The sequence below is a fragment of the Talpa occidentalis genome, unplaced genomic scaffold (assembly GCF_014898055.3).
Source record: "Talpa occidentalis isolate TD23 unplaced genomic scaffold, MPIMG_talOcc4v2.1 talOcc4.16, whole genome shotgun sequence".
NCBI lineage: Eukaryota > Metazoa > Chordata > Mammalia > Eulipotyphla > Talpidae > Talpa > Talpa occidentalis.
Window position 1 is genome coordinate 12,427,982 of NW_023601653.1, and position 72,089 is coordinate 12,500,070.

A 72,089-nucleotide genomic window follows, 5' to 3' on the forward strand; every position below is an offset into this window, starting at 1 on the left:
CATTGTTTCCATTTGCATTTATCTGAGATTTTTTTGGTCATCTTTACATGTAAAGAAAATGTAATATAAAGAAGATGAAATGTATGTTCAGGTCGTTGGCCTTTTTTAACCACTTTTTTCATATTATAAAATTTTTCTATTGTATTTTTTTTTTTTAGAATACACTTTTTTTTTTTTATAGAGGCATGTTTTATTTATTTATTTGTTTGTTTGTTTTGTTTATACATGCACTGGGTACAGTCAGAAGCGCGGGAGGGTGAGAGAATTCACCAGGGCCAGAGCGGGGAGCAGAGCAGGCAGAAGGACTGAAGTACACTGCTGAGGGGAGCAGCGGGCGGCAGGAGAGGTCTGCGCGCCATGCGGGACCCTCTGGTGGCCAGGGAGCAGCCGGGCATCGAACCGGCGCCGCAGAGGCCGCGGGCAGCTTCGCAACCCAGCGCTCAACCGCTGCGCCACCAGGGAGGCCCTATTGTATTATTTTTTATTGCAGTAACACTGGTTTATAGACACAATGAGTGGTTGAAAAATTATATAGACAGAGTAGATTATCAAATTGAAAGACAGATCTGAGCAAATCATGCAGAGTTAGAAATCATGTAAATGCCACTAAAATGTGTGGAACAAAGAATGAGAAATGCAAACAAATGACTAATAAGGAGAGAGCTAGAGAATGGGCAAGGGGTGATCCTCAAGCTAATAATAGCTAAGAATTTTCTAGAATTAAAGACATACAATACTCATTTCAAGTCACTGTGGCAAACTGTTGTGTCAAAGACAAAGAAAAGATACTAAAAGATACAAAAGCCAAAGGATAGATTTTCTACCAACAAATGAGTTTTATTATTAGGTCGATAGAAACCTTCTCATCAGCACTACAATTTGTCAGAAGATAATGAAATAATGTCTTTGAAGGGATGAGGAATATCATCTTTGAGAATAGAACTCTATATTTAACTGAATAATCATTCAAGAGTTGGGGAAAATAAAGATATGTTTTACATGTAGAAAATTTATTAGTCATAAAACAGAAAGATTTACCAAAGGCCAAAATGCAGCAATGAGAAATTGAACCTAGAAAGAAGGAATGGAAACAAGGGACAACAGTCAGGAATGAAATAGGTATTGACTGCAAAACAATGATATCGTGTTTATTTCGAGGGGAGTGAGAGGGGAGTGAGGAATATTAAAAATCGAGTGGAAATGTTCTTCTCCAAATGAATAATTTTTCAAGCAATGTTTATTAAGTGATTTTCCTGATAGAACTAAAATGTCATCTTTATCATTTAATAATTCCTATATAAATGATTTATATTGGACTTGCTATTATCTTCCCAGTGAGCTATTTGTCTTTTGACAAGCCAGAATCCTGTTATTCTTATTATAGTAGCTCTATAATACATGACAAATCTGTACAAGAAATTTCACCCTTTGGGAAATTTTTCCAAAAATTTTATGGCCACTTTTACTATTCATGCTCTAAACCAGGAGTCAGCATACACTCTCTATAAAAAGTCAGATAATAAATATTTTAGGCTTTGAGAGCATATAGTTTCTCTCATAAATATTTCAACTCTGCCATTGTAACACAAGAGGCACCATAAACAATAAATAAATGAATGAACTGGACATAAGCAGCTGGTGGGCAGCTGCTTGCCAATCCCTGCTCTAAATCACTTCTTCCAATGTGATTGCAATACCAACCTGGCTTTGCTGCATTCCTTCTGCATTCTGCTTTCAAGATATGTTACATTAGTTGTCTGAAGGGCAGTTTTCCATGTGGCCTTGGATATCTGGCCACTGTAATGCCATCATACCACTTTGGCTATCTGGGTTTTGGATTTACTTGGTTCAGGACATGGACGATCCCTCTGCTGATTTTATGACTCCACAATTTTAATAGAGCATTTAATACAGAGTAAAAGCTCAATGAACACTGTCAGAAGGAAGGGGGGTAGGGAAGGAAGACGAGAGAGAGAGAGGGTGAAAGAGAAGACTCTGGACTCTATTCCAACCCTCTAGCTTGACACTATGAAAACATACTTTCTTGATTTATAAAATTAGTTGGTGACAAAATGGAGACATTTTTACAGTACAGAGATATAAGGGCTGGGCTGAAATCAGCACAGGAACTCCACAGGACCTTCTGATTGGCAGGTGGAGGTCGAAGAGAAAATCAGAAGTAAGCAAAGATCTAAAGGATTAGCAAAAATTTTCCAGGCAAAGGGGAAAAGAAAGGAGAATGATCCAGAGAGAAGGAAAGACACACATAAAAGCTTAAAAGTGAGAGAGAGCATAGCTGACCTGCAATTGCTCAGTGGGACTGGAGCAGGAGAGAGAGGGGATAGAGAAGGAAACAGGACACACACAAAATAATAGACTCAAGTTAAGCTAGGGGTCCAGGAGCAACTTGTAACTGAAGTGTAAGTTTAGGAGAAAACTCCTGCATTCTAATAGAGATTTCCCAGGCTGAGCAAGTGAAACTCTGAATAAAGTCAAAAGAAAGGGTGCATTAAGCAAAGAAAGCCACTAGCGTCTTTGAGAAAATTGTGTTTAACCTGAAGCAGGAAAATGGGGTGAAGCATTGATATATGGGGCCAGAGAAAGAACAGTCAGTTGGCCAGTTGAAAACATCTGCTTACAACCGTAACGGGAACAAAAGGAGGAGGAACACACACACACACACACACACCCAGGAGCTCGCCTGCCAAACCATCATCAGTGTGGGATTCTCTTGTTCTTGCTCGTACTTTCCTGATCAAACACACAGCAGCAACACCATGTGCTCTCTGGGGCAGAGCAAGGTTTCAGCAATTGTGGGGCGGGGGATGAATGGCAACATCTGCTTTGTGAAGACACTTGAAAAGTAATCTTCTAATCGCTTAGGGAAAACATCTGGTTTGCACATCCCAGACCACCAGTGGTGTGGTAAGTGGAGAAAGATTGGGGAACTGATGAGGAGGGAGGCAGAGTGGAGGCAGAGAGGGAGCTGTGTGCTAGAGAGGAATGATCTGGGCTTGGGGAGAGTGGTGTGATCCTTCTAGTGAGACCACTCACTTGGGGACTTGCATGCAAAGACCTGCAAGGACCACAGGCAGAGGGAATGTTCACCCACTGGGCTCACTTAGCACTTGGAAAACTATCCTGAACCTTCAGTCTTAAAAATGCTGAAATACCACGTGGTGATGACTATCCTGAGTGAAAGAAAAACATTTCTAAAAAGGCCTCGCTTTTAGGTGTGTGAGGACAGAGAAGAAAAGAACCAGGCCAATTTTTGAGATGACTAGACCCAGCTCCTTGAACATTGCATGTTTCTGACACATTAGCCTCCCTCTCCAGTCAACACATTAATTTGAGATATTCAACTTGAAATACTTAAGGTGGATTCGAACATCACAGGTTCTCTTCAATGTGTCTCCCAATAAGTATATTATTGAAATTCTTTTTTATTAAGTGTTTTTTTGTTTTGTTTTGTTTGTTGATTTTTAGGACTGAGCAAGTCTCTGAAGCTAACTAAGAAAATTAACTTTCAGTTATTAGGAATTGCATAGGGTTTTTCAACTTTCAAAATTAGGATTAGGTTTTCTGACTTTAATTCGTTATTCTTTCTATAAGTCCATGTTTTCTTTGCTATGTGAAGGGCAAAAAAAAAAAGGAAAAGTCCTGTCTTTTTGGAAGCTAAAATGGCCAACCAGGGAGCAGTTAGAGAAATATTGCAAGCTAAGTCTGGAACAAAGTGTTTGCTTCAAACTACACGATCATTGAACTCTGGACAAACAGATCAGTGGAAAGAATAGAGGGGAAAGAAAGGCTCTTCTTGGGGAAAGGAACTGCTTCAAGGGGACAGGACTGGCCTTTCCTCCATCTGACTGAGCCCCAGATCACATACTTTGCTCACGTGTCTCCTTTCTGGAACTCCCATGCACCCCTATGCACCCGGGGCTGTTGTCCTTGCAAAAAGTAAAGGTTACAAAAGAAAACCCTGGGGCCAGTGAAAAGCATTGAGGTAGTTTCATGGTATCATGTGATCACTGGGTCAAGAATCCGTCTTGTGTTCTTTTTCTTCCCAGGTTATTGAGCTATAATGATAAATACAATAGTGTAAGTTTAAGACATACGATGTGTTTTGATTCATTTATAAATTACAAGGTAATTACCACCACTGTATTAGCTCACCTCAATCCCATTATAGTGTGTGTGTGTGTGTGTGTGTGTGTGTGTGTGTGTGTGTGTGTATAGAACATTTAGGATATCCTCTCTGAACAACATTCAAACATATGGAACTGTAGGCTCCCATTATAACCACTGTCAGCATAATCACCAAGTGGTATATTAGATCCCTAAACTTGGTCATCGTATAACTGGGACTTAGTATTCTTTGAGTCACATCTCATTCCCCCCACCCCCACCCCTATGAAGCACCCTCTCCTCAGTTTCTCTGAGTTTGTCTGTTTCTTTACCTCTTCGTAACAACTTTCTTAGGCGGGTATTATCTCCCTCATTTTGTGGAAGAAAAAACTGCAACCTGAAAAGGTCACACATTTGTGAGCAGTAAAGGAAAGCTGGAAGAGATTTAACCTCCTCATGTCACAGATGCTCTGTATGATGAAAGTTCATAACAGGTCAGCCCTGGTGGAGTTCACTGCCTGTGGCTTATTATTACAGAAATGAATCACATCACCTTATGTCATCCACATGTTACCCTGTTTCTCTACTCAACATTTTACATTTGACAAATAAGGTTAAAATGAACCAACAAAGGACAGCGGAAGCAAACAAATCCCAAAGGGTAGCAAGGAATGCATCTGAAACTGATTAGGCATTGCTGTATTCATTGCAGCTGGTGTTACAGATAGTGAGGAATGGAGGAATCTAGAATCAGAACCATCACTGGAGGAGTGAGGAAGGATTGGAGAATAGGCTGGGAGGGAGCTCAATTCCACATGCAGAACAGCACTCTGAAGGAATGGCAACAGCAATAGGTGATGTGTCAGTAAAGCCACGGGCATCAGACAGGTCCAAGGCAAAGCACAGCATGTCCTGACCCATGGAAGGAATATATTGAAAGGGAATGTTGGGAACAGGCAAACATGCATACTTGAACTTGCTTGACTAAAGGATGGGACTTCTGCCTAGGCATGCACAGCTTCAAAGGGGACACATTTGGAGCAGGAAAGAAGAATTAGCACAGAACAGGCCATGCCAAGAAGCCAGGAACACAGGCAGAGGCAGCTGGCACCTGGAGAGCAGAGTCCCACCCACCACAGACAATGATTCCAATACTTGGGAGGCGATTGGCAACAAGCAAGGCCTGCAACATGTCTAGGTCAGCAAGAGAGAGACTCAGACATGGAACAAGATAGGAATTCAATTCCCAGGAGGACAGTGTGAGACCAGTTCTTCTCCTGAATGTAACCCATTCTTAAAAACATCTTGGATAGATAGTGGGAGGCTATAGACCCTGATTTTAAAAGATAACACAATAATAATAATGATGCATTTGTGTTCTTCTTTGGACCCCAAATAATATCCCAAGAGGTTACAAAGCAACCCAATTGCAATTTATTAAGGATTTCTGCACAAATAAGCTGATAGTATTGTATTTCAATAACTTTTTGCTCATATATTTAAAAAGTACATAGAGGAGGACAAAATTAATATTAACATAATTTTTACATATTCTCTCAATAAACTTTATAGCTTCCAATTTTTCTTCCAATGAATGACTTTCCATATCAACTCAGGAGCATCAACTCAATGGCTTTCCCATTTTCCGAAGAGACACCATCACAGGATGCACAGGATGTCAAAATAATGAAATACGATTTTATTAGAACAGCTGGATTACAGCAACACATCATACCTGCCCTTTCACCTGTAGTCATAGGTGATTTAATCTATTTTGCTGGCAAATACATGGTTTTGTGTTTCTGGGTTTTGTTTTTGTTTTTGTTTTGTTTTGGTAAGGATTTGAGTAATGAGAGTTTGGATGGTGATAAACACTGTACTAAGGAGAAGCACATCTTGGTAACAGTAGTAATGAATAAAGATGTGACTTGCAATTTTTGAATTCTTTTTAAGTGCCACACACATTAAAAACAGTAAAACCTTGTTTCCATAACTTGGTTATTATAAATAGTGCTGCAGAGAAGATAAGAGAGCAGATATCCCTTTGAATTAGCTGGAGTTTTTTTTTTTTTTTTCCTTTCCATTTTGGGGTAGACACCAAGGAGTGGAATTGATGGCTCATATGGTAGACCTATTTCTAATATTTTGAGACACTTCCATACCATTTCCATAAGGTTTGGAACAGTTTTCATTCCCACCAACAGCACAGGAGGGTTCCTTTTCTCCCATATCCTCTGTAATACTAGGTGTTTCTGTTCTTTTTTATATGGGCCATCTTGCAGGTGTGAAGTGGTATCTCACTGTGATTTTGATTTACATTTCCCTGATGGTGATGATGAACATTTTTTCATGTGCTTGTTGGCCATTTATATACCTGGTTACTTTAAAAAAGTCACTCCTTAACATCGGATATCTGACAGTCATCAGAACACTCAGCTCTGGAGATGGGAAGTATGAACAATAAATGGAAAAGTCTCCGATCCTCCTGTTGCTGATTTGTACTTTCTGGTACAGATCTCAGGCCCATGCTCCCATAGATGACACCATCAGTCTGTGTCTTGTGTATTCCCTCTGTCCTCCTTCCTGTTCCTCCAGAGTGAAGGTGAAAGGATGGAAATCACTTCCACAAATGTGGTCAGATGCTGGAAATCCTTGGGTTATAAGAGAATATTTGGTTATTTTCTTCATATGAGAATGATTGAAGAAATTATCTTATACTTTTTCATTGACTCATTGAAAGTATGTTCATGGTGTGAGTTTTTTTAATCAAAAATTTTAAAATTAAAATCCATAGATTCTGAGGATCCTAAAATAAATCTGTGAGTATCAGAAAGATTTTTTTCTTCCCATAAAAAAGACACCAGCAGACTATGGATGGCCCATAGGCTAAATGTGATTCACCACATGCTTTTATAAATTCTGTTTTATTGGATATCAGCCATATCCATTGGCCAATGTATGGTCTTCAGTTATTTCCCTGCTTTAAAGATAATCACAAAAGAGAATGTATATTACACAAAGTCTAAAATCTTTACTATTTAACACTTACTGTAAAATTAACCAACTCCTGCCTTCAGAAGATGCTTTTCATCACTGAAGTAACACTGATCTTAGGCATCAAGTGCTTATTAACTAATTGGTATGGACATAGGTGGTTTGGTGAGGGGATGAATAGAACATGTGCATATGTAGAAGAGCAAAAAAACATGACCACAAAATTAAAATTAAAAATGAAATGTAAAAAAAAAAAAAAACCACTAATTGGAGTTAAGAGTTGTGTGGAAGAGTCTGATATTTAATGCACAGGCTTTGGAACCTACAGATGTTGTTTCACATCCAGTCTCTGCCATTTCTTAGCCATCTGACCTCTGTTTGCCCACCTGCATAATGGAGTCAATAAAATATCTACTTCATAATTACTCATCTTGGTCAAGTTTGGATATTTGGGGATTGATTCCTGGGCAAACAACCTAAGTGCCCAAGGACAGATGAGTAGATTAGGAAGATGAGATAAATATATATAGTGGAATAATACTCTGCTATAAAAAAAGATGAGCTCTTGCCATTTGTGACAAGATGAACGGAACTGAAGATTATGCTAAGTGAAATAAGTCAGAAAGAGAAAGACAAATACACATGGTAACACTCCAAAAACCTTCCTTAATTCATCCAATTTCTTTAATCCCTTTAGAACTCTAGCAAAACTAGGTTTGCTCAGGGCATACAATTTCCTCCTGCAAAAAAAAAATTTCTGTGGCCCTTCATAGATTCCTCAGGGATGCCTTCTCAAGAGCAATAAAATGCTCTGATAACAGGTATCAGATATGTAACCAGTCAATCATTTTGCTCAGAGTACTACTGGTGGCAGCCACCACCCAAATTGTCTTGTTTTCAAAATTTATTCCCCAGTACTCCCTAGTACTTTGTGTGTATGTGAACATGTGCATATGAGTGAATGTTTTAATTGTCACTTGATAATACCATTAATTTTTGATCTTTAAAGATCAAAACACAAAGATGAACTTTGTGTGCTCTAAGTAGTTCAATAACAGCTCAAGAGTTAATTACTCATGGCCCCCAAAGACACACAAAAAAGTAAATAAACAAAAAGATCACTGCTTGCTTTAGTTTTAAAGGGTTTCTAAATTTTGTCTGGTCTAGCTTGCCTCTTATCTAATGTGGCATTTACAAGGCACCTAGTACTCTGGTACTCCAGGCACTCAGACAAGACTATTATATTCCTTCTCTTCCATGCCAAAGAAGCTGTATATCTACTACTAGTTTGGAAAGACACATACACTACAATGGACTCTTTACATACAGGAATAGACTTACATACTATTTCTGATCCTTGTGTTAGAAGGGGCTCCCACATCTTTGACGTGAACAAAGGTGATAATGAAATCAAACCAACTTTTCATCTCCTATCAAATTCCATGATTAGAGTTGATATGAACACTTGATGTTCCTTATCATTGAGAAGGTTATTCTTAGATTCATCAGCTTTTTAAAGGCATACTTATCGGCACGTGTTTGTTTATAGATATCATATTGCTTTTAATACTGTTGCTTTATAGTAAAGTTTGAAGTCAGATAACATGATACCTCCATTTTTCTCTTTTTTCCCTAGGGTTGCATTTGCAATTCAAGGCCTTTGTGGTATTATATGAATTTCAATATTTATGTTCAGTTTCATTGAAAAGTATTTCTGGGATTTTGATGGGGATTACATTAAATTAGTACATTATTATAAGCAAGATAATAACCTTGATTATATTTATTCTCCACATCCATCCACAATATTCATGCATAATCTTTTACAATGCTTAGCATTGACCTGACTTCAAAGTCTTACAACTAAATAGCTCTCTTTACTCTTCTATTTTGTGCTCTAGTCATTAATTGTTTTACATTAACATAAATTGAAAATCCTATCAAATAATGTCAGACATTTTCCTTTTGACAAACAGAATTTTAAAGAATTTAAAGATGAGAAATAAGTCGTATATTTATCCAATTATCTACTATTTTTGTTGTACTTTGTTCACCCCTGAAATTTCAAGCTTCAGGTATAATTTTCTTTCAGCCTGAAGAACTTACTAGAATTTGTTGTAAAATAGATCTGCTGGTAAAAAATTCTCTCATTTTCCTCTCATTTGAGAAAGTTTTTATTTTGTTTTCATTCCTGAAGGATATTTTGGCTGGATAACAATTTCTGGATTGTAGTTCTTTTCTTTCAGCATATTAAAATTGTTCTACTGCTCTTTATATTCTCCGATTTCTGTTGAAAATTTCATAGTTACTTGAATTGTTCTCCTAACTTTTGTGTTTTAAATCCAATGAATTCTGAGATGGTTTATTACACAAAAGTAGATAACTAGGGGCCTCCCTGGTGGCCTAGGGGTTAAATCTCAGTGCTGCCACCACTATGGCCTGAGTTCAATCCCGGCCACATATGGCACAGCAGACCTCTCCTGTATTGCTCGCTGCTCCCCTCAGCAGTGTATTTCAGTAAGTCTGCCTGTTCTGCTTCTCTGTCTCTGATGAATCCTCTCACTTCCTGCACCTCACCTCTGGCCTGCACCCCAGTTCTTCTACACATAAATAAATCTTTTTAAAAAAAGAGTATGTAACTAAAAGAATCTCCAACTCTATATTCTGATCTCACTGAACTGCACTTATTTCTTTAAAAGCCATTCACTCTTTTGAGATTTTGCATATTGTTTTCTCTTCATGGGGCCCACATATTCTCTTTCTCTCTTTCTTTCTCTCTCTCTCTCTCTCTCTCTCTCTCTCTCACACACACACACACACACACACATACACACACACACACACACACACACACACACACTGTTGCACTATCCCAAATGTGCCATATTAACCCCCTCACCTTTCAGGTTTTGGGTTAACTGAAAAATTTTAATTTCCTTGAACTCCCTGCTCTATAACTCTAAATCAAGGGTCCCTATTACACATTCTAGCAACACAAACCAAACTTTTCATCACATAGATTTTAACAGGATGAAACATGTGTTGAACACTTACTACATACTAGGCCTTTTTCTAAATGCTTTGCATGAATCTATGAAACAACCCTGTTATTGCCTCTATTTTTCCACAAATAAAACTGAAGGACAAAATGATTAATTTACATTACTTGTTCCATAATCACAGAGTAGTGTTAGTCAGTGGCTGAGCCAGAATTTGACCCAGACTGTGTGACTTTAGAGCCATGTCCATAGACACTATTTTAAGCTTCTGCCAACTTATCCCCACTGTATTATAATAACCTTTATACAGTTCTATTTAGCCAACAGGAGTCTACACTTTCTAAAAGGAAAAGAGAAGAAGCTTGTTTACTTATTACTATTTTGCTTATTTTTGATATCCTTAATCCTTAGTCTAATCCATGATACATAGATGGCATCAATAAATAATTATTGATTGCATGGAATCAAGACATTGAATTTTATTTCTTATGCTGTGTGTATGTTACATCTACACTATGAGATTTTAGAGGTCAGGAACTTTCCTTTTCCATCTATTTATCTCTAGACTGAGAAAACAGAAATATGTTAGATTCTCAATAAGTCTCAATAAATACTTCATGAATGCATGATTGTTGAGTAAAGATAAAATATGCAATGCAGAAGGTTTACACATATCATGGATCAAGAAAAGTTTCATAGGCCCTATTTAAATAAGACAGGAACTCAAAATCAGTGAAACATAAATAAAAATACACCAGAAAATAAAGATCAGGACTTGTGGGATCACTCCTCTATCAAAAGTTATAAAACTCTCTAGTAATCCAAAAGTGAGAAATAAAGTAAGGATTAACATTTTTTTGCAATTAAATTACCACATTAAAATTAATAATATACAATCATATAACAACGGCACAATGAAATAGCATTAGCTTTATCATGCTTGTAAAAATTTAAGATGATATATTTTTTATAAATAGCCATTAAAAATATTTATACAATGGAAATTCTATTCTCTTTTGTAGGAATTGGTTGCTAAATAAATAATTAGAAATATGGGGGAAAAATTTAGGTCCTGTTAGTTCAATTGATAACAGAAGTTAGAACCAACCAAAATTATATAGCCATTATATTTTTGTTTAAAAGTACATGGAGGCATGTTTACCATATATTTGCAAAAAAAAAAAAAAAAAAAGCCTGAGAGAAAATATTGCACAATAGCAATAGTGATTAACTCTGGGTGATGGAATTATGAGTGATTTGAATTTTCATTTTTATACTTCTCTGTATTTTTCAATTTTTGAACCATTGGCATGTATTTTTCTTTAATCAGATGAAAACAATAAATGTTACTGAAAAACTGCAAACTAAGTTTGCAGCTGACCACAAGGCCCATCATAAATAAACAAGCTGGAGTGAGCCGTTTCAGGAAAACAGACATAATAACTGACAGGGTGGTGGGAAAGCATGCAAGCCAAAGGCCCTTCTCCTTCAGTAAAGATTATGTTGCTAAAGACACCCTGGGAAAGCTGTGCAAGCACCAAGGAACACAGGGATCCAAGAGGAGTTGGAAGGAGAACATATAGGTTTACATCTGCCTATTAAATATGTGTTGGAGGAAACTTTAAAGCAAATAAATCCCAGTTCACCAGTAGTCTAAGTGAACTGCCAATCCCCAACCAGAGCCAATTCAAGCTTTGGATCCTTGATTTGAAGGCGCTTAGTGAGAAGGGAATTGGAGACCAAAAACTTAATTCTTAGGCCACATCACTTCATGTGCACTTTGCTTGGAAAGTCCACACGGAGGGAATGCTTGGGTGATAGTTTCAGGCTGTTCCCCTTCCTCCCAATGCCCTGCTTGTGTCTTGTCACCAGATATATAGAAGATCGTGTAGAAGCTCTCTCTAGCTCTCTCTGACTTGGCCTTTAAATTGCCCTTCAGGAAAATAACAAAATTCCATATATCAAAGTCCCATGCATTAAGAAATGCCAGGATTTCATGTCTTCTTAAGTATGTAAATCTTACTATGTCATGGACATACTTCTTCGTAGCTGTATTGTAAGAACAATGTCAACATTTTAGACACTAGACATTTAGACCTTTTTACTTTCCCTTGGTGCCAAATATGTTTCTGGGCAATACTTTATCCAAGTGCTAGATGGTCAATAAATACTGGTTGATAGATTGATTAATAGTGTTCCATTTTCCACAGATAAGATGGCAAATGCATTTATTGCATTGGAGTTGCCATTTTCCTCCTCCAACACCATCAGTGGACATCAATGTCCATTTGCAGCACTTTCTCTGAAATGCAGAAGTGACTTCATTCAGTTTCCAAAACAGTGTTTCAAGTAGATGCTACCAATATATCGGCATACAAACAAGCATTATTCAAGATAAAGTCTAAATTTCTTAGACCCAATGATCTGACCAATATCTCCCATCACAGGACCACTGCCTACCTGTCCATACCCAAGCAATAACCACAGTTATTTGCTTCTCAGTCCCCAAGTTAAATCATTCTTTCTGTTCTGTACTTGGCAATTTGTTTTTATTTCTGCTGCAGTGTGTACTTAATTCAGCCTTGTAGTCTTAATCTTAACTATACTAACACTATTCTTTGAGAATCAGAATTACTTTAACATCAAAAGTGTTCATAGATTTCCTCGATCTAGACAGACAGGGACTAAATGGTTTAAGCATACCTGCAACTCCAGTACCCAACAGAGTGCCTATCTTCACGTTAGGTGTGTAGCAAATATTTATTAAAAGAAGAAAGAATAGCTAGTTAAAAAGTGTATAATAACCTACAACTGTTATGTTAAGCTAACTAGTCTTTTCTCATGAATTTGCCATTAATAAACTACATCAACTACTACATATCTTTTAAAGAAAAGCAATCAGATTTGAAATGATAAATTTTCTCTCTTGGGGTGCTTCTGGTTAGTAAAATATGGAAGAGTTAAATGCATCTATGTCTTTCAGAGATTTCTAATATCCAAAGACTTCGAAGACAATAAAACAGACTAAAAAACTTAGACTGAGCAAAATTTCAATTTTCTTTAATGATGCAGAAGTCACTTCATGGCCAAAAAACACTCTAGGCCATCATTTTCCATCAATTTCTCTTCCCAGCAATAATTGTTAATAAAAGTTTCTGGTAGTTACACACCAAATTAACAAACTGTTCCTGCCTTTGGAACCCATGTGTGCACAAACCTTGCCAGCCCCAGACTGAATCAAGTATTTCTTGATTCTACTGCTTTTAGAGTTTCCCCAGTGGAGTATTTCAAAATCTAATTGCATATGGGGAAACGTCAGTTGGTTTCCAACATGGCCAGTTACTACACCTACCTCAGGCTGAAAAGATGCCATTGACATTGCATTAACCGATTGACAGTTTACATTGCTTAGCAACCCCAGCATCTACTTTTTGTGATTATGTGTGATTTTAAGTCACTGAACTTCTCTCTTGCATTGTTCTCTTACTTTCTTAATTTTTAAATTCTTTATCATTGCTATTAGAATTATCATAATAAATGATAATAAATCATAATTTAATAGAATAATGATAGTATAGGTCTCGCAATATTATTGCAAGGGTTATAAATATTGAAAATATTTGTTGGATAATAGCTGCTCATATAGAATGCAACTATCATATTATTGTGATGTTTATTGTCTGCCCAACATTGCCTAAAACTTTTGACCAAAAGGCATCATCTTCTGTCCTCTCAAGACCTCTACTTTATTCATTCAATTTATTTTGCCTTTATTTTGCATGCCTACCATGCTCAGATCTCTGAATTGGGCATCAGGAAAAAAAAGATAAAAGAGATTTGGTATGGCAGGGACAAGCTGAGATATGCCAGGCTTAGGGGGGACTTAGTTTGGAAATGACACCTGTCTAGGATCACCTGGGTAAGACAGGGGACAAAAGGGTGTCGTGTCCTGGAGAAGAATGATGAACATTTACTGGGAAAAGGAAATTTTTGATAAAAAGAATACTTAAAAACAGATGTGTAAGAAAGAGTATGACTGTCTGGAGAGAATGGGAACTTCAGATGCTTTGGAACTGCTAGAATATAAAGTACAAAGTAAGGAGTGGTAAGAAATAATACAGGAGTAGGAAGCAGGGTCTCGATCATAGATGAACTTAAACACTGAAGACTTGAAAGCAGACACTCGAATCATAGAAGTGGCGCCTCCCATTCATCATTGTCAGAATTCCCCTTCCCTTTAGCAAGGTTTTCAGGAAGATAGAAGGTGTAATCATGACAGTTTAGTTAAGGCAAGGGACCTAGAAAACAGTTTGCTTCTGAGTCAATAAGTGCTAGCAGTTAGTCTTTGAGAGTGGACTGAATTTGGGTTAAAACTGTCAAGAATGGAGGGTTCCAGAAATGTTCATTTGAGCTGCACTGCCTCCTTTTTATGTAATTAAACCTAAAAGTTGGTCGAATAAATAGGTATGTGTAGGTCATGAATTTCTAGATCTTTGGAGAAGTCCAAAATAGATACCTTGCTTCATGGGAACTGTGTGAAGGCCTGACCTTAGTCTACCCTTCTCAATTTTACTCAGAAGCCATTAGTGTTTCCCCTGGGAGTAGGACATGGTCAGTGGAAAGCCAGGGCTCTACGCTTACAGCTAACAAGGGTGTTAAGCTCACAGGTGCCTCCCAGGTCTGTGACCCATGGCTTGCAGCCTTGTATTCCAAGAAGTTCAGTATTCCTACAGTTCAGCCAACATTGGACCTAAATATCCCAAGATCAGCAAATAAATCCTGTACTGTGGCCAAAGCAACAGCAGCTGCTTCTGAGAATATAATGGGGTAAAGAAGGGACACAGAATGCTTTGCTAAGTTCTTTCTACAGGAAACTAGGATAAAAATGAATTGTAACTCCAGTGCTGGGGTTTTTATAGTTAATATACCTTAGCAAAAGCTATATACATTCTATGTTTGCACAAAGTAATGTGGAGAAAAGAAGATGGATCTAGATGATTTCAGTTCAAAGAAATTTGAACACATGCATTCACCTAAAATATTGAAATAATTGAAACATCATTTATTGTTTGAACCATTTAACATTATCCACTTCACTGAACTGTATAGACATAGTTCCAAGTTATAATCATCAAAAAATGCTGATCTGAGAAAAAAGCTTGACATTTAAGGGGAGGAATGGACCTTCTTGAAGTAGTCTAAGGTTTTTTTTTAAAAAAAGAACTACAGAAACATCAACAGGAAAGGATGATACGAAATGTTTTTAACTTTACTGTCATTCTTGAATATTTACAGATCCCTCTCCCATCTCATGAAGAAGAATGCTCCCTCAAATTCAAAGCAGACTACCTGAATGATCACAGTTAAATCCCACTTAATCTGGAAGAATGTGAGCAATATGCTGGCCAGGCCATCAATAATGAATTCGGTCACTTGGGTCTTGAGGAAGAAAGTCATCCAAAATCGAACAAGGAGGCAGTCTTTGAAAGTAGCCATGATGGAGCCAGTCACTGTGCGCTGAGGATCTCAGAAGCATTTCTCTAGAAGAAGCCAAAGCCACAAATGCATTTGAATTTTTTGACGAGCAGATAATGCAACAACCAAGAGACATCAGCTAAAAGACTTATATATAAGGCTAGAAGCCAGGACATTAACCATTCGTCTCCTCCTTCTCAGTGTCTCCGGTCATTCATCCATCCCGACATCTAATAATACTTCAAAGCATCAGGAACAGGCATCATCAGGCAAGGAGGCAGGGGGTGGGGGAGTTGGGCTAACAAGATGGTCCAAATTATCTGTTCTCTTTTCTACTTCAGCTGCCCCAATCACATACACACACATCCAAACAGACATACACACCAACATTCTTTTGAAATTTGTTAATAGATTATACCTAAGTCTAACTCTATTTATATTTTTTCTTATATCACCCATAATTATAGGGACTGAGATTGGGCTTTCACGTGCTGGGCAGCTGTGCAGTTATCTTCACACCAAATCCCAATGCTAACAAAATTAACATCTTCAATTTGTTTCCTTTGGTTCATTTCTCCAACCATGGGGGAAGTTCCTGGAAGGCAGATACTGAGGTCTATCTACCCGTTGCTAATCTCCTCCATAGCAAACTACTGGCTATCCTGTAGGCTCAGTGAAAATCATCCGTGATTTGATAGGTACACATAGAAACATGGTTGTTTATGACATGACCTGACCATACAAATTAATTTAGAAAGACAAAGCATTTTACAATGTCTTTTGCAATTAGAAAGTGGGCATTTGGGCCTCCTCTGGAGGCACAGCAGTTGAGCACTGGGCTGCGAAGCTGCCCGCAGCCTCTGCAGCATTGGTTCAATCCCTGGCCACCGGCAAGGGTCCCATATGGTGCGCAGACCTCTCCTGCCGCTCCCGCTGCTCCCCTCAGCAGTGTATTTCATCAGTCTGCCTGTTCTGTTCCCTGCTCTGGCTCTGGTGAATTCTCTCACCCTCCCGTGCTTCTGACTGTACCCAGTGCTTGTATAAATAAATAAATAAATCTTAAAAAAAAAAAGATAGAAAGTGGGCATTTGTATATAACCTCAGGGCAAAAAGCAATTGGCTGTCGTCACTGTCACTGAGTCCTGCCTGATATGGTTCGCACCATATTCCTAGATTATTTCAGAAAGACTTAGAGCTCAGAGTTCAACGTCTAAGAAATTAGCGCAGGGGCCTCTAAGTTCTAAAGAGCCTGTTTATATTTTCTATCTGTCAGTTTTGGCACATCTTATTATGAGAACGCAAGTTGTAAAATCCCCAAAGAGGCCTAGAAGATCACCAAGCTAATCAACAAGGCAGAGCTGGCTTGGGTACATATAAGGGGATACATCCCTGGGAATTTTGCAGAACTTGAATATATGGAGTAAGCAACTCTGGTGATTTCTAAGAGGCCAAAGGAAACAAATGAGGCTTTGTTTGGGGTTATATAAAATGAGACCATGTCAGAGACATAAATCACTGGGGAAAACATTTCAAATCCAAGGTAAACCATAGCTAAATGTTCTCTGTCTGGACAGCTTGCCCTTTAGGAGATCTGAATTTATCCAAGGTCAAATGTAGACCAAGGTCAGAGGCAGAACCTGGAATAGAAACTTTTATTCCCAATTTGCAGACTACAACTCCAAGCTCAGGCTGAGGACTACACCCAAGGCTCAAACAAGTTTTGTATCAGTAATAGGTAAGCCCTGAATAAAGTATAACAAATTCATTGAAATCATAGAAATTCTTTCTCTGAATAATTGGCCAGAAAAGATAAAAATAAACATCATGCATGTGACATGCCTGACACCTTCCCAGGGGGATTCCTAAGAAACAAACAAGCCACCTATTCAGAGGACATTTTCAGCTCTTGATATGATGCAAGAACATTCACTGAATGTAGTAAAATTATAATGAAGTTCTAAGTAACTGACAAGAGAATTAGACTTAATGCTGTGGCTAGACACTTTATAGATATTGTCCAATGCCAGAAATGACAAATGCTACCAAAGAAAACGTACAATTCTGTTTTTAAAAGACCTGTCCATTTCAAATGAACCTGGCTGCTCTTGATGTAGTCTATCTTGATAGTCATAGATCTCTCAGAAAAATCTTTCTCCTTAACAGCCACTTTGTTGAAGAGGAGAAGGAAAGGGAATGGAGCCTCTATCTCTTTCTCAAAGAAAAGAAGTTTAGAGACAGTGGGAGTAGGAAAATGCAGAGTATGCCTCAGTAACAAGGAGATGAAGTGAGACCCTGTACAGATTGAATATAACTAATTATTCATTTTACTCCTTAAATGTGGATTACCCATAAAAGCAGCCTTTATCAGACTATGTTCAGAAAAACTCTCATTCTAGGGTCAAATGAGTTTGGGAAATTCTGAATGCTATATTTACCTAATAGTTCACTATATACATCAGCATATTAAAGGCACTGAGAAGTCCTGCAATATAGAGACCTGTTTCACTTAACCATTGTTTGAATGGACGGGAATGAAATTGGGATTCGAACCTGGTCTATCTATAAAGCTCCTGCTCTTAATCACTGTACTATTCATTCACTGTAATTACTATTAATTCACTATACTACACTTGAATATTTTTCCTTTTTTATTTAGAAAATTTTAAATAATACATTAAAAGTAGAAATAATAACAACTCCATGTTCCCAATACCATACATTAACACATGTAGCATTTTTTCATATTAATTTCTTATTCTTACATGAAAAAGGGAATGTTATAAATAAAACTGAAGTTTTTTTCCCTTTGTCAGTTTCCTTTCTACAAGTAAACACTATGCTGAAATTTGTATGCATTCTTATAGATCATGTTTCTTCCTTTTAACAAATATGTCATATATATACCAGCTAAAAAAAATCTAGCATAAATAGGTATTTAGACAAATAGTATCTAGTATTTTACTTTTTAAAAATATCAAATAAATGCATCCCACAACATGTATCATTCCAAAGTTTCTTTTTTCAGCCAATATCACATTTCAGAGCCTTAACCTATGATTTTAACACTTGTGTAACACTTCATCTTATTAAAAAAAATAGCTTATTTATTCATTCTCCTACAGATGGAAATTAAGCTGTTTCCAATTTTTGTTATTACCAAACAATGTTCCAATAAACCTTCTTATTCGTGTGTCCTTGTGCACCTGTAGAGAGATTCTCAAGGGTATATACCTAGAAGTCGAGTTGCTGAGTCATGGTGTTTGCACATTTCCAATCTTACAAGATATTGCCAAATTACTCTCCAATGACCTTCTTATCCTTACTCTGTTTAATCCACACACTTTCCCAAAGCACAAGACACCATGAGAAAAGTTACTGCATTTTGTAAAAGGAGTCAAGAAAACTGGTGTCCTAATGCACACTGAAAATAATCACTTAAAATCCGAGTCTTAGTTTCCATAACTATAAAATAGGGATAATAACATTTTTTTCTGATCTTATTCCCTGAATTTGGTTGCCCAAATAAAATTGTAAGTGAGTGAGTGAGCTTTGTAAAATAGAAAGTGCCAAATTGTGTCAGTTACTTGTATTAATAATCGCACACTTAAATCAGTCACCTTCATTCATCATATATCTACAGTTCTGCTCTGTTCAGACATCAGATGAACTCAGTCCTACTCAAAGAAGATGTAAGCTACTAGCAATGCTTGAATTTTTCAAATTCTTAAGTGCCACAATGCTAACTAAACACTTTATGGGCAACTCCTGTTTGTTTATGGTTCTAAAATTCATCTGTTAATTGGTTGTTTGAAATTCAAAAAAAATTTCGAAAGGATGCTGTGGTCCAGTGATTTGGGTTCCTGCTTGCCTATCAACGAATGACTAATCGTGAGAGAACCAGCCGATAATGGGGAGTGGCAACTATAAACACAAGAAGATGTGCTAGATAATTTTGTTTTTGTTTGCTAAAATATTTCTCTAAAATGTGATGTTTTAATCATCACATCTTGCAAACAGGGAGTTTGAGGTACAGAGAAGCATATTAACCTACACAAGGTCATGCTAGAGAATGGTGGAGTCAGGATTTGAACTTAGGACTGGTACTGCATGCTCTTTTTACTACTTTACATCATATACTCCACCATGCAGAACTCTGAATCTATAGGAAAGTGAATACTAAAAAGTGGCGAGGAAAGTTGGAAGATGACTCAGAGAACAGATTTGCCCATAACCAGAATCAATTTGTTCCCACACTACTCATGAGCAGTAAAATGTGGCAAGTCAGGTATTGATTTTTCTAGCAATGGCTCCACAGGCATTGGTAGAAAGAAGAAACTAAAACAACAAACAATATATTTCCCTGGGATGAGAGACAGAACTGCTTCCTAATCCTATAACAGCAAAAAGATAATATCTGTATAGTTCTCTATAAGTTACATATAGAGGCATCTATATAATGTAGAAAGATGAAAGTGAATCTTGATGTATGATGGTTGGGACCTTGGAAATTGCTTCCCTATCTTGTTTTTCTTTCCAAATAAGATGCTCATAAATCAGCATTTGTATCTACATGTTACAGATTGTTATAAACCTGAAGTTATGAGAGACTGTTGGAATCAATCATGAAGCTAAATAAATACCTTCAAGGGAAAAGTCCTTATCTATCGTATTTCATTAAATTGTGCTGATTTAAGAATTATTATAGTTAGATTTTTATTTGAAGCAGTAATAACAAAGTAGAACAGTGGGAAAAATGTACTCATTCACATCAGCAACAAAAGCTAGAAAATACCTATGAATAAAATTAGCACAAAAACAACAAAAAGAAAGTATACATCAAATCTCACTTATACAAATAATCTGGTTTTGATATCACTGTTAAATTAGCTTGACAAAACACACTGGGTAGTGTCCCAACTTTTTATATTGTTTGGAACAGTTTTATAAGATGGGAATTATCTGTTCCTTGAAGGTTTGCTGGAACTCACTCATAAAGTAATCTGGGTCTGGTGACTCTTAAGAAAACTCTTTGGCTTCTGGTTCTATGTTTTATGTTTATTGGCCTATATTGGTAAGCTTGTTTTGATAATTTACATTTTCCTTGAAAATAGTCTGATTATGTAGCTTTCAATTTTCTTTGTACCTGGTTGTTGATGAACATTTTCTGAAGTCTTTTAATTTTCAAAGTATTTTTGTATGTCTCTATTTTCATTTCAGATTCTATTTGTGTCTTCTTTCATTTCTCATTGATTTTCTCCAGAATATTGTTTACTTTATAGAACTTTTCAACAAACCAGCTTTTGGCTTTATTAAGCAACTCTACTTTTGGTAGGTGTGTATTTTCAACTTTGGTTTTTCTTTCAATTGTCTCTGAATTTTTTAATGTTCACATAGAAAGATTATCTTAATTTTTTTGTCTTCTATTAAGCCATTTAAGGATATAAATTTCTCTCTAAATACAACATTGATTAATACCTTACAACTTTTATTTCAACTCAGTTTTAATTACTTTTTTCCCATTGGCTCCATGAAATAAATTGATGTGTTTTGTTTGTTTGTTTGTTTGTTTTAATTTCCAAATATCTGGCCATTTGGAAAGATTCATTATTGTTGTTAACATTTAATTTCATTTTACTGAAGTCGTTATGTCTTATGTAATAGCAATCTTGATAACCCCCCCCCCACCGTTCAATAGTATATTATTAGCTTTTGCACTTGTTTGACTAAAAGCTGCATTATTCTTATTTACTGAATACAGAGTTCTTTACTTGGTAAGGAAAGATCAACAATTGAATTGCTCAATAATTGAACTATTATATACTTTACCACTGATATTTTTACATCTTGTTTTTCTCTTACCATGTCATTATTTTATCTATCTTGATCATTGCTTGAATTGAACACATGTCTCTTCCATTTTTTTTTCCACTGCTTAAAGTTATGCCCAGTTTCTCTCTACCAAGTGTTTACTTGTATTTTGCTTTCAAGTACCTTTTACATATTTTTACAAAACAATGTAGAATTACTCAGGCACCACAACTTTTGGGCAGCAGCAGGAATTTGGTTACAATACTTTTATTGAGTGTTTGGATCTAGTCTTCATGTCTCTCAACTTTTCTTTCCTCTTTTTTCAACTCTTTATTTTGTGCTGTGAAAAGAATTCTTCAATTAATTTGTTTGGCTTGTTGGCTTGTTCATCAACTCTGCCCAACAAGTTATATACTGCATCTAATGAATTTTCATTTTTCTTGCATATACACATATGGACATATTTCTCCCAGATCTTTAAGAAGGTTTTTTTAATCATAAAATATATTTATCATGAAATTTAGATATTAAAAATGGCAAATGAGATCATAAGTATTTTCAGTTTCTGAAAAGAAAAAAATATTCCTATGTGACATGGTAGATTTGGGATTACTCATGTTTCAGAATATGACATGTTTCATGCTTGTTAATGATTCCCCATGATTTAGCCTTATGAATAACTTTTCATTGTTTCTACTTTTTTATTGTTATTGAAGTACCATAATTTTACATTCTTGCTAGTGTTTTGACAGTGTAGACAGGTGTACAGTAGCCCTTCTACCACAGAAGCAGCCATAGTCCTCCACCATAGTCCTTTGTGTCCTCTCCCCAATCCCTTGTTTTCACTCTTCTCCCTTCCTTTCCCCCTCTGAAAGCTGAAGATCTATGGTCAGTTTTCAGGGGTTGATTTTAAATAACAAATGGGTTGATTATCATGACATCCCAGTAGAAATTTCTACTAGATAGATCCTCTTTCCTGGAGTGATGTGAACATAAAAATCACTAGCACTTCTGGCTTACACCCCAGTTCTTGTATGCATAAATAAATAAATCTTTAAAAAAAAATAGCACTAGCATGTGGATAATAACAGAAACCCTAGACACGAGAAGGACCGTGAGCAGAGACAAAGGTCCAGAAATAACTCAGAGGAAATCATTAAAGTGTCAAGTAGGGAAGGAGGAACAAGGAAAATGGACAAAGATTTAGCTAGAGAGGTATTAAAAACTCCTGGAAGACTATGGTCCATAGGGCCCAAAAAAGAAAATGCTTCCAGAAAGAGGGAAGAGCACACAGTGACATATGCCATTCAGGGCTTAAGTCAAATGAGTATTGAAAATCAGCAGTCATGACTCTGGAATTAGGTTGATGAACAGCCTAAGTTTTCAATGTTATTTTGAGTTGTTTCCAAATCCTTTAATTTATATGTATTTTTGTGGGAAATCAAGAAATTCTGCAGTATAAGTTGTTCTGCAATTGACTTTCAAAACAGAAGTCTTTGCTATTGCTGGGCTTTTTGTTTTCTTTTGTTTTTAGCATTCTTGCAATTCTTTTTTGGTCAAGAACCATTTGGTTGCAAATAATGGTATCCCATTCAAGTCAGGGTAGGCCAAAAGTAGAATGTTTTTAAAATGACTCAAATGTAATCCCTAGAACCCAAAATCAGGAAGTCTAGTGAGGCTTATGGGAGACAGGAATTCGAACTGGAAAGTTGTCAGAGACCACGATAGCTACTTTCTATGTCTATCTCTCTCCAGACTCTGTGGTGTCCCTTGTCTCTGTTTTTATTTGTTCATCTTCTTAATTCTTTCCTCTATGCAGAATCTCTAATTCTGCATAGACAGGAACAAAATGGCACCCAAGTCAGTTCTACTGCCTCTCAGCACCATCTGAGCCTGCATATCATTTTTTGGCCCTTTAACCAATTGTTCTAGCAGAAGTAAATTGATTGGCCATGTTTGGAACATGTCTCTAGTCTCTGGTTGAATCAGCTATGAGCATGATAAATCATGTGTCCTTTCTCCATTCTGATAATGGGAAGTAGGTAGGAGACCCAACTTTAAGAGGTAGAAGCAGGGTAATTACTAAACTGGCTGCTGCCTCATGTTTCTCTCCCATAGCTAGTTCCTTTTCCTGCTTAACTTGCTGTTTTCACATTTCATCTTGCTGTATTTTCATTTCAGAATATTCTTTTATCTTTAAAAAAATGTGTATATTTGCAACTTATTAAAAATTCTTCTTGTTCCCATTTAAAAATCATTTTTGAAGATAATTCTATCTTCATTATTTAGTTGTAGAAATGTGTTCCTTTTTGTTCTGCCTCAAATTTTCACAGGTCTAGAAGATTCCTCTTTTACAGAATATGTTTTCATACTCCTCAGATGTTTCTCTTTTCTGCCCCTAAAAGGAGGGAGAGATATATCTACAATTGGTATTTGTTAATACTAGGCTATGTGGCTTATACTTGACCCCATGGATAAAGGGTTGGTTGAGGACCCCATGGATAAAGGTTGGATAAACACTGTGGGGTAGAACAGAGTAGGGACAAATAGATATCAGCAAGCTCTTGCCCAAACTTTCGCCATCATCTTCTTATCATCACTTAGTAGGCCTAGTTCTGCCCTAGGGTGAAAGATGAATTTCTCCACCCTTATGCCTTTCACTCCTGTTCTCCAAACTCATCAAGGAAAGAAAAAAAACATATATACCTCAACATATATGCTCTCACAAGTTCCAAAAATCAAAATCTTTAAAATATTTTATCTTTAGCTTATTGGCTCCTCTTACAGAGTGTGAACACAAAGTTCTTTAATAAAGGTTTAAATTTGATGTTTTCTAAAATGCAGTTTGTTCATGTCATTTATCTGCCTATAAGCAAAGGGAATTCAAGTTTCTTATTTTGGATCCAAGACCCTAATAAATTGATCCCTAGTTTCCCCATTCTTAGGAACAAAGATCTAGCTCTGTTTTCATAGGCACCCAACTGGCTTGTATCAAACTACTTACAATGCCACTGGGTATTCTACCATTCCCATGCTTGCATGACTTATGTCAATCCCTCGGTCTCACATCTCTCTCCCTTCCTCCATTTATCTGAACACTCACTGAGTCTTCCAGGCTCAGGTCCACATTAACCTCCAACATCTGGGACAACTGTCACAGCTGGGGTCCCAGCTTCTCCTCCCCATAGCACCAGTACCTGTGCTTCTATTATTGAACTTCATGCACCTAGCTGGAGTCACAATTTTTTCCTGTTGTTTCAATTTTCTTTCTATATTTTTTGAGGTAACATTAGTTTATGACACTATATGATTTAGAGGTATGGGGTCATCCCCTTCAGATACACCACACTCACCACCAAGGCACCCACAGTTCTCCACCATAGGCCATTGTGTCCCTACTTTTAAAAATTTCTTACTTCTCTGTTTTCTAAATAATTTGGAATATTTTTCAAGACAAGAGCCATATCACCTCTGTGTATCTGTTTCTATTTCTACTTTCTGTATAAGCTTCTGCTTGGAACCAGAACTTCATAAATGGTTGATGCAGAAATCAAGTAGTATCTATATATCAAGTTTGAAAATATAATACTTATATTAATAAAAGAACCTGAAGTCATTAATTATTACTTAATAGACAAATCAGCTGTTCAACGTTATTAACTTTTAAGAAGTATTAGAAGTTACAGAGCTTTTATTTTTTTTAAAGATTTATTTATGCATACAAGAACTGGGGTACAGGCCAGAGGTGTGGGGCATGAGAAGATTCTCCAGAGATAGAGTGGGCAACGGAACAGGCAGATTGACTGAAATAAACTACTGAGGGGAGCAGCCAGCGAGACAGGAGAGGTCTGCTGCGCCATGTGGGTATCTCCCTGGCTGGGGATTGAACTCGTGCTGCAGTGGCTGTGAATAGCTTCATAGGTTGCGTTTTAACCCCTTGTGCCACCAGGGAGGTCTGTTACAGAGCGTTTAAATCCTAATTCACAATAACATAGCTGGACCCATGCTCAGAAATTGGGAGATAAATAAAACATGTATTTATTGGCAACAATTTTTAGTCTTTCCTTTGCCACGTGAAAAAAGAGGAAAAAATGAATTTTTCTAATACCTCAAGAGGGAAATGTAATAAATACCTATTCATTTGTATAATAATTACAGGGTGCTTTCATAGCCCATGTAATCCTTAAAACAATCTTGTGAGTTAACTGGAGTATCATAAAAGGACTTTACAGATGTGGAAACTTTAAACTCAAGAGGTAAAGTAATCAATCCAGAAATCACTCTGCCAGAAGGTGAAAATTCAAATCTTTAGTCCCTCTGCTTAAATCAGGTGTTTGTTTTATTTAATCAGCAGAAAAACCCATGTAACGAATACATCCAATAACTTGTTTCCCTGAATACTACCACAGCAAGAAAAATTTACTTGATTTATAAAATGTATACTATTTAGAACATTTTATATCCTTTCATTCATTTCCTACAACTCAGCAGAATGGATTGGGCAAATATCCTTATGCCTGTTTAGTCAATAAGAAATCTGAAGTTCACCGTGACTAGGTGAGTTTTTCCAAGTTATTCTAAATTAGTCAGTGAGGTGAGAGATCTATTCAATAACTTCAGATTGCTTGCTCTACTCATGCTACTTGTTAACCAGTATCTTGATATCATGAAAAGACTCAACAGACATTAGAGAGTTAACCCACTCTCTAGAAATCAGGGAAGGTAAATAAAAATAATTAGCTCATGTCTAGACAACTCTTGACTGGTCTCTGTGTTGGCAGAGTCCTACGATGCAGTCCCATTTACACCGATTCCTCAGGGCAGTGTCCAAAATGGATCTGCTATAGCAGATTAAGTTGTGCTTTATTCAGAGCAGCTTAATGTTGTATATGAAAGGCATTCCGAGTTGAATGAGAAGTCCCGTACAACTCGTCTAGGGCACATATAAATGATTCATCTTTTAGGTGCTCTGTTTAGACTGTAAATTCATACCTTTCCCTCAATTTTTTTTTTTAATATCCAAAAGGGAAGGTTTATTATAAAAAAAGGAAAGACAAGGAAAGGACACTTGCACAGACACAAGCTGGCAGAAAGAGCTGTCTCTGGAAGAGACAGATTTGTTAAAAGAGGCCTGCGTAGAAGCAGGCAGGCAATCTTGGCAGGATAGCTGCTCCCACTGCTTTGCAAAGGGAGAAAGTTTTTCAAAGAAAGATTTTCAGACACTAGAGTAGGGAAAATAGATCAGCAGATAGAAGATACATTTCAATAAAATAAAAGATCAGAAAGTGTCCTAATTTGGGGCACCCACATGTAAATATTTCTCTGACTTAGATGTCATAATACTTTAGAAAATTTACCCAATTAGTTGAACTTAGACATTCCTAGCTTCCTCTTCCCACCACCTGGTGTAGAGGAAAGATCACTGGACATTGGAGACAGTAAATTAAGTTTGAAGCCCAGATCTACCTCTTAAATTTTCCCTGCTTCAGTTTCCTCATGCCTGCAACTTGTGTTGTTGAGATTGAAATAAAATGTGACAATATGTATAAAGTACTCATTGCAATCTCTGACACATAGTAGGTGCTCAATGAATGATAATATAAATATGATGTTATACTTCAAATACATGAAGTGTTACACAGAACCAAGGAGTCCAGAGGCTATACATGGGGCAATTTTATAGAGAAATGGCATTTCGGCTGAATTCCTCATTGCAACATTAATAAAATTTGGAAGAAAAGCAAAATTTGAATTCTTGATAAAAATTGGTCAAGGATTTAGGAATTCTTTGCCTGGAGCTTTGGTTTCCAAATAACTAGAAGAAAAGATTGCTATTTTGGAGGGAGAAGTTCAACTTAACCATGCAAGTTATGCAAAAAAAAAAAAAAAAAAAATGCCAGATTTCCCTGAAAATATGGCAAATGGGAATCAAGAATCTGCAGATATGAACTTTTCTCTAAAAATTTTTATGTTCCTTGTACAAAAATAATCAAAATAGGCCTCAGAGATTAATTGATAACTTGAATGAGCTATCTTCAAGCAGTGGGTCCTGTGACAAATTGAGAAATAAGTTGAAATGTGGAGTCAGATTCCTGGCAAATTTATTTAAGCTTTCATATCCCTGTTTGTGAAATGGAGTGAATATTAATACTCATTGAGTATTTTATTACAAGCATTAAATGAGATTTTGCATCAACAAATCTTAGAGCAAGGCTTATAAGATGTAGCAATGGTACTTAACATTATTTTTACCCACTTCATAAGTTTTTTGTAAGGATGAAATGAAGTAAGATAGTTTTAGTTTCATAAAGCATATTTAATATCAGTTAGATATATCTTGAGTGGGGAGTGGAGGGTTTCTAACTCAGATGATCCAAAGAAGACCTCTTAAATTTTATTTTTGTCTTGAAAATATTAGAATGTGGGCACACTCTTTCTACTTCCTACTCTTCTCCCCTCATAAGTACACAGTTCTGCTGTCCTTCATTAAAGAGAACCAGACCATGCCACCTCCACAAAATGTCACAATCTGACATGACTTTACCCAGAAACTGCTTACCAACAATATTTGCAAAACATCTGTGCTCATCTGCCAAGCTTCTTGGTTAAACATGGCTGTCCTAGCAAGCTATAATAAAAGATGAAATAAACCTCTCCATAAAACATTTAATAAAACTGTAAAAGTTAAATAGCTCATAATAGGCAACCATATAAAAGTGTGTAGCCCAGCTCTTGATCATTAACCCCCATGAGGACTTGGAAAAAAAATCCCAGGCTATTATTCTAGCCACCCAACTTACAGTGTGGAATTGAATCAGGGTATTGTTCCCAGAACTCTCTCCACTTTGAAGTTGAAGGATTTTCACAATTGCTTCACTGAATTTGATCTAAGATGATCAGATTCCTCCCACCAAGGTAAAATTAATTTGCAAAGAGACATTGAGTCTCTTGGAATTCCTGCATTACGTTCAAGAAGAGAATGGAATTTCTTTGCTTATTTCACTAAGTATGATGTTAGCCAAGAAATGGATGTTGGTTTTGGCTGCCCAGCAACCAGTTCTCCTTTCTAATAGTGCCTTGTTTCCTTACAGGGAACAGTATAGACTGTCAGGTGCACCCCCAAATATGCCCACCTATCTCATACAAGGGTGGAGTCTGTGACTGAGCCATGCTTATCAGGCCTTGCCTCTCAAATCTATTGTGAATCAGTTCAGAGTGATAGCATGGGAAGGAGGGAGGGAGAGAATAAAAGTGGGTGGCCCCATCCCACACAGGCATCGTCATCTGTTCAGTAGTTCCTGCTGCCTGACCCCATGGACATGCTCAGATCCCTGTTCTCATCAGAGTCCAGTGCTCTAACCTTTGCTCTGGTTTTGTAAGTCCCCTATATTCTTCTACTAAATTCCTTTCCTACTCAATTTGTCTTATAATGTTTATTGTTGCTTATATCAAAGGATCCTAATTGCTATAGAGTATCAAATAAAAATTGTCAGTGATGCTTACGTATTTCCTTTTCAGAAAATAGAATCACACATGACACAGGAAAATACCACCGAAAGCAAGAATTATACAAAGGTATTTTGTCTATCTCACCATTCTCCCCATGCAAAAAGAAATTTTTGCTTAATGTTTATCTATTGCAAATTGTGTTTAAAAGAAATTACCTCAAATGGCTGTCAAAATTGCAGAAAGTATAAAACAAGAAAAATGCAAACTCATATCAAAATATTCAGTTGAGGAGGTAAAGGCAAGAAGTTTCTATTCCATACAAAACGATTTCAACTCCCCTAATAACTGAGAACTTCATATAAATATTTGCCTAATGACCTGAAAGGCACTGAGAAGAAATGAAATCCCTGTGAGTTGAAACCTTATAGATTAAGTTGGTGGCTCCAAATCGTTTGAGGTTAAGAGGATTTATGATTTATAAAAGACTAGTATTGTTAGCCCTTGCATAAAACAGCTACCTCTCACAGGCTCATTTTTACCAGGAGCAGTTTCATGGAGCCAAAATGATACACAAAATGAAATGCCAGCTTATATACTTTGTTCAGATCCCTTCACCTCTCAGGCCAAATTATCTTATATGAAAAAAATTCAGAAACTTAGGAAGCAAATTGGCATTTAATACAATTGCATTAGATCCGTTTCTTTTCCCCTAAAGTCTTACTCACCAAAGAAATTTTAATTAAGAAGGAAGCAGGGAATTGGTCTAAAGGCATATGCGATGTATTAAATATCTGACAGACCATTTGCACGCCGACCTCACTAGGGAGCCAGGACGAAGATGAGCCTGGCTCCAGGGCAGCTTGAAGTCATCACCACGGAATAATGGCTACTGTCTTTTTAAAACTCTCAGAGGTTCACACTGTAAATTTCCTTCCAGTTTCCAGTGGTATGAGACACTGCCAGTATAAATCTTGTTGTCACAAAAGAACAAGTTATAGTATATATTCAACCACACACACACAAAACCTTTCAAATAACATTAACTTAAGCCCACAAAACCAAGGAGAGTCAGAAGCAAAACTGCAACCCTGTCCTTAAGTCACCCCCATTGTGTTTAGATCTTGAAGAATACCAAACTTATGCTAGGGTATCACCAGCTCCATGACTACACAACACTAAGGCAATTAAGTCAAATTGGTTAAAAAAGAAAACTCTCACAGTTCATGTCAGGTTGACCAAGAAAACATAAACCGGTCTCCTTTTGTGAATTTTCATTGCAATACGTGGACCTAAACGCCCCGTCCGAACCCCACAGAGCACCCAAGGCTGAAAGGAAGATGAGGAAGAAGGCAGGAACAAGTTGGGTTGCAACTGAGAAACCAATCTTTCCTAAAATCACAGTTTGTAAGTGAAGGTTTTTCTGAAATAACTGCATGTCCTCTCTTGGCTCATTCAAGAATCAAGTTTTTCATTTTTTTCTAGGGTCACTTGATCTAAAAATTAGGTGTCCAGGTTATCCTTGGGAATTCATTCTGAAGACCTAGCAGCACTGTCAGATCTGAGAGAGGGACGCTGTTTGTGAGGCAGGGAAGATTGGTGGTTAAGGATCGGAGCTGTCAAAGCCAGGGAGACCTGAGTTTCAGACCTAATTGGTAGTCACGTACCAGCTATGTGACCTCGGGCAGGGGATCTCCTCTCAGAATGATGTATCCATACTTCACCTCTAACATGAATCAAGTTCATGTCCATGCACTGGGTTGCCAGGAGGACTAAATAGATATTTCTGAAGTCCTAGCATTGTACCTGGCCTGCCGTAAACATTTCATAAATGGCACCCACATCTGTGAGCATCAAACATTTTGAAGGAGGGAAAATAAGTTCTCTTAAAGATCAAAAGGGGAGGGTGATGGTAGGAAGGTTTCTACATGCAAAAAAGATTTGTTTTCATTACATGGAAAGTCACAAAGAAAAGGCTGGAAAGTGAATCATTCATTCCACAAATATGTCAGCTATGTGCCAGGCTTTCAGGAATTCAAGGATGAAGAAGATGGAAATTATCCCTGCCCTCCAGAAAATAGCAGTCTAGAAGGCCAGCAGACACACAGAAAGATATTCACAGCAAGGGGTCTGGTTAGGATCCTACCCACAGTGTCCTGGTCACCCCCTAAACCCATCAACAACCACACCAGGATGCTTTCCTTCGCTTGCACCCTGCTTCCTGCCATCCAGGAAGAGGACTTGAAATCTTTAACCCAGACCTTCCTGGGCCACAAGAGCTTCAGAAGGTGAGAAAACAGCTTTCAGCCAATGACCGAACATAGAACTTGTCCTGTCCTCAGCTGCTGTTAGGAGCCAAATGTGGCGGCTGAACTGTGTCCTCAAATCCTTGTGCTGAAGTCCTAACCCCCAGTACCTCAGAGTGTGACAGCATTTGAAAAAAGGGAACTTTATAGAGATGATTAAGTTAAAATGAGCCTATGAGGGTGGATACTAATCCAAATTCACATCTTTATAAGAAGAGGAAATTTGGACACACAAAAAGAGGCACCAGGGACACATGTGCACAAAAGGTCACATGAGGAAAAACAGAGAGAAGGGGACGATCTTCAAGCCAAGGACAGAGGCTTCAGGAGGAACCAAACTGCCAACACCTTGATTTTGAACTTCTAACCTCCAGAACTATGAGAAATTAAATGCCTGTTGCTTATGCCATCCAGTCTCTGGTATTTTGTTACGTCCCCCTCAGCAAACTACTACAGTTGCTTTCGTTAGTGAAGCCAGGGATATAGCAGAGATGACAGAGATAAAGAGCTAGAGCTAGAGGTAAGGTAGAGGTAGAATTAGAGGTAGAAAGAGACAGAGACAGAGACATACACCCAGGAGGAGACAGAAGTGTAATAAGTGGATAACAGAAGGTGTTGTTGATTTCAAAAACATGTGCTGCCAGGTGAAATGGGTCATCTTTCCAAAAAACTTTGCTTGCTAAGGGTATTACCCAACATGGCTTTTACAGACCCAAGCACTCATTCACATATATATCCTAACAATGGGTTCAAAGAGACATTTTCCTAGTCAAGTGAGCCCAACAGGAGGCTGCACAGATTAGTGCCAGGGGTATAAAATGGCTTATGTTCTGTTGAGCACGTACTTTTTCATCTTTTACTTTGCTTGTCTGCATATAGGCATGGCAATCACTGTTCTAAACACTCACCTGGATTCACAAATTTAATCTTCACCATCTTATTTAAGAGTTTCCTAGGGCTGCCATAACAAATGACCTCAGGTTGGGTGGCTTACAGCAACCAGAAATTAAGCTCTCCTGTTCTCATGGGTCTGAAGTCCTTTTGAAATCGGTAGGGGAGAATCCTTCCTTCCTTCGTCCAGTTTCTGGTGGTTGCCTTGGCAATCCTTGACGTACTTGACTTGCAGTTGCCACACTCTGATGCCCGCCTCCATTGTCACATGGGGTTTCCCCTGTGGGTTTCTGTTTTTTATTTTTTACGAGGATAACTGTCATTAGATTAAAGGCCATCCTAATCCAGTACAACCTCATCTTAAATTAGCCAATTACACATGCAAAGAACTTATTTCCAAACAAGGTTAGTCTGAGGTTCAGATGGATATGAGTATTGGGAAACACTCATCAAGCCAGCGGAGGTAGGCACTGTTATTATAATGTCAGTTTTAGGCATGGGAAGATCAGGCACAAGGACAAAATAACTTTGCTCAGATAAATCAGTGTTAGAGCCATGATATAGCTCCAAAGCCCATGTTCTCAACTGCTACACTATGTTACCTCTTGACAAATATTTCCTAGATGAATGAATGAAATAGTCATTAGTGGTGGAATGTCAGCATATTTAATTTCACTCCTCATCATCCATTTCTCAGACCACTGCACCAGCCTCCCAAGTAATATATCTGCTTCCCCTTTTCACTTCTCAACTCCACCATCCATGTGACCACCACATTTTTTTTTTTTTTCAAAACACATAGCCGGTCATCTTAATACATTTCTTGAAATCAAATTTCTAACTTAGCAGATAGAAATTCTTCACCCATTGGACAAGAAGCTACATGTGGGTAGGGATTGTGCCCATTTTTGCTCACTCTTGTATCCTTAACAAACACAGATCCCTAGTATCTTAGAAGTCCTTAATCATCATTGCTAAGGAGAAGTAAGTGAATGGTGAATGGTCTAGGCCAGTCTATATTTCCAGTCTCTGCTCCTGCTGCTCTACCTACAATGTTCTCTGTCCTTTACCCCTCATCAGCATCCATTTCATTTCAGTGTTGCAGTCACATTTGGCTCATACCATGAGCTAAGTGGATCTATTGATAGTTCGGTGTTGTTCACAATGAGCCCTCTGCCGGGATCCTAATCACCCTCAGGGCCCAGCTCAAATCTCTCCTCCCCATTAGGTACATTGAAACAACACACACCACACACACCCCTCTCATATAAATTGCTTCTACTCAAAAGGGCCCCATAGAACATCTGTGATGTCATCAGCACTGCATTTGCTTTGACATCTATTGTGCAAACATGTCTTCCTGACTCCACTCTTGAGAGGTCCTTAGAGGCAGTGGCTATGTCTTCTGCATTTTTATCAGCAGCATCTAACACAGTGCCCATCAGAAGTGGACACTTGATAAATGGTTGCTTTTGGTAAATGACTGAGTGAATAGTCTCTTGTCAATGAGTACACACAGATTTTATTTTGTTTTGACTAAGCCTTGACGATGTATGTATGGATCCAATTCCCAAATGATGAGGCAACCTCACTTACAAAGCCACCCAAACACAGATGTCACACAGCTAAAAGAAGACGTCTGAAGTCAGAATCTTAGATCAAAAACAAATACCTCAGGGGAAAATTTATTAAAATATGGAGTATTTTTCTTTTCCCCTGGCTTCTCTTTATCCCACTTTTACCTGGTTCCCCACCCCCTCCACACCTCACAAGCACTTTCCTCTCATGCCCCTTCACAGATTCCTTTTCCTCCACTTGAATTCAAAGTCCTGGCTTGCCTCCAAACCCAAACTTTGCTTTCTCTGCCTTTCTATCTGTCTCTCTGCCATTGGATCCTGTCCAGGGGTCTTAATGCCATGAAATTTTTTCCTGAAATTGTTCCATGAGAAAGAGATTCACTTCAATCTTCACACCACTGAATTATTTGGGTTCTTTTTCTGACAGTAACCCAGTCTCGCCCTGACTTACCACAGTGAGTTTTTGTTTCCATTAACCATTGAATTAGTTATTAATGATTACAATTCTGGAGTTTTCACATTAAATCAAGATATCTGGCATTTCTTTTTTTAAGGAATGGACTCTGAAAATACCCCACCTGTATTCCCACATGGCTACAATTGAGGTAAGAGGTGGCACCCCCTTTTGATGGATAATTAAAAAAACATCTGCATCAGACCAGATGAGAGGCAATTCTCTAACTACACTTGACCAATTGGTTTTAGCAAATTCATAGTGAGGAACAATTAAAAATTAATATCTTCAATATACTTTCCATAGTCACTTATTATTATATTTATGTTAATAGTTATATCAACTGAATGTGACCCCCACTGCAAAGAACATGTTTTATTGTCAGTTAGACCTGAGTTAAAGAGCTATTTTATGGGAACTATTTTTCTTAAGGATTTATTTATTTATGCTTGCAAGAACTGGGATAAAGGTCAGAGGTATAGGGGGTGAGAGGATTCACCAGAAACAGAGTGGGGAGCAGAACAGGCAGATCCCTACACTGCTGAGGGGAGAAGCAGGTGAGACAGGAGGGTAGCTCCATGTGCACCATGTGGGTATCTCCCTGGCTGGAGATTGAACTTGAGCTGCAGTGGCTGCAGATAGCTTCATAGTGCTGAGACTTAACCCCTTGCGCCACCAGCAAGGCCCCATACTGGGACTATTTTGGATGAATTCCTGGGTTTGGTGGGTCAGGGAGCCATCTGACTTCTTAAATCAAGACTTGGGTTCCCAGAGACTCACTCGGGAAACTGCCCCTCTAACACAAAGTTGAGTAAGATGCTGATGCCGATCATGTGGCATGAAGTGGGAATTTGAAGATAAGAATGAAAGTGTCCATTCTGAGACATGACACTGAGTAGGCAGAGAAGGATGGTTGTGTGTGAAGAATGCTTGCAATGCACCGTGGTGAGTGGGTGATGGACGTCTCACTAGATGCTACAGGGAAGGGAATTCTGTCCAGGTTTGGGATATTCTTGGAAGGCTTTTTCTAGCAGGTAACCCCTAAGCTGAATCTTCAAATATAATTAAAGTTAATCAAGTGAGAAAAGGATGAAAGTACATCCCAAGTAAGAGAGTTATTCCAGACGCCAGGCAAGACCTGGCGTGGCCTACGAGGCTAGGGATGGATTGCCAAGTGCCAGGCAGGTGAGGCAAGAAATTAAACTGGAGAAACACTAAAAACTGGTCACCAGGGCCTGTTGTGGCTATCTCAGGAGCTCAGACTTTCTCTGCAATCACTGGAAAGGCACTGAAGCATTATAAGTAGTGATAGGGCTTAATTTCAAGATGAGTGGAAGAGCTCACAGAGCATCTACAAGGAGACCACTTGAAATATGAATCCAAGGGTTGGGTGGGTGTGACCAACACTTGAGCTACAGCAGTGTGAGAGAAAGGGGAGGAATGAATAGATTAAATAGGTGTTATTAGGAGATAAGATCGATAGGATGTGGTGATGGATTGAATGGGAGAACATGAGGCATCTTGGATGAGATCAAGAAGCCAAGGATGACTTCCAGCTTGGGAGATTGGGTGATGCCAACTAAAATAGGGAATACCAGAGATGGAAGAACATGAATTTGGCCTTTGACATGCCAAATTTTAGATGCCTGTGGAATATCCAGATGGAGATAATACAGGAAGTGGGGCAATTTGTAAGACCTTCAAAGTCCCAGGCACTCTTATTTATGGAAACCCCATCCCACATCATATAGCAGGCATATTAAAATTTATCCACATCCCACACTGACTCTAACTTTTGTAATAAAAATTAGAGAGAATTTTTATAATTCTGATATTTTGATATTACCTGTAATTCATTTAATTTTTGATTATTTGTGATTTTTTTTCAAATGCCTGCAAACTGAACTCTGTAATCAACAAATTTTTTAATAAAACAGACAAAATGTTATGATTTTAACATTGTATGAATTTAGGCTTTTTGGAGTGTTTCTATTTTGGAGTTCATTATTCATTTATTTGGGACTATTCATTTATTTGGGTCTCACAGGTATTATTAGGTTGTTGAAAAGAGGCTGCAGCATTGAGATCTTCATATTCAGTATAAAATTGTTTTGTGAGCAGACAAATGAATACATAAATTCTAGATAAAACCATAGAGTGAATGCACTTGTTCCCCAAAAAAACATTTAATTGACTAGAGAATTGGATGAATGAAAAGGAGAGCACTAGCATCTTAAAGAAAGTCAGAGAAAGAAGGATTTCACAAAGGAGACAGTGGAAATGCTGAAAAAGATAGGAATGAAAACAAAGAAACAAGAGAACACAGAATGTCAAAAAGATCACAGTTGGGCCTCCCCTGGTGGTGCAGAGGTTGAGCGCTGGGCTGCGAAGCTGCCTGCAGCCTCTGCAGCTCTGGTTTGATCCCCAGCCACCAGTGAGGGTCCCACATGGCGCGCAGACCTCTCCTGCCTTGCCCGCTATTCCCCTCAGCAGTGTATTTCATCAGTCTGCCTGTTCTGCTCCCCACTCTGGCTCTGGTGAATTCTCTCACCCTCCTGTGCTTCTGACTGTACCCAGTGCTTGTATAAATAAATAAATAAATCTTTAAAAAAAAATCACAGTTTTATCACTGAGATGGTACAAAATAGGAAAGGCTCATCAAATGAGACAAGGGCTAGAAGTGTCTAGAATAGGTTAGCCATCTTAGCTAGTGAGAGAGGGCATCATAGAAGTTCAAGGGAACATTTTTAGGAACAAGGAGTAGTAAAGGCTGAGAAGATTGGGGAATGAAAGACAGATGAGAAAGTAGAAGCAGTGACTCTAGAAATTTGGATAAAATAAGACAAAGAAGCATAGACCAATAGCTGAAGAGAGATATTTTTTACATGATATAGTTGGGGTTTGGTTATTTGCTTAGAATTGGAAAGGTTGAGCAGTCTTCCGAGCCAAGAAATCTCCAAGACAGATGTAAATATTAAAGTTGACAGAGAAAGGATGAAATTAGTGGGATGGAATAAGAGAGGAACAAGAGCCAGGGCCAGGGTCTTCCTTAAAGGGGTAAAAAGAGGTCTTATCTCCAGCGCTACAATATATGGACATGTTAATTATTTGAACTTTTGCATATACTTATTTATACCATTATCTCTCTATTCCTGAATGTATCTTATACCCCCTCCCCAAAAAATGGAAAGCTCAGAAAAGGACCATCTCTGAACCCAATTCTTTGTTCCATCTGTGAGTAGAAAAAAAGATATTTTTGAGTTAAAGGACCTTAGAGAGCATATATATGAGCATGAAATTTCTCTGTCATATTGTTAAAGAGGAAATTTCAAGAGCATATGTTTATGTGCTGTAAGAACACCAGCTCTTCCAGGAGCAAGGATTCTCCTTCCAGTTATGCCACAATTAGAAGAATAAGAAGAAAAGAGAAAGAAATGAGGGCCTATAACCTTAAAGAAATGGAATCCCCCTTCCTAATGTTACATTGCAGTCATCTATAAGTTATCCAAATCCTGTTCGGCCCTCTTTATTGCATTCATTCATTCAACAAACATGCATGGAACCCCAACTCTGTGTGAAGCAGTGTGCTTGGCCTTGAGGCTGTAGGTTTCTATGGGGAGGAACAGATTCTGAGTGAATACTATTCAACATATAACACAGTTCTCTTGTTTATTGCCCTCCAATGTTTCCCTTCAACTTTGAAGGGTGTCCCACTCTTGGGCATTTCTAGAATTTGATGAACAGTTTCTCTGTTGACCCTTTCCTGAGCTTCCCTCCCCACTACAGAGCAGATACCAGTACAGCTTGCTCTGAAGACTCTCAGGTCGGTTTTGGGACAGGACTGGGTTTGGACTGTCATGAGTTGCAGAAAATGAGAAAAAAGTGCACTGACGTGATCCTGTATTAGTCAGGAAAATTCTAAGAAATGCTTACCAAAGAGAGGTGGTAAGAGGATTTTTTCTCCCCTATTAGACTTATATAACTTATAAAATAACAGGCTGCCATTTTAGAATAGTTGGTGTTGGCATGCTGTTATCACGAAAATTACATGAAACTATTCTTTTTAGAAATATTACTTCAGGTTTTAGGTTAAGGCTTGATGCCAAACACAGATGAGTAGTTGGTTTGCACAATTATCGCCTTTTTCTTAGAAGTAAGGGCAAAACCTCAAAATATACCACAGCAGAAAAGCTATTTCTGTCACTGGCTAACAATTGAAGGACATGCATAAACCTTTGGAAATTAATATCCCCCAGGAAAATCTATTTGACGAAAGTCACAAGGAAGTTATTAACTAGAGTTAAGTCACTGACAAGAGATATTATTAATGATCTCATCAAAATTTCAAGTGCATTTAACTATCACATTGCAAGCCTTATTATTGAAAACTCATAGAATATTAAATTATTCTACAGGAGTTACTTGGCTAGAGATCAAATAAAAAAAAAGATGAAAAGCTAAAGTTCTAGGTAATTCCATAATTCTTTTGGCTTCACACAATTAAAATGTTAGCATCATTAGCCTCTCTGTCTCCCTTTTCAGCAAATCTACTGATTGCTAATCTAGTTGGTTTCTTTTAATTGTTAATTGTTTCCTGTTTCTCTTCCAAATGCTGAGGCAGGAAGGATGAAAGTCAGAAATGTCCTCCAAACCTTGGTTTTCCAAAAGCAGTTTAGGAAGCTCAGTTTCTTTTCCAGATTGAAGGAGACACTTTCAAGTACACTGGGTCTTTAATTGCTGCCCTTCAAAGACACAAAGGAAAGAGACATCTTCCCACTGAAAACTCTTTCTGAGATCTTGACCCAGTTTTGAGGTTGACACCAAGCTAAACTCCATGCTTTGCCTTTATTAGTGCCCCCCATAAATGCTAGAGCTTGACAGGCACCACTGATGTTGGGTAATTAACATTATATATTTCTCTGTCATCTTCTTGATATCTTTAAATTTTTCAGATCTTGAGTTTTTTAAATTTATGTATTTATCTAGTTTTTTAATTGAAGTATCATTGGTTTACAAGGTTGTCTGTGTTTCAGAGGTACAGGCTCTGCCCCACACCACACCCACCACCAAAGCATCCACACTCAGAAACTGAGATTTTATAAAACTTTTCTAAACTACAAGTTGATCTAGGTCGCTAAGACAATTTTCTCTTCACGTCAGCCCTTAGTGAATAAACAGTTGTTGCGTTTCTATGTGTCATATAACACCGTGCTGGGAGTCAGAGAAACAGGATAAATGTGGAATGGTTTCCAGATTTCAGAGAGATCTGGAATAAAAACTCGTTTTTCAAAATGATGCAATAAGGGTGATGTTAGTGATATGCCAGAAAATCCAGTGTGCAGACAAGACTAACCCGAAAAGAAGTGCAGGGAGTATATTCTAAAGGGGGATGTCCATGCTGAACCTTGCAGAATTATTAGGAATTAAGATGGAAGGAAACTTGCATTTATCAGTCTGTACAATGTACAAGTGTTTAACACACGATTTTCTATGAAATTCTTTCAACAATCTTAGGAAACAGTGTTATGCTCTCCTACTAATAAAGGAGGAAAATGAATGTCAAAGATAATACATTATTTGGGCCTCCCAGGTGGCACAAGGGATTGGGCACCATACTATGAGTCCATCCACAGCCTCTGCAGCACGAGTTTGATCCCCAGCCGGCCAGGGAGCAACTCACATCGTGAAGCAAGACCTCTCCTGCCTTGCCTGCTGCTCCCCTCAGCAGTGTATTTTGGTCAGTCTGCCTATTCTGTTCCCCATTTTGTCCCTGGTGAATCCTCTCACCCCACTACTGCATCTCTGGCCTGTACCCCAGCGCTTGCATGCATAAATAAATAAATCTTTAAAGAGAGAGAGAGAGAGAGAGAGAGAGAGAGAGAGAATACATCATTTCAGTCAACTTACCAATGGCAGACTTGGGATTCTAAGCTTGTGTTTACAATCTCAGTAGCCTACCATCTCTGATGTTAACCCCCTCCTGACTCCCCTAGGTCTGCTGTATTGATCTGTGCCAATCTTTTAGACAACCCCAGTACACACAGAGATTTGGCAAAGCACTGCTATAGTTTGAGCCCGTGGTCTGTGGGCTACTGTGGATGGCCACAGAATAGCAAGTGTTCTAGGAAACAGAAGTCCCCCGCATGTATGACATTCAGCATGAGGACTGCATCCTTTGGCACATTGCTGAACCGCACCATCCTTGCTGATTGGCACAACCATTTCTCATGAGATGGAGGATCTTTTCTACCTCTGAGCAGCTGTTCAGAAAGTTCCTTCACAGGAAGAACCGTGAAAAATAGCTTGAGAAGGTATCCTGGTATACGTGAGTCCCAGGGCGTATACATGTCAGCCAGTGACAAAACTTCAAATGGGGGCCTTAGTAAGTTCATGTAAGACAAAGAGAATTTAGCTGCTCTTAAGACAGTGAAGAAGAGAAGAAGGAGAGCAGGTGAGAGGGGATAAGAGAACACAAAGTGCAACGTGACTTTTCTGTGACCCTCAGCTTCCCAGCTAAATCTCTTGCCTCACACTACGTGCTCGGTGAGATTATTGGATTCTCATGAAAGCCAGCAAAGGAGCAGCTTTCCATGCAAAAGCCCAAGAAGAAAAGGTCCTGAGAGATAAGCCATCATTTCCAAAGAGACAGCCTTGAGGCAGGATATGTTTGATTTACAGAGGTATGTGCTTTGCTCCACCACAATATTTCCTGCTATTGTCATTGCTTTTAGTCTGAATGAATTGAATATTGTAAAAATCAGTAGATCTCACTTCTAAAAAATCCAGACTTTCAGCTTTTCTTGAAAAGAAGAAAGCAGTATGAAAACTCCTGACACACAGTTCCACAGAAAATAGCTAAAAAGCATTGAATAATGTCCTATTAGATGAAGCACATATACTTTTCAGTTTGCCACAGACCCCACAATTCCCTATAACCTCTGTAATTGTGTGAGCCTCACCATTTTCCTTCATTTACATTATCTGGTGCCAATAAGCTTTTGAGTTTGTGATCCCACTGTAAGGCTGAGAATTATCCTTTTCTTAAAGAATTTTCTTTTTCTCCCTCTTAGCACCAGGCACCTCTTCAGCTTCATGTTCATATGTCCACTCTTCACATGGCTATAACCTGGTTTCTGGCTGTTGTGAGTCTACTGTGTCCTTACAGAGCCTGTTCTAGGAGAAGGAGGAAGCATCTTTACTGATAATTCTAATGATAGACCAATGGAGATCTCCAATCGGTCTGGCTCGGATTATGCCAGCATCCCTAAATGAACTAAATCAATTTCAGCCCCACATTGTCCTAACCTAAAGATAGAGAAATCACAAACAAGAACTCACGAACAATTCATAATATATATCCTCACTCTCTTCCCTTCTCTATTAATTAGGACCTCAGATTGAGAAATTTTTCAGCAGCACATTTGGAAGTCAAAGGAAAGAGGATATATTCTTTTTTTTATTATTTATATAAGAACCGAGGTACAGGCCAGATGTGCGGGATGGTGAGAGGATTCACCAGAGACAGAGCAGGGGTAGAACAGGCAGAAGAGGATGTATTCTTAAAGCAAGACTAAGTTTAAGGACCTACCCCTTGAAGAACAGGCTCACCAACACAGGTCCAGTCTTTCCTTCTCATCTTTTCGGGGTCTCTTCAATTGACATTAGTTGAAGTGTCTGCTGCTTCTTCTAATCTAGAGAACACAGTAAAGTAGGTTGACTATAGTGGGGAGAAATTCAATAGAAATTGGGAAAGAAGAAAAAAGGGAAAGAATGGAGACAGGGGGTTACAAAGCAGTGGTTCAGACCCCGCACCCTGAAGTCCAATTCCCTGTCATTCAGACCCCACACTGCCACTGTCTTGAGAACACTGATAAAACATTAAATACTTTGAGCCTTGGTTTCATAAAAATCTAAAGAGCTATCAATACATTCCTTAGTGGAATCTTATGAAAAATGATGTGCGATGGTGTTTGTAAAGCTCTTTAGCCCAGTTCCTGGTGAGTGAAATTTGTTTAATGATAACTGCTAATAGTATCCTTCTTTTATGCCCAGTAATTAATGCCCACTTGGGGCTCAGATGCCTCTTGTAGGCCATGAACAGCTCTCTGAAGAGGTTCAAAATGTATTCTGGAAAAATGAAAAAAAAAAGTCGGCAACCAAAAAACTCAGACCATTTCTAGAAGTCAATCCAAACCAAACCTTCTTGAAGGTCATAACGTGCTCTGAGGTTTCATTCCACTATTTTTCACTATACAGTCCTCAGCCCTGCCAAGGCTGAGCTAGGATTTGAACTCAACATAGCCAAATACCACAAGGGAAAAAAAAACCTCAAGCCCTTTGCCCTGAATATATTTCCAGCCCAACAGAGCTGAAAGCCCTGGAAAGGCAGCCAGGCCCCCAGCAGCCACCTTTCCAAGTATCTTCACAGCATCAGCATGTGGGCCCTGGGTGCTGCCTCAGCCTCCAGCTTCATCTATTACCTCCATGGCACAGATACAGAAAGAGCTCATAGCAGCCTGGCAACTCTGCTGACCCAACAGCAGTGGGCCTGGTGAGAAAGGAAGGCTGCCAAAAGTGGGATAAATCAACTGATTTTTCCAGAAAGTGTCTTCCTTCAGCAGGGCCAATGTAGCATGGTGTCCCTGAGCAGATTCAGACCCACTTGCTTTATAGATGAGAATCCCCAGTATTTGGTATACTGGGTGTTTAATGATTTTCTTCTTGCAAAGTCACTGTATGGACAATAAAGGGTGATGAATTCACCTAAGAAGCTGAGTAGACCACTGTCCCGAGGAGGGAGAATGGTGAGGGCTCTCAATCATTCCTTATAGATTCAGCACCATAATTTAGTGTTTTAAGAATGTAAAGATACTCCTCTCCTTTCTGGTCTTCCTTGTGTCCCCTTCTTCAGCACCTACACACACATACACACACCCCCTAGACCAAGTGCAGTGCAGTGATTGCAAGAAACAATTTGAATCCCAACACTCCCACTAATAATCATGTAATAAAACAATGTGTATTACTAAACATATTGTTCTCAAAAAGATCTATGACTCCAAAAAAATTATAAACCATGGATCTTAGGAGTTGCCAAAATCACTTTCAGTTCTAGTAGTTTATGTGTCTTCTGATCCAGAGTTCCCTACCTGCTCTCAGCCCAGTGTCCTTCCCACTAACAGAGATGGGAGAATACAGAAGTTTTATGCTCCTCTCCTTTCTGGTCTTCCTCTTTGTGTGCCCCTCTTCAACACCTACATACACATCCACACATTCCCTAAACCAAGTGCAGGGATTACAAGAAACATTTATTCCATATGTATGCTAAGTACTGGTATCAAAAACAGGAAGAAGGTGCTAATGGTAAAGTAGAATTAGGACAGGGAAAAGCAGTCATGGTCTGTAGAAGTGGTTTTCAAATTTGAGTGAGCAGTAGAATCACCTGTAGGGTTGTAAAAACTTAGATTATAAGTATACACCCAAAAATTCTGAAAGCAAGTTCTGGAACAGACATTGTATATCCATATTCATAGCAACATTGCTCACAACAGCCAAGAGGTAGAAGCAATCAAGGTGTCCACTGACACATAGTGGATATGTGGTATACATACATAATGGAATATATATACCACATTGTGGTATATATACATAATGGAATATTATTTACCTTTAAAAAGGAAGGAGATTTTCAAACATGTGACAACCATGCTTGAAATTTGAGGACATCATGCTGAGTGAAATAAACCAATCACAAAAAGATAAATATTGCATGATTCTGTTTAAATGAAGTATTTAGAAATGTCAAATATATAGCAATGGAAAATAGAATGACAGCTGCCAGAGTCAGGGAGTGAGGGGGATGATCTGAGTTGGGGACCGCCCTGAGGATTGATGGTGTAAGGGTTAGGAGCAGTACTGCAGGCAATAGTGTGGTCCTGATGGGACATCTTAGACCTGGCACCACTCCAGTGGAACTGGACTCGTCCTCTGGGATTCTTTTCCAAATGCTGATTGTCCTCAAGGTGGCTGAAACACTGGGAAAGATAGATACTAACACTGTTTTGTTTTGTTTTGTTTTTTTTTGCATAGAAGAACTGGGGTGTAGGCCAGAGGTGCAGGGGGTGAGAGGTTTTACCACAGACAGAATGAGGAACACAACATGCAGATTGACTGAAATACACTGCTGAGAGGAGCAGCAGGCAAGACAGGAGAGGTCTGCTGTATCATATGTGGGTGGCTCCCTGGCCAGGGATCAAACTCAGACCATGGCAGTGACAGCACTGAGACTTAACCCCAAGGCCATCAGGGAGGCCCATTAACTAACACATCTAATACAACTCCTCTCAGCACTTAACCTGGAAGTCCATCAAGAGCAAGAACTGTCTTATACTCCTTGAGATGCTTCTAGCATTGGAATTTTACACAGTAGATACTGATGAACAATCATTAATTCATTGAAAGGATGGACCGACATGCAAACTGGGCTACAGAAAGCAAAATGCAATCTCTCAATAAAATTTTTAGGGAATACCTAAATTTCAGAAGGGATCAAACCCCAGCTATAATTTATTGTTTGTTGTATAACCATTTTTATTAAGGATAGAGATCAAGCACACATAATGAAATCTCCATGAATGTGATTTTCCTCCCATCATCCTGTTTACGAAAGTGCTGTTCCAGCCTCCACTAGCTGATTTAGATTTCTAGTTCTCTTTTACTTCTTGGGCAAATGATTTGTGCTAATACTTAAGAGATTATCCTGAAAATTTTCAATTTCCTACCCTACCCCTCAACTACAAATACACTTATTTCTCCAAAAATGCTTATTCTCTTCCCTCCGATTTAAAAGGAAAAATGTCCTCTGAAACCAATTCTTCCATTTGTCCTTTGACCCCAGCCTTTGGCCTATTCAGGCACTTACAGTCATCAGTCCCATCTTTTTCTCCTAAATCACGAGCCTCCCACTCTCCTCTGATTTCCTCATTTCAGAAAATAAACCCATTCTTTAGAAAAAACAAACAAACAAGCAAGCAAATGGCAACAAAATGCCTCCTCTCTACCCTCCATGCTATGTGATCCCTGCTCCCCACCTCCCAGTCCCTCCCCAGGCAAGTTCTTGGAAATTTAGGTCACCCCTTGCTGATTTCACTTCCTTCTTTTCTCACCCACAGCAATCTGGCTTTCAGCCACCTCTCCACTCACTCTGTTCTCCTCAAGGTCACGTTGACCTCTGTGTTTACAGATCCAGTGGTAGCGCCACATGCCTCACCTTGCTTGACCTTCCTAATGTATTTGGCCTGGGAAGCACTCTCTCTCCTTGGGACAAAAGCCCTTCTCCTTTGGGTACCCCATTTCCATCTGTCTCCCACACACCTCTGCTTAGTTGTTCAATGGGCACTTTAAACTCAGTATCAATATTGAAATCCTTGTCTTTTCCTCCAAACCAAACTATCTTCTCCTATTTCTTATTTTTGATAGTGGCACCCCCATTCAAATAGAAATGAGGAAGTCATTATCAATTTTCTTTCTTTCTTCTCCATATTCAGTTGTACACTGAAACCTATTATCTGGGGCCTCCCTGGTGGCGCAAGCGATTGAGCACAGAGCTGTGAAGCTGTCCACAGCCTCTGCAGTGCCAGTTCGATCCCCGCCAGTGGAGCAAGCCACATGTCGAGCAGACCTCTCCTGTCTCACCCTCTGCTCCCCTCAGCAGTGTATTGTCAGTCTGCCTGTTCTGTTTCCCACTCTGTCTCTGGTGAATCCTTTCATCCTCCTGCGCATCTGGTCTGTACCCTGGTTCTTGTATAAAAAAAATAAATCTTAAAAAAAAAAAAAAACAACCTATTATCTGTATTCCCTTAACAGCATTGGGATTCACCTGGTCACAGCTTTCCACAATTGCTCCCTTTTCTAGGGATATGACAACACTTAGCTGAATTACTTTAGTGGCTGGTAATAAAGTAGATGGTAATAAAGCATAATAGTTAAGGGGCCAGAGTTCCTCTGTTCAAATTTATGCTTCAACATTTACCGACTGCATGATATGGAGGAAGTGATTTTTCTTCTATGTAGCTCAGTTTCCTCAACCATAAAGGGGGAATATTAATAATAACCTACTTTTAGGGTTCTTGTGATACTGAATGACTTTAAAGTGCTTACAATTGTGCCTGGCACAGAATTCATTCATGCAAATATCCATTATTAGTTTGTAGCAGTAGTACTTGTCATAGTAGTAGCAGAGTAGTGGAGTTACTGTTATCTACTACTGCTAGAGTAAACTTTCAAAAATAAAATTAGTTTCATTAAGTCACTCTCTCACTTTAAAATAAATCAATTCTTAAAATGGCAGACAAAGTACTTTCTCTCACATCCCCAAGCTGTTGCTTCATTTCCATTTCTATGGCTTTTGTGCCACACAGACTCACATTCCAGTTTTTACAGTACAAACCACATTCCTCAATTCCTGAAACTCTGCACGTGATTTCCCTGAGTCTGGTATACATCTACCTCTCTTACCTCCCGTGAAAACTCTTACTCATCACTCAAATCCCCTATGCTGTCTGCAAAGCCAAGTTATTTTCTACCACGTCCAAATAGAAATCTCTGACTTCTGTTATACTTCTGTATTTGCACACACTTATTGTAAATATACATATATGTGTATAAGTTTTATTTCTACATTACACTAATGGCATTTATGTAGTTGTCTGTCTGTCTCTCCTTCTAGAATATAAGTTCTGGAGAATAGAAGCTTTCTTACCTCCAGATAAACAGGCCTGGCATAAAACTTATCTTCACAATACCAACATTTTCCTTTCCCATGTGCCTCATCCATTTAAAATAATATTTGTAGTAGATCGTATCCAATGTTGCCCTCATCAGTTTCTTCCCTCACGATGCTGATGCTGCTCCATCTACCAAGAGTTGGGTCTGTTTCCTCGCTTCTTGAATTCAGGCTGCCTTTGCCTCTGCTTTGACCAAAAGAATATGGTCACGTTTTAAACTCTCAAGTCTAGACCTTAGGAAAACTGACAGCCTCTGCTTTCCCCCTTCTAAAACCCAGTCACCATGCAGAAGTCCAGCCTCCTGAGACTATCACATGGAAGGAAGCCAGGTCTGTGGACATCCAGGAAAGCTATCTCCCCCTTCTTCATCACCAGCATCTAGGCAAGAAGCCAGTCATGTTTCAGGGGCTGACTGATCCCTCCACTAGGAAGGTGAGCAGCTGTCCTGATTTTCCCGGTATGTTCACGATGAGCCCTGAGAGTCCCATATCCCAGGTACCTGCTCGGCCCCAGGCAAACCAGGACACCTGGTCAACCTGAACTTCTGATTGCCGCCACCATGATATGCTCTCCTGGACTCTGGGATGAGCCTTTCAATTGTTGTCCCAAAGGTCTCTGGGTTTGAAAAGAGCATCTCTTACCGCCAAAACCATTTTCCTCCTAGGCCTCAGAATCACTATTCTATTTCCCATCTCACATCACCCTCGGCCACATGGTCCAGCAGAGCTTGCCAGACATTCTACAATGAACCCAACTAATACAATGAAGACTATTCCAAAGTTACATAACAGAAACTCCCTCTAATTATTCAATTCCCAGTGAAATGAAAGCCCAAATGTTAAACCTCAAAAGAAGTCCTTTTTAAAAACTCAAAGTACAAGAAGTTAAAACACAAACTCAAAAAATTCTCTCCTCTCCGATTTCTGTGTCCTCAGCCTCAGCCAGATGGCATTTGGGCTCTGTCTTCCTCAGGAACTGATAAAGCTCTGCTACCTCTGGGGTGCAGGGCTCCAATCCACCACCCCCACCTCCACGTAACACCACCACAAGCAAATCTGAACACTGTCACTGTCACTACATCACACGTGGTTTCTTCAGTACCCATCACACTGAGAACTTAGACTTAAAATGTTGTAGTCATGAACCATCACAGAAATGGTGTTATCTAGAAAAAGGAATTTGAGAGCAAAAATTGGATGAAGCAAGTGGAAATTTGAGAAGTAGTTCTTCTCAGCCTACCCAAGAAGAACTAGAGGTCTTGGTTTGTGAGACTCCAATTCCAGTGTCAGATAAGCAGATTCCACTATGTCCTGTCCTTGAAGGAGCATAAAATATCTCCTATTTGAACTGTGAGTTTCTGTTCCCTGCAGCCCAAGAACTTGGCTGAAACAGCATTCTAAAGGAATGACAATAGTAGGGAAGATACTTTTCCCTACACCCATGGTTCCCCTTGAATGATGATGTTCACAGTCCGGAGAAGCCATCAATAAGGCCCACATTAAAGACATGAAAATGAGTTCTGAGAATGTAACTGGGAAGATGCGAAGCATGAGCGGAATTTTTAAAAGTTTAATGACTAAATTGCATTTTTACTCATTTATCAACTTTTGGAAATGTTAATGCTGTGGGATCTATAACAGTATTTCTATTTTAAGAGGAAGTATCCACATGCATGTATCATGATAGAATTTAATATTTGTGGAATAGCATAATGCTCATAACACATCTGCCCAGGAATAGAGCCTTTACCTGGTTCCCAAATTGCAAATATGTGTGGTGGATGAATATACAACAGAGGGGACAAAGAATCTTAAACAGCTTTTAGTTTTTCTTTTCCATCACAATATCATTAGTTTACATTGTTGTTGGCATTTGGGAAGTATAGGACTATCCTGAAAAGAGGCTTTTAGATAGTCACTGTAGCCCATCCACCACCAAGGCCTCCATCACCCTCCACCATAGTCCATTGTGCTGCTGTTAGGGGGAAAATGCTGTCCTAAAGCTAATTCCATCAGGCTTTGTGGACTCCACCCCCACCCCAGGCCAAAGCCAAAAGACATTGGGAGAGACAAATCCTATCACCAGCAAAGGGAAGGTGGCTGGGACCTGAGGGTGGGGTTAAGCATCCAGGTTTGGTATAAAACCAGACACATGGGCTTTGGGGGATCCCCATTTCGGCTCTCCACCAGCTCGTAGCCTCCGGCCAGCTCTGAGAGTGCCTTTGGGTTTCCAGGTCGGGGGATCGGGTAGGACACATTAAAGACTTTATTTCCCTATTTTCTCCCTGAGTTGTACATTTTCCTTATTTCCTTTTCCCTTGTAAATAAACCTTTTATTAACCATTTGTGTGTGCCTGTAGTGGAGTATTCATAAGTCCCTTTTAAGCGCGCGGGTGAGGACCCACAGCCAGGCAGCCCGTTTTATATCGGGGCTGCTCCGTAACAATCCAAGTGGGGGTACATGAACCTTCCATTTTTGGCCTGAACTGCAGCTTGAGACCAAGCTGGAATGTTTAAACAAGACTTTTCTAAAGGCTCAGGAATAACAAAAGGAAAGAAAATGCAGATGTAAGCTGAAGTCCTACCATTCCTTTGTTTAGAAGAAATGCCTTTAAACTACCTGCTAAGCCCCCACACCAATTACTGGGGCCTGGTGCCAGGATCCCACAGCCTCAGGCTCCTGTCTGGGAGTCCTGTCCACACACATTGCTTCTGCCTTTACATGGACTCAGACCAGGCTTAGAAACCCACTTATGTGCCCCAAGAGCACTGGACACCTTAGACTACTTACGATTCTCTGTAGGAGCCCAGGGGCTGTGAGCGTTTATTTCACAAACATCCCATGAGTCAAAATTCGCTTCTTGAACACTTGTTATCCCCAAGTCCCTTCCCACTTTGTTTGCCAGACATCCCTTCTTCTTGCCTTTGCCCTTGATGCCCAGTGTCCTCTGCTCATTTCTCATCTCCCCTTCCTTCTTGTGAACTCTCAACCCCTCCTTCCCTCAGAAGCAGCACACATTCCTTCCCTTGTCTTATGCAAAGCAGCTCAGCTATCTCCTGCTGTTTAAACATACCCTCAGGAGCTCACCCTCCACCCCGGAAATTTATCAGAACTTCTTCCACAAAGGTAGAGTGTATTTCTAAGAGAAATTCTGCTGAAGAACATTTCCTCTGTCTTCCTATAGAAACAGATGGGGAGAATCCTAGAAAATTAGAGCACTTACTTTACAAACGTTACCTGCCTTCTGTTTGGAGATTTCATCCTACCCAAGCTTCAGACCTGCCTATATAGTGAGGTCATCCAGCGGGAACCACCGCCACTGAGCAGCACAAGCAGACCCCAGAGATTCCAGGAGGATGCAGCGGATAGGACCCACTTTCTGTCTGATAGCTGACTTTCGAGAAGCCCAAATGATGGAGGACAAGAATAGAAAGACTGGAAAGGAGGTGTCCCAAGACTAAAACCTGACTCACACAGGGAGGTGGGGGTTGAGGGGAATAACATGACCATTAACCCAGCAGTAGAGGTCAGGCACCAGTGCCTTATCACAAGGCATGAGACCCAAGCAAGATCAGATGCTGTGGGGAGTGGAGCACAGGCCCGAGGGTAAGGATATGGAGATTGGGCCCACCCTGGAATCTCTGATCCCTTTCTAGTTTTGCCTGTTACCCAACATCAGCAACAAGCAGGCCACTCCACAGAGGAGTGATCCCTCCCAAAGAGAAAAGGGCTGTATCAGTACAGTCTCCACACAGGCTTGGGGCAGCACTCCCACAGCCCACCTGTGACTATGCGGGTGCCTCTTTTCACTAACTGTTGTAGAGCAACCCCGATACAAAACGGGGTGCCTGACTGTGGGTCCTCACCCGCGCGCTTAAAAGGACTTATCAATGCTCTACTGCAGGCACACGTGAAAGGTTAATAAAAGGTTTATTTACAAGGGAAAGGGAAATGAGGAAATGTACAGCTCTGGGAGAAAAGTGGGAGACAAAGTTTTAAATGAGTCCTACCCGATCCGCCGATCAGGAATCCCAAAATGGCGCTCTGAGAGCTGGCCGCCAGCCAGGAGCGGTGAAGCCAGGAGGCGAGCAATCGCGAGCCAGAGAGAGAGCAAGGCCCACGTGTTTGGTTTTTATATCCAACCTGGCTGCCCAACTCCACCCTCAGGTCCCAGCCACCCTCCCCTTGGTGGTGATGGGATTTGTCTTTCCCAATGTCCTGATGGCTTTAGTCTGGAGTGGGGGTGGAGTCCACAAAGCCTGTATGAGATTATCTCAGGACATCCTTTCCCCCTAACATCCCCCCTCACTTTTTGCCACCATTTCTATGGTGATGAAGAGATTGAACTAGTGCGCTTATGGTGACCAACGCATGTTACTTTGGGCTGGTCAACCGCGTGTAACTTGGAAACCACGCTGGGCGCCAACTGTTGTAGAGCAACCCCGATACAAAACGGGGTGCCTGACTGTGGGTCCTCACCCGCGCGCTTAAAAGGACTTATCATGCTCTACTGCAGGCACACGTGAAAGGTTAATAAAAGGTTTATTTACAAGGGAAGGGGAAATGAGGAAATGTACAGCTCTGGGAGAAAAGTGGGAGACAAAGTTTTAAATGAGTCCTACCCGATCCGCCGATCAGGAATCCCAAAATGGCGCTCTGAGAGCTGGCCGCCAGCCAGGAGCGGTGAAGCCAGGAGGCGAGCGATCGCGAGCCAAAGACCGAGCAAGGCCCACGTCTTTGGTTTTTATATCCAACCTGGCTGCCCAACTCCACCCTCAGGTCCCAGCCACCCTCCCCTTGGTGGTGATGGGATTTGTCTTTCCCAATGTCCTGATGGCTTTAGTCTGGAGTGGGGGTGAAGTCCACAAAGCCTGTATGAGATTATCTCAGGACATCCTTTCCCCCTAACATAACCTCCCTCAGGGGAGGCCGCTCTCCTCAAGGCTGCCCTCCTCAAGGCTGCCCGTCTGCAACCATGCAGGCCTCTCTTAAACAAAACCTGTCCCTCTCCCTTTCCCTAATAAACCTGTTCTTTAAATATGACTAAATCTCTGTCTCATGGAGAAACTCGCCTGGGGAACTTGCCGCGTGCCGCTGAAACAGGAGATCTGGTGAAACTGTTAGGGGGAAAAGGCTGTCCTAACGCTAATTCCATACAGGCTTTGTGGACTCCACCCCCACCCCAGGCCAAAGCCAAAGACACTGGGAACTCCAAATCCCATCACCACCAAAGGGAAGGTGGCTGGGACCTGAGGGTGGGGTTAAGCAGCCAGGTTGGTATAAAGCCAGACACGTGGGCTTTGGAGGGTTCCCCCATTTTGGCTCTCCGCCAGCTCGCAGCGTCCGGCCAGCTCTGAGAGTGCTTTTTGGGTTTCCAGGTCGGCGGATCGGGTAGGACGCATTAAAGACTTTATTTCCCTATTTTCTCCCTGAGTTGTACATTTTCCTTATTTCCTTTTCCCTTGTAAATAAACCTTTTATGAACCTTTTGTGTATGCCTGTAGTGGGGTATTAATAAGTCCCTTTTAAGCGCGCGGGTGAGGACCCACAGCCAGGAACCCGTTCAATATCGGGGCTGCTCTATAACAAAACCTTTCCCAGAGTGACCCCAAGGACCCCACACTCTACAAAACTCCATCATTTTGGCGACCATGAAGGGACTCTTCACGTTATCTGGTGCCAACATCACTATCACTCACTTTCTTGACTCAGGAAACCATCGTTTCTTCCTGAGGAAATCCACGCCTTCTCAAGGGAGCATGTCTTTACCCAGAAGACCATTCAGGGCCCCTGGCTGCAGGCTCAGGGTCAGCTTTATGAGTGTGTGGCCCATGCAGTTATGCAAGCCCCACACCCCATGTTTGTTTCAAGGTTCTTCAGGCACCATCTTAAAACTTAATTATCAATGATCAAGGGGTTCTGTCTTCACTTTCATTTTGTGCTGGGCTCCACAAATTATGTAGCTTACCCTGCCCAATATTTATCGAAGAGGTACACACGCAGTGGACAAGGGAGTCTATTCCTTACAACTACCTTGGAAACAGCAGTAGAGATGATAGAACAGCCCTTTCACGCAAAGCTTCCTCATCAGATGAGAAATGGAACTCCAGACGTATGACCTGGAAGATCCGAGGTCTCACAGCTCATTGGTGGAAGTGTGTGGCTTTGTGCAAACAACTCCAGAGGCACCGTTTGATGATCTTATAGCAGCAGACGTCACCATCTGCCTGATTTTCTACATGAGTGGTGTTCCCCTCAACATGTGTCACACAATGACTGAAAATTACAATAGATCTGCAAGCTGGCACCCTCTGCCCCCAGCACCAGCCCACGCACCAGCCCACCTCCAGAGCACATCAGCCCTTCCACAGACTTTCTTCTCTTCCCATGTCCATGAGAAACACACACTTGGGCCAAAAAAAGGTAACATCAGACCAGGGCATCTCCAGGAGCAGGTGCTGGAGAGCCCAGGAGAGCTCTAAATGCTGAAAGAAACCAGAAATTTGTTAAGAAAAGGAGGCTCAGAGACCATTTTTTGGTAATAAATAAAATGTCTTAATGCTGGCAGGAACATGAAAACACTAGAAAGGCAAAGCTGGAGTGGGTGGCTGACAGCTGTGGGCAGCTGGAGTAGAGAGAAAGAATAAGGAGACCATTAATGTACAACAGCAGGAAAGGACCTAGCAATAATGAACGGACCAGCCCACTGCAGAGCGAGGTGACACAATTAGAGACACATAATGGGCCAGTAACACAGTTACTTAGAGCCTTTCTTCTCTGCCAAAGAAGTTTTAATTTGCTACTAAGAATTTTGATGTGCTAACATATGCTGCCCGAGGAAAGGAACACACTGTTCAAATCTCAAGGTCATTTGAGCTGGGTTTTGAGGCTACTCCAAATAGGGCATACCGAGGTCCACCTCTGGCAAGAAGTTTGTTTGAGGCAAGACTTGCCTCAGAGAACAATCCTCCTGTCTTCATGCACTGTCATTGTCTGGTCCCTGTGGATGCCTCTGCTGTTTGGGAATTCTCTTTCTATTAGGAGATTAAAAGAAAAAAAAAAAAGAATTTACAAACTACAACTCAGATTAAAGCTCAACCCCTGGGGGTAGTATCAGATGGGAAATAGGAATTTAGTGAAAAAGCATCTGAACATTTGGAGTAAATTTGAAAACAGAACCATCTGTTAAATAATCATATCCAGTAGACTCCACACTCTGTACCACCAGCTGTCAAATAGGAGATTATGAAACCTTGTAATAAATGCTCCACTAAGCTTGTTTTCTTGTTTCAGGGTTAACTTGGGGCAGAGTTACAAGGCTGTAGGGGTGAAACCCTGGAGTTCTTTTCTATAAGTATTTCTTCGAGGTGCCATATCTTCCTTTCAATGTGGTTACCCAGTATGGTTACCCTGGTAGGTGAGGGTGGAAGAGGGGCACATGAAGCAAACCCCAAAGCTCCTCTGCTCTTTGGTGTCAATTCTAATCCCTCCCTTCTCCCCTAGCATTTCTCTAGTCATTTTCTGCTCTCTGCTACTCCATGGCCTACCATGTTGGGATAATCTCACAAATGACATGGAAAGAGAAATAACAGTCACGATTGAAATGACTTCAAGGATCAACATTTTAGGGATCTTTTAAAAAAATTCTGGTTTTGCCCAGATATGAAGGGGAATCATTGGGCCAAAGAAGCAATCAGTAATGACCTCAAGGCAGAGACAATATCCCTGGAAGGTCAGAAAGGGAAGATCAAAATCCCTGGATATTTCAGTGAGGTTTCCCCATGACACATAGAGGAAACCCTGGTCTGCGTAGACCTAACTAGGATATGGGGTTCAGGGGCTCTCTTAATGCCACACTGGTGGCCAGGCGGGTTCTTCTAAGTGGCTGCCCTATGTCTGGCACAGACAGGATGAACCCAGGCCTTCTCCAGCATCACCTACCCCAGTGTCCAGGTCCTCACTGCAGGGCTCTCTGATTCCTTTCTCTCCCCACCACCCACACGCCAACCCACTAAGGCACATGTCAGGTCTGCAAGTTATTGAACTTCTCTGTGCCTTAGTTTCCCAATCTGTAAGTGGAGGAAGTAAGTAAAACTGATTTCACAGGAGTGTTATGAGGTTAAATTCATCATCAGTGTCTATAAAGCACACTGATCCAAGCACAGAGCTGCCTTGGAGCTGCAAAATACAATCACCATCATTAAAATTTCCAGGTCCTTTTGTTATAGGGCAGCCCCGATATTGAACGGGTTCCTGGCTGTGGGTCCTCACCCGTGTGCTTACAAGGGACTTATTAATACTCCACTACAGGCACACACAAAAGGTTAATAAAAGGTTTATTTACAAGGGAAAAGGAAATATGGAAAATGTACAACTCAGGGAGAAAACAGGGAAATAAAGTTTTTAATTGTCCTACCTGATCCACCGACCTGGAAACCAAAAGTCACTCTCAGAGCTGGCCGGATGCTGCGAGCTGGCGGAGAGCCAAAATGGGGGACCCCTCCAAAGCCCATGTGTCTGGCTTTATACCAACCTGGCTGCTTAACCCCACCCTCAGGTCCCAGCCACCTTCCCTTTGGTGGTGATGGGATTTGGAGTTCCCAGTGTCTTTGGCTTTGGCCTGGGGTGGGGGTGGAGTCCACAAAGCCTTTATGGAATAAGCTTTAGGACACCCTTTTCCCCCTAACACTTTTAGCACTCCCTCTGGATTCTCATTTTAGTCTCCTAACAGAACCCCAAAACTTCTGTCTTGCCCAACCCCTCCACTCAACACAGAACTTCTTAACATATAAGTGGACCACATCACTCCTTGGTCCAGAACCCTCGATGGTGTTCCACTTTACTTTGGATGAAATTCACTTGCTTTACCCAGCCCACAGGTCAAAGTCTGGTCCCTTCACCCTTCTGCCTCTGTTGACAGTGGTGCAATCTTGTTGGTTGCCACATGAGCTTTGAAAATTTTCTGTAAGTCTGTGAGCACAGGAAAGAAGGTTTCCTGTAAGTACAGGAAAGATCCAGCTTGGTTGAATTCCTCCCTCCTTCCCTTCCTTTCTTCCATTTTTCTTGATTGAGGTTGCCTTCTTTACCAAGCACTATATTGGGCACTATTAAATCAACCACAATAAAGACCAAGTCCCTCCAATCATGAGACCCACATATTTGTAGGGAAGACAGATATGTAAACAAGCAATGAGGCCCCAATTTTACAGCTACAGAAATAGGTTCAAACTATAGTGGTGGCATGATGGATGTTACTCAGGTGTAGCCAGAGCACAGGGTTATGACTAAGAGGGCTTCTCAGTGGTGGTGACAATGACATTGGACTTTAGTTATGGCTAGGAGGGCTTCTCAGTGGTGTGACAATGACATTGGACTTCAATGTTTCCATGGGAGCCAGATACATGGGCCAAGTGGAGACAGATGAGCTGGGCAGAGGCAAAAGATGGATGGAGATATGTGGTGCTAATCTGGCTCCGTCAGCTCTGTTTCTACATTTGTCCACCTGGCTATGAACGCAGCCTTGACAAGACCTGGTCCTAGGATAGAGACATATGCCCTTTGAGAATTAAAGTCTGCTAAGCACACACAAAATAGAAATAGCTTTATATTGAAGAGAAAGTTAGCAAGAAAAAGAAAAGAATCTTGAAAGGAACTTCGAATTCTCCAGACCCTTTGTTTTCCAGATGAGAAAGGAGATTAACTAAAAGAAGGCATTAGAAGCAGCCCAAGGCACCCTCCTGGACTCCCCCACCACACCCTTCTCTGGAACATCAGCCCACATCTCTGCAGCAGGAGCAAAGTCTATAGTCTCCAGCTGCAGGGAGTTAAGTTCCAGGCCTGGCTGCTCCCTCACTGGGTGACTAAGCTACAAGACTTCTCTGAAGGCCAGTTTCCACATTGGTAAAGTGAGAGTGGAGATATTACCAACCCACTTTGCAAGACTGTGAGCAAAGGAGAGAGTGTGTGTGCTGCTGCACTTTTCATTTAAAAGGTCTTGTAAACAATCTCATAACGGCAGCACGGCGGCAAGCCAGAGGGAAGGCCTGTGTTGTCACAGGTAGATGACAAGGCCAGGGCTGTTCCCATCGCAAATGCTAGAAGGTTTAATACCCAACGTGCCCCCCGGGCACTGCTTGCGGAGCCCCTCAGCCCCCACATGTGCCTCCCTCTGACACACACTTTCTGTGGCGGGTGGTCACGCTGCCCTGCCCCGCAGGCGCGTCTGCCCAGGATCACAGAAATGTCAGGGGAAGCCGCTCTGACTTGATCTCAGGCGCAACCTGACACTGAAGCTTTATTTCACCAGCCAGTGAGGAAACATGTGGGATGAATTAACAAAGTCAACCAGAGAAAGTCATGGCAGGCTGACTTCGGTTGGCTCCCCTTCTCTGTCCAGCACTGCAAGGGCCTAGGGGCACACCCCAGGTTCCCCCACCCCTAAGGAGTTAGCCAGTCCTCAGGCCTAGGGAATGTGGAATTTGAACCCATGCTGTCTGGCTCACTGCTAGGGAACTGATAGTGGCAAGAGAGAAAGATAATAGTGAACAAGACAGAGGAGTTTGGACTTCTTGGGAAGAGTAGGTTCAGAGAGAGCTTTACCAGTACAGCAAGGCAGGAGTCAATCAAAAGCCCTACAGTTCATTCTTAGGGTTCCTGCCAACTTAAGCCTGAAGACTGTGCTTAAGCACCATAGCTGCAAGTTCCCTGCATCATGGAACTGACTTGCTACCATTTGTTCCTCCTCTCATCAGCCAAAGTGCCTGGATCTTCAGCTGCAAACTCCCCCTTTCACTGGCTGCCCTAACCAAGGAACCGAGTTCTCCCTGGAGGAATTTTATGTCTTCAGAAGGATTTCCAGTCTGCAAAGAACAGTCTGCACTGACAGGTGTCTGCCAGGTGCTAACACACACGCCTGAGACAGAACATCCTCTCCTTTGGAAACACAGTACAAGGGGCTGGTTAACGAGAAAGCAGGATGAGAAATAGGATGCCCTGTTCCTAACAAGGTACTTGAAATGGAACTGAAGGGGGGTGCTGGAAGATGTTTCTCCTAACTGAAGAATCTCTAAATGCCACTGGCAAACAGCCACAGCCAAGGAGCTTTTGTGACAGTCCATTGCTTTGCACCATGGAAAATGAACTTCCCTCCTTGGAGAGAAACGTGTGCTAAGACAGACTAAACAGGGAGGTAGGAAGTTAAAAAGAATGCCACTGGCATTGAAGCAGAATCCTATAACCTTTGAAAATTCCAGTGTGATTTTGCTTGAGCTCCTGAGTCCCAAACCCTCCCTTCCTTCCAGAGCAAGCTTCCAGCACTTTCCTGACTCCACTACTTTCCCTCCAAAGCTAAAGCTTGCAGCGAGGCTGTCTTCATGGTTCATCTGTGATTGATAGCCATTATCCAGCCTTCCCGAGGAGCCTCCACATCTGGACTCACTTAATCAGACCGTAGATCAGAACTGAAAAAGGAACAGCAGGGTCACTACCTGGAAATCAACAATGAGTTCAAGAGGAGGCAGTCGTGGGCTCGGGCAAGTTCTCCTTGACACACAGATTCCTGACCACTATGAGGGTGGATTTCATGTCACTTGGTGTTTCTTTGCTTTTTTTTCTTTTAATTGTGATCCATATATGCAACATGAAATTCAACATATTATTCATCTTTGAGTCCCTTAAGAGTCTATATACTCAGAAAATTATACTGTATACTATATATACTATATACTCTTAGAAAATTATACTCAACCTATCAAACAGGCTAGATTATTTGAAACTTTGTAAGCTGATGTCTCTAACATACACAAAAGTAAAGGAACCATATAATGATCCCCTATTACCCATCATCCACCTTCAACAAAGTACACATCTCAGTTCTGTCTCCTCTCTATCTTCCAGAGGTTTTGTGTGTTTTGTTTCACTAGATGGCTTAATTTTTTAAATATACTTTATTTATCTTAAAAAATCCTAAACTCAATCCTCTACTGTCTCAGCAAGATGCCACTAAAGTTCCATTTCCTGCATGAACTTTGCATAACCGATATGGTAGATCGAACCACCCAACACTGGTTTTTCTCCTTGTAGAAAAATAAAAGACATTACAAGAAATAAAGTTCAACAAGCCCACCAAGTACCAAGGCATTGATAAATGATGAGATGGGAGGACTAAATAGAATTCAAACATGTTTCACTAGATTGCTTTAAAGCAAATCTGTCACCTTGTGATTCACCTATTACTGCTCCAGCATTTATCTCTAACACCTGAAGATGTTTTTGTGGTAAAAATAAATACAAAGTTCAGCATTTTAATTTTTCTTTTCTTTTTTTTTTTTTTGGTGGGACCCTCACCTGCGGCGGGGGAATGAATTGGTGCTGCAGAGGCTGCAGGCAGCCTCGCAGTCCAGCGCTCAACCACTGCGCCACTAGGGGAGGCCCCATTTTAACTATTTTTTAAGCACACAGTTCAGCAGCATTAAGTATATTCACATTGTTGTGCAGCTATCACCATGTCCATCTCCAGAACTTGCCATTACCCCAAATGGAAATTCCATACCATTAAAGGTTAACTCTTCACTCGCCCCAGCAACCACCTTTCAGCTTTGTTTTATGAATCTAACTACTCTAGGACCCTCATACATGTGGAATTATACAATATTTGTCTTTCTGTTTGTCTGTCTTATGCCACTTAGCGTAATGTCTTCGAGGTTCAGTCATGGTGTAACATGCATAATAATTCCATTCCTTTGTCAAGCTGTATAATATTACGCTGCATGTTTTGCATTTTGCTTGTCCATTCATCTGTTAATAGACTTTTGGGTTACTCCCACCTTCTGCTACTGTGAATAATGCTATGGATATGGGTGTGAGAATAGCTCTTTGAGATGCTGCTTTCAAGTCTTTTCAATTCTAGAAGTGGAGTTGTAGGAACTTATGGTAATCCTATATGACACTGATCTGCCATCTTGTTTTCCAGGTTCTGCATTATTTTGCTTTCCTGTCAACAGTAAACAAGTGTTCCTATTTCTGCACAACCTTGCCAACACTTGCTATTTGCTGTTTTGTTTCATTTCTCATAATAGGACTTTCTTTTGATTTTCCTTTCATATGGGCATTTTATCCTTTCCATTGTGAAGAACTTCCAGTTCACTTTCTCGCATTAGCCCTGAAGGGCAGTTCTCTCACTAATGATAGTCTTCTAAATGGTACCAACACCCACTTTTGTGAAATTCACAGTCCCTGTAGGTCTGAGTTAGGAATGGAAGTGATTTTCTAGAGTTCAGAAGTTTCAGGAAATCTATTATGTCTTCATAGATACTATGGGGGAGGAGAAGAAATTCAGTCTATAGAGTTAGACTGTTGGAAATTAACTCCCCTTGTGCAGTTGCTGTGTGGCTTTGTGGCTCTGGGCAGTCAATGAACTCACCAAGCCTCAGTTTCCCCATGTGAAAGGACATAGTCCTGCTTGTGTTATAGGATTAATGTCATATTTATATCAAAATTTTTATTGCATATATACATCCACAAATGCATGTATACACACGTGGTTTCCACCCCCCCCCCATAATGTTCAAATGTGATCATTTCAGGACTGTCCTTTTTAAAAGAGCAATCATGTTTTAACTTGATCTCTCCCTTCATCTTTCCCCAACCCTTGCAAACATTACTCTCTTCATAACCTACATAGCCCCAGTGAACTATCTAATATGTATCTTTCCATAATTTTCTCCATCTTTACATAATCATATCAATAAGCACATGTTCATATACATATGGAAAGTTGTAGAAAGCATCTATAAAAATAAGATGTTATATGTGCTTTCGTTTTTTGCATTTTAACTTTCATACTCAATATTTCCTTCATAGAATTCCCTCCCAATCAAACAGCAAGCTCTACATCAATCTATTTTAGTGGCTTAATCCATGACTGGACTGTAGCATAATTTGTTCATTCACCCCCTGGAGGAGGCACTCAGTTTTCCTTTGCTCCACACTGCAGAATCAACACAGTAGTTTATCCAACCATATTGAGGGCTTGCTATAAGCTAAACTCTGCTCTATGTGTTTTGCATGTATGGAGTGGAGCTCTGATCCTCAGTTCAATGGCGCCCACAGGAACCCTGTTCTCAACCTTGAAAATTTCTCTTGCCCACTCTGGTTCTCCTCAGTAAAATGAAGATTATTGAATCAGATGCTTTAGAAGGTGTTTTCAGCTCTAGCATTTAATATTTTCATTCTAATTCTACCTCCAACTCTTAATATTTTTGCACATAGAAAATGCTGTCTTATGTTATCTAATATAAAAGCCTCTCCCACCTCCCCCATCTTTCCTGACCTGCAGAAACTTCAATCTTCGATACATTCATACATCCCACTCAGGAGAATCTCTTTTCTCTAGGGCTCATATTTCCAAAGGAAGGAACCTCATTAGTTAACATTCTTAGCTCTTTGCACCTCCAGCCATGTTTGCCTGGGGTAGGTGACTAGCCTGATTGGTGTTTGTTAGAAGGAACAGGATATTGGTGGATCAGTCTGTTGGAGTGGTTCTCCTCTGATCTGTCCACAGAGGACATATTTGGCCTCTCTACCATTAGCTCTGGGACCAATCATCCCTAGGGAAGAGGCCTGCCCCTACTTAAAATTATGTTTGGCTACACTTGACAGCAAATGCAAAGTGACCAGCACTAAATCAGATAAAAGTTTATTCTTTCTTTCATGTAATTGATCTAGAGTTAAATGGTTCAGGACAAGCTGGCACTTCATTATTATCTTAGACTGCTGACATTGTTATAACAAAATAGCCTGGGTGGTTGACATAGAAAATGGATCAAAGGTGTGATGAAGGGTGGAACTGGACTTTTAGTAGTGATCTTAATTAATGCAGCATATACACACCTTGATTTATAATGATGCACACCTAAAATTGAAATGTTGTAATACAAGTATGAAATGCTAAACCTTTTGCTATGTAAGATAAGCAGCTCATGAGAATATGGTAAATTGGATTGCTCTGGGAGAAAATAAATGGAAAATATGGTCTTTTTTCTATCCATCCAATTCTAAAGTCAAAGACTCTTGCTGTACACTCCCAAGGAGTAGGAGCTGACACATGAAAGCTCATTTAAGTGGGTTTTAACTTTTTAAATTAATGTGAGGTCAGAGCCAACTTACTACTGAATTGCCATGATTTTTATGAGTAACTGTATCTATTTTATGTTAGATACATGTGTACTTTTACCTATTGGACACATATGTAGTAGATGAAGATTTGATATTAGGCAAAAAAGCTGCCCCTCACTTTTCAGTGCACACAGTATTCAGGAGCGAGCATTCCTGCTGACAAAACACATTTGAATAAGTAAGATTCCTGCACTTTTTCATAGAATGATTCATTTCATGTCACACACACTTCATTTTTGACTCATAAAGTACGTTGCAACAGGCTTTGTAAGACTTATAATTATTGAGGCTATTTTTGTGCTGCTATTCACTGCCTTTGCCTAGTCTCTCTGCATTAATAACTAGTTTTTTCCCCTTCATTATTTAGTATCCAACCAAGGAGAACTGATGTCAACCAATCAGCATCTTGGGAGATGATTTCAAAAATCATTAGCATTCAAAAGCTTAAAATGTTGGGTTCTTATCAACAAAAATTAAGTCAGCTCCTCCACACTAGCACTAAGCTAGGTCAGGGGAACTGTGGAAAGTAAAACGTGGTTTGTACACCAGCCCTCTCTGCTGAAAATGTACAGGTTATGTTACAGAACCACCAAGATCCTTTCCAGGAGAGATTTGGATTCTATTACAAAATAATCACTATCACTGATTTTATAGCTAACTGGCTGCCTTTGTTTGCATTAAGAGCTCTTGAGTTGCGCCAGCAACCTCAAGAAAGAAGCATCTCCACTATTAACTCCATCTAACAGGCCAGGAAACTGTAGGTCAGGGTTAAAACAAAAGCCCCTATGTAACTCTGACTTTCAACATCAAAATTGCTTTGAAAAAGCCCACTCCATACATTTCTTGATACTGGATGTCTTTCCAGAAGGTCAGAATAAAGAGTAAGTATGGCGTGGGCTCAAAGAATGGTACCTGAATTTCCCACATCAGACTCACCTAGGGCACCCAGCCCAGGCTGACTCCTGGGTTCCATCCTAAAACAACTGAGCCAGAACCCAGGAGAGGTCCAGAAACGTGGCAGCTGAACAAGCACCTCCAGATGATTCTCCAGCCCACTACAGTTTGATTTCCAACAGAGTAGGGCCTCACAGGAAGAAAAGAAAGGGTAGAACATTCCAGGCAGAAAGAAGTATACAAATTAAAATTTGGAGTTATGAATGTTCATGGCAAACTCGGAATCTTTAACCAATAAAGCGACCCATTGCATCAATTTCCAGATGATATCATAGACTAATCACTGAATTGATCCTCTTAAAGGGGGAGGCTGAAATGCTTTTGGAACTTTCAGTCTCGGCAACACTGTCAGCATCGTCTGTCAGGCAGGGACTTAAGCATCTGATCAAAATCTGCCTTTTTTGAAACCAGGAGAATTACTTTAATCCCAAATGAAATCTGCATTCTTCCTCTGGGAGAAGATTTTTCTGACTGAGTTACATGCAGGTCCCAAGTATCCTACGCAAGGTAACAATCAGAGTGCTGGACTGGAAGCCAGGGAACTCAGGTTCAAATCCTGTCACAGCCACAGTACTCACTTTACCTCTTTGTCTGCAAGTCACAGGGAAGCTTAAGAGAACAGTCAAGCTTACTGTAAAGACATGAGGTATCAATCAGATGCAAAAAAGCAGATCTTGGCCCCTGGAAAAAGTATTCCTTCTCTATAATTTTCTACCTCATTGGACATACCTTCTCATTTTTCTTCCTTTTGCCAGAGTAGCTTTTTTGCTGCCATTTTTAAAGGCTGGAACATGGGATCCTGCTCTCAGTAATAACTTATAATTAAATTCACTTACTTGGGACAACACTATTTTATGCTCTTTGTAGAGAATTATTTTATTTAAAAATCACAACATAATTCTCTGTGACAGCGATACCATGATTATTTTCTTTATACAAATGAAAAAAGGGAAGACAGAGAGACATTAAGTAACTTGTCCAAGGACACACAGCTACTTCTGTTATGCACTCCAGACAGGCCGGACTCAAAGCCCATAGATTCGTGTCTTCCTTCTTAGTCTTTTACGTCACTTACAAAGGTTCAACAATTTCATATTTTCAAGTAGAACCAGATTATCCCAATATGGCCAGGGACTGAGGTGACAGAATTCTCTCATGAATGAGGCAACTGTGCTCACAGAAACGAAGACTGAAAGGGAATCCAGAAGAAATTCTACAAAAGTGTCCTCCATGGCTGTTATTCCAATCTATTAATGTTCTACAAGCCCTTGGAATCTTTGTATTTCAATTTCTTCCACCATAAAAATAAGGTGTTGATCCTGCTCAGCCTTTCCCAGAATGTGTGCTGTGAAAAATTGTTTCCATGAGACGCTGGGCACACAGAGAGTTCTGTGGTCGGCAGGAAATACTATTTGCTCTGCCCACCCTTGGCTACGCCTAATGAACTCTAGTGTATTGAAAGCTCTGAAAGATAATTGTTTAACCTCAACGCAGCATTTCCCAACTATTTTTAACTGCAGCTACTGTCCTCCACTCTTTGTTTAGATGCTGAGCCTCCTGCTTTGCAGGAAACGTAGAAGAACTCAGATAAGCCATCAACTCACAACAGACCCTTCAACAATCTCCTCTACAATCCTCTCTCTGCTTACATTAGCAGAGGTGCCTCAGCTCCTTTCTCAGTCTCCAAGATCTAGATGTCGAGTCCATCACCTCCCATCTTTCCAATAACCTTAGACATCAATTTACCTGGTGTTCTGCAACCATCCGGGCCAGGTAGGTTCATTGCTGGTTCAGGCAGTTTAAAGAGAAACGTGGAACCTGTGGCATCAATCCCCACAAGTTTTTTAATAGTAAACAGGGGAAACAAGCCAGCAGGGAGACAGCAGTTCGGGTCCCCTGTGGATCTCTATACATTTTGTTCTTTCCTCTCTTAGCTGTTACCCGCCGCTCTCCACTGCACTCGCCACATGGTCCTCAGCCACGCCTGTCCTCTGTGATGCTGCCCTTATAGGCTCAGTTTCGGCTCAGGTATGCCCACTTACGCATGCCCACACCACACTCCAGGGGCCCACATCAGGCATGCCTGCCCTGCGCCTGCGCTCCTAAGCGCCTCCTGCATTCAAGGCTGCAGGTGATAGCCACAGAGGCCAATGGTGCAAAAGCCTGAGCATCTTCATTTACCCTATACCTGTTCTCTCTATCTATTGACCAATCAATGGATCGATCTATCATCTTTCTCTCTCTTCCATCCACCCCTTCCATTGGCTGAAAACATGTTGCTCTACCTGACACTGACAAATACCTTATAGCCCCATGAAGAAAGCAGCTCAAGAATACAACCAAGAATGGCATATCCCAAGAATGGTGGAACAGAGAGAGACAACCTGGATTTCATGCATTGTTGAGTTACTGGATCTACCAAACCTGACATTCTCCTTAATCTTAAACTTCTCATTGAATGAGATATAGAATGTCCTAGTTATGGAAGTTAATTGAATCACATTTTCTTGAGATGCTATCAAATTCATTTGTATGGTTCTTTTCAGTCCAGTATAATCCAGTGGCTTTTTAATTCTGTGTGTGGCTAAGATCCTTCCAGCCTTGGATGCAGTTCATGGAAACATAAATAATTCTGAGGGTTGCTGGGAGTAAAAGGCAGGGACACTTCCATTTTCAATAAGTTACAAAATACTCCTTTCCCTGTTTTTCTGTTAGACCACTGCACATTTCCTATTTCTCTCGGATATATTCAGGAGAGGACTGAGATGACGACAGGTGTGTTGGTGACCCCATCAACCTTGCCTTATGCCTGTTCCTACGGCTCCGCTCCCAGCAGCTGCTCTTCCATTTCTGATGTGCTCGTCATTCAGGAACCACGAACACAACATCAACTCCACCATCATCATCCATCACAGCCCCAGCTGCTGCCGACACTTACCATGGGTCAGCTACTGTCTTTAGGGGAAACTAACCTAAATTGCTGAGTTCTGTGTTAGGACAGCATTTAGACAATACCAGCAGCAGCCAGGCGGATGGAGCGCTTCTGATAACCACCCCTGGGCCCTTCATACCTCTCTCATTTTATCCTCGCGGTCATGATGCAGGCACTGTGATTAACCCTATTTTCCAGGTGAGCTCATGTGTCACAAAAAAGATTAAACAATTTGCCAAAGTGCACACAGCTGGTGAATGAAGCCCTTTTTCCTGGCTCATGGAAGACAAAGGTAGAATGGATGACGTGCCTATGATTTCATTTGTTTTAATTAAAAGCCTTTTCTAAAATGTTTAATTAAAATCGGCAGATACTAAACTGTGCAAAGAGTGATAAATTGAAAAGCAGACATTTCCTTCACCTGGTTGACCCTTTCTAGCCATCCTTTTCTGTCCTGGGAGGGTAACAACGCTAACAGCTTCTGGAAGATTGTTTGCAGAAATTTCCTTCGCATGGGTGAAGAAGCAATTCTTTTTAAATCATCTTTTCCTACCTCCCCTACACCCTTGACACAAACTATATCAGGTGCCTTTTTCCTGTGTCTGGTCTCTCCCCCACATACAACACACACACACATACACACACACACACACACACAGTTCTCCTTGGCCCTCCCAGGAAGGCTGGAACTGGCTGGTTGACTTCAACTCATTCAAGTCATCTTGGGCGCAGAATAGGACCAGGGCTCAGTCACCAGCATCTTGTGATAAGAGAAAGAATAAAGAAAGATGTAAAGGATCCTGAAAAGCAGAGGTTTCCTGAATAGTCTTCCTGCAGCCCTGTTGGGCAGCTTTCCCTTTCTCATGCCTGCATTGTCACCCTAAATCCAAGGCTCTGCCTAGTTGCCAGAATGTCAGGGTGAGCCTTCAGCTGGACAGTCCAATAAACATCACTAGCTAAGACATTCCCAAGGACATGCACTGTCCTGGAGATCCTCAAGGGAAGACAGCCCCAAGGATTAATTTGGAGATTCAGACTTTTTCCCCTAAACAATATAAGAACTATTTGTGCAGCATTTACATTGTGGTAGGCCTAAGTAAACTAGAGATTATTTAAAGTATATTAGAGGGTGTGCATTGGTTACTTGCAAATATAATGTCATTTGATATTAGGGATTTGAGTGTTACTGGATGCTGGTATCTGCAGGGATCCTGGAACAAGTTCTATGTGGATACCGATGGGCAGCTGTAAAAGAACTCTCTGAAGTATGAGACCTATTATTGCAGGTATTTATCTGAAGTTAAAATTTAACTGGGCATTCTGCATTTTTAATTGCTTAATCTATCAACCCTCCTGCCTACTACTTACTCCAGTTGATTTTGGAAAAAGAAAAAGACCCCCCTCTCCCCTTGTACCTAATAGCTAACCTCTTATTCTATCACTTCATGGGAAAGTTATTTGCAATGAAAGTTTAGAGTGTTTGGTTTAGTCAGCCTGTTTGAACTACTGTCCTGGGAATATTCTCTCCAAATTCCAAGGTACAGAGGCGAGGGATGGAGCTAAGTAGAGCCACTTTTCCTGAACACTCAGCTACCTGAATCCGTGTAAGGACTCTGTGTCTCCCCAACTATTAAGACAGTCTGTCCACTCTCAACACCTCAGAGGTGACACATATAGTTAAATACAAGCAGCCATGCATTAGGGTTGCAAAGAGCTACTTATCACAGTTCATAGAAGGACCATATCTTTTATTGTCAATTTGATTAAAGGCTTCAGCTTCAAAATAAAATTCGTGTCCAAGGGGCTTTCATTTTCCCTTTGATAAACAGGCATAATTCACTTTTCTTTAATGTTGTTCCAAAGAGTATGGAGTTACAATGGAGTTTTTGTGATGCCCCAAAAACATTTTTGAAACTGTTCTTATCTTTCCAGGTTCTTGCTAACAGCCACCGCCGTACTCTCTTGGGTATAAGCATGCCTGTGCTCATGCAGGCTCAAGGAATAAGTTTATTGCCTCTGGAAGTTGGATCTCCTGAGTGGGAGGGAGAAAAGGTTTCATATAAATTCTTTTCCATAAAAGGCCTTATCAAATGACTGAAACACAGCCCATGAGGTAACTAGTTCCAGATTCAATTTCAACCAGCATTTTGTGAACACCAATGAGGCAAGTTGTCCAGATACCAGCGCTTCTTAACCTTGACAGGAGTGAGAATCACACAGGAAGCTTTAGAGAAGCAGTGCTCCCTGGGACCCAGCCTCAATGATCCTGGCTCAGTGGGTTTGCAGCGAGGACTGAAGATTAGTCTTTTTAAAGTCCCCTAATTATTCTAAAGTGAAGGAAGCAGCAAAGAACTCTGATCTATACATACAATGCTGTTTGTTCTTTGCAGCAAACTGACAAGGGCGGCAGGAGGATCTTCCATAACATGAAGGAATTGCTCGCTGGAATTCCGGTGACCTCCACCTCAGATTTGGGATTATTTTATTTTATGCTCAATTTCACACCAAGAACACTCAAGAAGGGGGAGGTTGCAGGAGATTTTTTTTTTTTTTTAACTGAATGCTCTCAAAAGAGTGTAAATGCTCAGAACATCTCAGAAAGTTGAACTGAAAACATCTATTTTAAACTTTCTATTATAAAGCATTTAAGTAGACAAAAGTGAAGAAACAGTATAATAACCCCCTATCACCTTTCGACATTTATACCTATTTTCCCCAGTCCTGTTTCTTCTCCAGGGTTTGCTTTTGCTTTACTAGGTCTTTTAAAAAAAATTTTATTGCGGTAATATTGGTTTACAGCACTGTATATGATTTAGAGGTAAAGGCTCATACCCTTCAGATATATGTTACCACACCACAGCTGCAACCAAGGCACCCTAGTCCTCCACAATAGCTTGGATTTTTATTCTTTTACTTACTAGATTATTTTAAAGCAAATCATTCATCACGTGGTTCTCCTGGATCACATGATGCTCCAACATTTATCTCTAATACCCAAGGGCATTTTTTTATTGTGGTAAAATAAAAATAGCATAGAGCTTACTATTTTGTCAATTTTCAAGTGTGTAGCACATTCACAGGCTTGTACCACCATCACCGCTATCCCTCTCTAGAACTTTTCTCATCTCCAACAGAAACTGCACCCATTAAACAATAACTGCCAATTTTCCCCTCCCCTCGACCTCTCACAACCAGCATTTGCTGTGAATTTGACGATCAGTGGAATCATATAATATTTGTCCTTTCGTGTGTCTGGTTTGTTTCACTTAACATAATGTCTCCAAGCTTCATCCATCTGTCAACCTGAAACACTTGATGTTTTTCTGTAGCAAAGTCTAATACCATGTTTAGCTTAAGAAAATTAATATGCTTTTCATACCACATGATCACTCTAATCTAACAGCATCCCTTACCCAAAATCTGGCACTTTTTGCACCATTCATTTGTTAAAGAAATTGGGTTATTTGTCCTGTAGACTTGCCCATATTTAGGTTTAGCTGGTCACAGTCTTGCTCCCTGGCAAATATTGAACATGCCCCTCTATCCCAGTATCTCCTAAAAGCTGATGGGTAGACATAGGGCTTTGGTGAGACTTGTTTCCAATTTTTTGGCAAGAAGACTTTCTGGACAGTGAGGTGTGCATCATGTTGAACCATTCAGGAACCAAATTTTCTCATGGCTCAAGTCTTTAAAAACTTAATTAATTTATGAGGAATATACCTGAAAGGAGAAAGCACACATTGTACAAAAATGAACAATGATGTAATACATACACACACACACACACACACACACACACAGACCCCATATACATATAAAACAAACTAACAAAAAAAACTAATTAAGAAAACTGGCTGCACAAGTACTAGGATAATGGTGATCTTGTCTATTTCTTGTCCACTGAACTACCTATATAAACATAACACAGTTCCTGGCACAGAGCTGGGGTCTGATAAATATGTGTCCTATAAAAGGAAGAATGAAATGAATGCTTCATTGATTAATTTAATTTAATGATGCATGAACATTTGGGGTGCATCTTTCCAAATGTGTTTCTCCATCTTCTTTACATACATACATCTTCATGAAAGAATGCCTGAATAGTTCTCATTAGATTCTGTCCATGATTCCATCTCAATATGAATTTTAAATATTTGTCAAGAGAGTGTGATCCTTTGCCAAGTGTCTTTTCTTGGAAATCTCACAAGAAGTCAAGGCCTGGCTTTGATTTCCCCTAAGGGCTTTGAAGTCTCTTACCTGGATTTTCTGTTGCCCCTTTTCAATCTCCAGAGAACAGCCAGAGTGAAATATTTCAAGTGCAATTCTGGTCATGTCATTTCACCACTGAAAATCCTTCAATGTCCTTCAACTGTGCTTAGAATAAAGCAAACTTCCAGCTGAGACCTTCAAGCTCCCACCCAACTTCTCCTGCTCATCTCTCCAGCCTCATCTCTGAGTATCTCTCTCCCACACTAGCCTCCTTTCATCTCTCTCATCCCAGACCAGGTCAGCCCATTCCTTCTGCATTTTTCTCTGCTGGGCCTGCTTCTCAGTAGCTCATCTGAAAACTGGCTTATCCTCAGTCTTTGGTCCCTAATCAATTGTGCTGGGACAACCTTACTTAAAATGGGTTTCCTCCCTGTACCCATCCCTCTGGGCATCTACTTCAAAACAGTCACTATATGTAATGATCATATTTGTTGATTTATGTGTGCCCTTGTTTATTATTCCTCTTCTCTATTAGAATAGAATCTCTACGAAGATATAATGTATATTATTCATAGTTCTACTCTCAACAACTAATACAGTGCCTAACACAGTAGAACATGAATTTGATGACTATTTTCTGGATGAATGAATGAAGGCAAATTTCTTAAAGCTTGTGAATGCAAAATGCCCAAATTCTTGCATCAGACTCTACTCCCTTATAATCATCCTCTCCCCAGTATACAACTAAGCCTTTGACACACTATAGCTAGACTTAAGAAAGCTTCAAAGAGCTTTGATCTGCTTATTTTTCCAGTCTTCATATGTAATTCCTTTAGTTTTAGTCCTGTTCCCATCCTGGGCCCTTGTTCTAACTCCCAAGAATATTTATTTCTGGATCTGAAGATCTACATTATTTCTCTGATCATAGTTAGACTCTGCCTTATTCTCCCTACTTCTTCCTCTGACTTATACTTATCTACTGTCCTTCCACCTTAGAAGTTAGAATCTTGGTCCTAGTGCTAGTCCCTATCCTGGGCCATGCTGTTGCCCACCTGGTGGCCCTCCTCTGGAGCTACCCCATCACCCCCTGCCCCAACGTCTACCCACAGCAGCTAACACCTATGTGGGCTATTAAGTGCTATTACATCAAGAGCAAGCAAAACTTGGCCTAACCCTCCTCTATGGGAAAGGGGAAGGGTGTCCCACAATCTTGAAAAGAAAGAGGAAGTGGGCCTGCTTCTCTTATAAACACTTAGAATAAAAAGAAATGTCAGCATTTTAGATTTGAATTATTACATTGAGCTACACGAAGCTGCCAGTAAGTTACCCACCAAAAATAGATGGTCATATCTCTTCGCTGAACATGCCACCAAGCCTGCCTCTCCCTCCCAGACAAGGCACACAAAGCTATTGTCAGCTGTCTTGGACTATTGTGGAGTAAGGAAAACATGACCCACAATTAAAGGGTGAAGACAGGGACCAAACCACTTTGTGGAGGAGAAAGATTATCAATCCCTTTGCCATTGCTTAGAACACTTGAAGCCAAGATAAAGAGAGATATTGGCCATTCACTCAGATTATAATTTTATATAACACTATAAAAAATGTAGAGAATGTTGTATAAATATATGTGGTATATATAGCATTGTGATGTTATACAACATCATCACATTGTGATGTTAACCTCGTGGTATTATTATTCTAACTTTCTAGGAAGGTCTTTGTGTTATAACAGAAACAACACTTGTTTACAATGAGAAAAACATGGTTCAGAACCAGGTCTGGTTCCTAATCAGCTATATGACCTGTATGGGAAAATTTCAAACTCTGTTCTCAATTACTTCATTGATAAATGGCTGTAAAAAATACCTGCACCGTACTTTTAAGATGAAGCATGTCCATCCATATGGTAAGTTGTCTTTACTTCTCCTTTTTCCATAAATTCTATTTACAATCAAGT

At 40.2% G+C, this 72,089-nt stretch overlaps 1 long non-coding RNA gene across 2 annotated transcripts; it reads right to left on the bottom strand.

Moving 5' to 3' along the window:
• Positions 1-5,791: 5,791 nt before the first annotated feature.
• LOC119248257 (uncharacterized) lies at positions 5,792-51,011 on the bottom strand. Of its 2 annotated transcripts, XR_008552155.1 has the most exons (4): positions 50,871-51,011; positions 41,664-41,766; positions 15,468-15,658; positions 5,792-6,776 (listed from the first exon to the last, which is right to left on the bottom strand). It is a non-coding gene; the product is annotated as an uncharacterized LOC119248257 (long non-coding RNA). The 2 variants fall into 2 exon arrangements; XR_008552154.1 differs by lacking the exon at positions 5,792-6,776 and having other exon boundaries at positions 15,196-15,658.
• Positions 51,012-72,089: the final 21,078 nt, after the last annotated feature.